The sequence below is a fragment of the Micromys minutus genome (assembly GCF_963924665.1).
Source record: "Micromys minutus genome assembly, chromosome: 9".
Lineage (NCBI taxonomy): Eukaryota > Metazoa > Chordata > Mammalia > Rodentia > Muridae > Micromys > Micromys minutus.
Window position 1 is genome coordinate 48,527,618 of NC_137978.1, and position 65,855 is coordinate 48,593,472.

A 65,855-nucleotide genomic window follows, 5' to 3' on the forward strand; every position below is an offset into this window, starting at 1 on the left:
GCTGGCGAGGTCCCCTGTATTCTGAGACCTGTTTCTTCAGCTGTGAGCTGCCACTGATCACAGGTCCCCCCAGACCCCCAGACCTTGCCAGTCTCTCAGTTTCAAACAGGAAAAGTCACTGAATTCAGAGCCCAGGGTCTGATACAAACTCTGAGAGGCATCGGGAAACCAGACTCTGAATCCGGGAGGACATCTCTACTTGCTTAGGACTGGGTTCGTAGCTCAGGGACAGGATGCTTGCCTGGCTATGCACCTCAGAGGCCTTTTCCAGGTTGGGGAGAGGAGGTTGGCAGAGTCTAGCTGTTTCTGAGTGCTAGTCACTAAATCATGGTAGCTCAATGTTTATTTCTCTTCCCACTGTACTTCCTTCCTTTCCCATGGAAGTCAGTAACACTGAGTGACTCAGTCTGACCAACTAACTAGAACATGTGACATGTGTCATTGTACAGCAGAAAGAACGATGCCTCTCCAAGCACAGTTGTTTTAAAAGTCACATTCAGGGGCTGGAGAGATGGCTCAGTGGTTAAGAGCACTGACTGTTCTTCCACAGGTCCTGAGTTCAATTCCCAGCACCCACATGGTGGCTCACAATCATCTGTGGTGGGATCCGACGCCCTCTTCTGGTGTGCATGCAGATAGAGTACTTGTATGTAAAATAAATAAATCATTAAAAAAAATCACATTGAGCAGTTTGATATAAGGATGATTAAAGGCCTGAAAAAAGTCAGTTTAGAGTCCAGATCTTTTTCATCTCCCTTGCTTCTTAATACATGGCTCCTTACATACATGGTGAAATCCTTGGACTGCACAGAGGCCAGATCGCCACAGTCAACTTCCGGCCATACTCTAAGATCCTCCTTGGGATACAAACCAAGGCCAGGGACCACACTCTGATGGACTTCCCTTGTGAACGAACATGTGTCTGTTGGGTTCGTTCAAACTTCAAGAATTATTGTGGAAGTTCATTTCTGCTCTTACTGATTTGATTTGATTTTGTTTTTCTGTGTGACCCTGGCTCTCCTGGAACTTGCTCTGCAGATCAGGCAGGCCTTGAACTCCTGAGTGCTGGGATTAAAGGCGTGTGGCACCACCACAGCCTGGCCTGTGCCCCTTTATGATTCCCCTACATTCTGACTACTTTCTCCATTCTCCTCCTCCTCTGTAAGCAGATAGTAATAAGCATTCTTGTGATGACTTCCTGTTTTCATGTTGATACATTTATATGCTTTCTTTCCCAGAGGGGAGACATGGAGAAAGGATACATTTAGACTACAGCACAGAGATACTGCACTTGGGGGTTGCTGCTTTAAAACCTACCTTGTCTTTGGTGGGTGGACAGATGACACAGGGGTTAAGAGCCCTTGCTCTTCCTCCAGAGCACCTGATTCCAGTTCTTAACCCCCAGGTTAGGGGTTTGGGGTGCAGGAGTCCTTGCATTTCCAGCTTCAGGAGATTAGCCTTCTTCTGATCTCCTAGGTACCTGCATGGACATTTGTGCACATGCACACACATGCATGCACACACGCACACATACACATAGTGAAAAACAAGGGACAAATCTAGCTGGACATGGTGACACATAGTTTTAGTCACAGCACTCAAGAGGCTGAGGCAGTCATATTTTTGTGAGTTTAGGGCCAACTAAACTCTACAAAGTGAGTTCTAAGATAAACCTTATTTAGGAAGGAAGGAAGGAAGATAAAGAAAGAAAAGGCATCTGGGGAGATGGTTGAGTGGTTAAGAACCCTGGTTGCTCTTGCAGAAAATGCGGTTTGATTCTACACAGTCACACGGTGGCCCGCATCTATCTGTAACTGGTTCCCAGGGATCCAGTGCCTTCTTCTACCCTCAGGGGCAGCTGCTGAGCCGTCTTTCCAGATTCTTCTTCAGTGTATTTTGATGAAGATCCAGACCCACTCCTAAGAGTCCCGTGAGCTGACGGGGAAAGAAGATTCTGTGCTAACACAAGGGGACTTGGTTCCCACGGGAAGCTTTGAGGCCAGGTTCTCCGCTCTCTGCTGCAGTATTCAAATCACTTCCCTTTGACCCAACACTTCTGCATCTAGGACTTTGCCTTACAGATCCTCTGGTTTAAGCAGAACGATGTAGGTGAAAGGTCAGTCAGCGCAGCCTGTAACCAAAGGAAACAGTGTGATGTCTGTGGCAGGAGACAGGGCAGGCAAGTTAAAGTCCAGGCACGTAGGGGACCACTTAGACAGGGGTGGGGGGTGTGTGTGACTGTGTATGCTCAGGAATGAGAGGGGCAGAGAGCTCCAAACACTAATGGGAATGTAGCCATTTGTGTAGATAAAGGGGTTGGGAATGAATGTGCATGAAGGACCAGCACGTCCAGAGAAAATGCTTCTTGTGCCTTCGGTCCCCAGTATTTGTTGGGATATTTCTTGTGAGCTGGTTCTCGTTCCTTGGCCCAAATCATTTACAGTTTCTGTAACTTGACACTCAGATTTTAAGAAAATGCTCCCAGTCACTTCATTTTTAAAGAAACATTAACTTTATTTCTGAGACAAGGTCTCACTCTGTAGCCTTGGCAAGCCTGGAACTAAAATTGGTTTTATGTTTACAAGTGTTTTTGTCTGTGCATTACTTGCATGCAGTACTCACACAGGCCAGAAGAGGGCGTCAGATCCCTTAGGACTGGAGTTAACAGACAGTTGACAGGGCTATGTGGGTGTTGGGAATTGAACCCAGGTCCTCTAAAACAGCAGCCGGTGCTCTTAACTGTGGATCCATCTCTCCAGCCCTATGTCTAGTGACTTTAAAACACAAAATGCTCTCTTTTGGGCAATGTGAGTTTTAGTCAAGAAGTTGCTTTCCAAAGCTTAAATCCACTCCAGGCCTGAAGATTTCTCCCTCACCCCACCCACCCCTTCTTCTTCTCTTTCTCCCTTCCTCCTTTGCATTAATCGATACAGAGTGTCAAAAGTGTTCTGAAATCCAACAGTGACCAGGAACCACCCAGGACATCTGGGAGCTGACTTTCCTTGTGGGGAGATTCAGTCCTTCAGTTATGAGGGAAGCTGAGGTGGGCAGGGGACCCTCTCTGATTACGTAACATCTAAATAGAGATCTGAGTGAAGGTCAGACAGACATGCCAGTCTCTGGGACCCTGTGAGCAGCAGAGCCCTGTCGACAGACGGACCCCAGGCTTACGGATGAATTCCGCATTGCTATCTTGAAACCTTCAGTTTGGGCTTTTCACTTTGCACAGGCCTCACAGAGTCAGCGGTCCCATCCAAGGCACCTCAAGACACCTCTCACATACCCCAAGGGACAGCAAAGGAAGTGCAAAGGTCATGGGGCTGGGCAGATGTGGCATCTTTGAGACTGGAATGGGGAAAGAGATTCCCAGCCTTTCACCTCACACCCCCTGCTTATGTACTTCCTCCACTCCCAGAGCCCACATGGTGGAGGAAGTAAGGGTCCACTACAGCTTGCTGCTACGGTAACAGAGCTGCTTCCTGGGGCTTCTCACACACACAAAGGGAAAGTAGTTTTCTCAGGCAATATGCCATGTCGACTCACAGGCGACACCTGACTTGTTGAAGCCCTGGCCTGTTCGGTTCTGCTCTCTCCAGACTCCAGTCATTTCCAGAAGCCCCACCTTGCTCTCAGCACATTTTTCCCTCATCTCCTGGGCCCGTACAACACTCTAAGGTCCCACTGTGTCCCCAGGGTGTAAGCAGCCTGCGCTAGCCAACAGTCCCCAAGGCAGGAAAATAGTGGTGGCTGAGTCAAGAAGCCTGGTGACGTCCTCTATTGTGGAGGCTGAAGCAGGAGTTAGAACTGGCCCTCCGGTGTCTGCCACACTGATGACATCACTGTGGAAATTACCATCTGAAGATCCCTGCCAAGGACAGTCCCTACCAGCAGGTTTCCTGGAACCCCCTCTTCCCCAACCATCCCAAGATGCTCATCCCAGGCTTGAGGTACCTACTGTCTCCATAGAGATGGACATCCTCCTCTCTGCCGCCTTTGCAGGGAGCGGGAGGAAACTTATGCTGTAGCCAGACATCTTATCCTTTGAAATCCTCAAGCAACACGCCAAGCCGTGTTGTTGTAGGGGATGTCTGGTGCGTTGAAGTCCCTGCCCATTCTATTTTGCTCCTTCCTGTCATTTTTTCCTTCTGGTCCTTCAAAAGCCCCACCTTGCTCGCAGTCCACAGCTCCGAAATTCATTTACTAGCCATCCTTAGCCTGTGGACCTGCCCTTTCTTCAACCAGAAGTCCTTTTTTCTCTTTAGGTACTCCTGGGTACTGATTCCCAGGAGGACCAATGGACTAGGAAAGTCTCTGGTGTGGCTGCCATGACAGTTTTCAGCTCCACCCCAGAAGTTTGGTCCTGGCTTGGTTATGTGTGAGGCCAGGAGGCCCTCAGCAGGGGAGCCTATCCTCAACCTTCTTGGGCTTTTTTTTTTTTTTTTCATTTTGGGCAAAAGTTGGAGGGGAAGTTGAAAAGTTGAAAAGGTTGAAAGAGGAAAGAGGAGACAGGCAGGCAAGATGGCTCAGTGGGCAAAGGCACCTGCTGCCTCAACCGATGGATATAAGTTCTATGTCTGAGATTCATGTTGCGGGAAGAAGGAATGGACTTCGACTTCCACAGGTGTCTTCCTCTCCCTCCGCGTCTGTCTCTGTTTGTCTGTCCATCTCTCTCTCTCTCTCTCTCTCTCTCTCTCTCTCTCTCTCACACACACACACACACACACACACACACACACACACACACACACACCCGCCCTGCACTCTACAAAGCTTCCAGGGAGCTGAGTCCTATACCCTACAATGTTCAATCATCATCTAGAAAAAAAAAAAAAAAAAGAGAAATACTATGTGGCATTTACTGAGTAGTTCCTGTAGGCCAGGTCATGTGAGCATTTGACATGATTTATTTTCCTCACAAAAACCCTATACAATGATCTCCCCCCTCCCTTCTCTCTTTCTCTCTTTTTCTCTCTCTCTGTCTCAATCTGAGCACCTGGAAGTCTTTTCCTGATAAGTTCAACTTCAGAGCCTGGCTCCTGAGGCCTGTTGACTTCTGTTGGGGCCTTGAAGGAAGCTGCCCAGGACGCCAATCTCACTGGAAACCCTGTTCCTAGGATCTGAGACAACAGCTGGATGACACACAGTTACCCACAAGGCTCTAGGGTACTGAGCCTAAAGAATTCTGGGAGGGGGCAGGGTCTGTGCTTCTGGACCATCGAGACCTTGACTCACGTGAGGACCTGAACGGAACTGTGGGAGGTGGTGTTCCCAGTGCCACCTGGGCTGGGGACAGGAGTTGTTGCATAGCAGAACTGTGAAGGAAATGCTGGGGTCACTCCTTCATACCATCCCTGTGCCACAAGATAAGAGCTGGCTTGGATCCAGGTCCAGTGCTAGGCGACTGGGCAGCCTTGGGCAGGTTGTACGCTGGAACCTGTTTTCTTGGCCACAGACAAAGATGTTGACAGAGCACGCCATAGATCAGCAGCATACACAAGGGGCCCTGCATGGAGTTGACAGGAAAGGAAACGCCATGGCGGACACTGTCCTCGAATCACTGGGCTCTCAGAGCGTCATGGCCGAACGACTTCTCTCTTGCAAGCAAACCTCCTGAGCCACCTCACAGAACCCGAGCCAGACACATCTACAGCTGCCTGAGCTGGGATACGTCTTTCCCGGTTCTGTGTTCTATCCACAAAACAGCGGCCATCACGTTCACCTCGAAGGAATGTTCGAGGTTTAAACAAGGTCATAAAGAAGGCCCCCAGCACTGCTCAGAGCTCACTTCCCCTGTGTGTCAAGTGGGAGTCGCAGTACCTGTTTCAGAGGATTGTTTGGATCTAGAGAGGTCGTCATAGCAACTGTTTGGCTCCCTGTTTGCCACATGCCAAGAACATTCAGTATAAACTGTGGATTTTAAAATAAGCTAAGAGGGGACAGGATGTGGTGGTGTTTACCTGTGACCTCAGCGCTTAGGAGGTGGGGCCAGGAGGATCAGGAACTTAAAGCCAGCCTTTGCTTCATTTGTGAGTTCTAAGCAGGACATGCATGAGAGAGACTCTCTGTCTTTAAAAACATACACATGAACAAAAAAACCCAAACCAACCCAAAACAAAGAATCAAAGCAATATGAGTTCCTCCTTCCTTCCAAAAATAGAAGCAGAGTCCAACCCCTCTTCTAAGTCCTTAGTGTTTGTTTTGTTTTGTTTGAGACAGGATTTGTGTATCTCTGGCTTTCCTGGAACTCACTCCATAGAGCAGGCTGGTCTGAGACTCAGAGATCCTCTGCCTCTGGCTCCTGAGTGCTGGGATCAAAGGTGTGCGCCACCGTTGCCACCACTGTCTGCGAAGTCTTTCGTTTTTATTCATCCTATTGAGACAGTTATGGTTTTCAGGCTGGCCTTGGACTCCTGGGCTCAAACACTCCTCCAGAGTGACAGGCCTGGGAGGGCAGGCCTGCCGCCTTGCCCCATGGGTTCAGGAAATGTGGGGGTTTGTCTGAGTTTGTTGAATGAGAGGCCAGTTTCACACAATTCTCTTAAGATTATATGCTTCCTCATGGTCCAGAGTGAAATTTCGCAGTTTCCAAATACCTTCATGTCCACCGTTTGGCCTAAGTTTAACCACCTTGTCAAGTGGTACTGTCATCTCCGTAATACTGAGGACCAGAGAACAAGGTTTGTCCAAGGTCACATGGTGAGCTGGGGTAGCACCAGGCTCCAATCCTGTTACTGTGTCACGGCTCCAGACTCAGTAGCTCATTAAGGGCAGAGCCCTAGCCTCCACTTATCAGACCTATTCACTCAAGACCCAGTCTGGTACTCCATTTTTGTTAGGTTTGGGTACCCGGAACATCACAGGAAGGGGCAGGCATATGAGGCACAGTGAGCAGGTATTTACTGGAGGCATACCCTGCCTTTCAAAACCCATTGGGCTGTTCACCTTCTCTGATGTGCCCACACCTGGAAGATGTGACAATGGGGAGTGGTTGTTTTGACCGAGATCTAGACAAACCAGGACAGGTAAAATGTCAGAGATCATCAGATGAGACTTTGATAAACTAGGGACGTTTGGGACGCAGCTGCCAGGCAGAGTGGCATTTGGATTACAGGAGCCCTGTGAGGGATGAGCGGTATGGGCTGAGCTCAAGCAGGCTCAGAGCTCTTGTTTGGACACTCATCTGACTCTTGCGACGATCACAGACTAAAGCTTGCTCTTTGGAGAAGTGGGCAAACTGCAGCCCCATTTCTGAGCCTAGGTTTTCCGGGCCTCCTATTTTCAGACTGTACTGTGCCCGCAGGAAGTCCCGGGATGCGTCAGGGAGTGACCCCTCTTGCAGCTTGAGCTTGCATAACGCCAAGTGGGAAGCTGCAGACTGGCTGAGGCTGCTGAGCCCCGGGTGCCCAGCGCCGCCCTCCGGGCTTGGGGCGTGGCCGCTGTCCCTTTATCTGCGACTCCAGCGCGGGGACGCAGCAGACAGCTCCCAGCTCTGCTCTGGTCACAGGTGAGATTGCTCCTGGAGATCCTGGGGCTGGGCTGGGCTGGGAGTAGAGAAGTCCTCCCGGGGATACGCGGGTTGGGGGGGATGTGCTCCTAGCTCTGCATGAGTGCGGTGCCCAGTAGCGGAAGTGGGTAGGTGGTGGGAGATGGGGCGATGCCGAAGACAGCAGGACCCTGACAGCCGGACAGTTATGTAGGGGAGCACCTCCTGGTAGGGGTGGGGAGAGGTCGCCAAGGGAATCAGGTAAAAGGAAGGAACCGGAAGAAGCAAAATCTGAGGTCACGATGAGGGCGGGAGGAGCTATGGGGATCACTGAAGTGGGGAGTGGGGAGAGCAGAAGGATTATGGGAGGACCAGAGATAGTGTATCATGGAGAAGGAGGATCAGGGCTGGAACATAGCCTATGAGCCTGTGGAATGGGGAGAACACTTGAGTGTAGTCTGCAGAAGGTAGGTATGGGAGACAGCCTGTTCAGGATCACACCCAAGGAACAACCTCACAGGCTGTGTGCTGCATTCTAGGAGTAAGGTGATAATGGGCAAGAAGGAGCAGGAGTGGATGTGTGTGTGTGTGTGTGTGTGTGTGTGTGTGTGTGTGTGTGGGCGGGGGGTGGTGGTGGCATGCAGAACCTTGTGGGGAACCCGGGTGGAAAGCTTTAGGGAGGTGGGAGGGCTACCAGGCCAGGATATTTGACCCCTTCCCTAGTGTCAGGAAGGCCAGATTGCCCTAAGAAGGAAGAAACAAGGCCCCACCACCAACCACTTCAGCCTTAACCTGGGAGGTTTTCTCCCAGCTTCTTAGGCTATGTGCTGAGAGGTTTGGTGGATTCTTCAAGCTGGACTGTTCTTGTTGGGTACCCAGGGACAGCATGTTGATGCTCTCCCCTTTCAGGGTACACTCGTTGGAGCAGTGGGGGTGTTGAGCTTTGGGGAAGAATTTCCTTAAATTCCCATTCTCATCACGTTTCTGAGTACAAATGGAGACCCAAAATGCAGGGTCAAACACAAGGGGTTTCTGTTCAGTCCTGGGAGAACGGAGGTAGCTTTGTCTTTAAATTGGTTGAGCTGAATTGGAGAATTGGTTTGCAGAGAGGGAGGTGACCTGGTTGCCGAGAGATCCGAAGGCCTGCCAGAGCTTGTCCAATCTACATTCATCCACACTGGGTGCCCAGAGGTTGCCTGGAGCCCTGCTTCTGGAGTTAGTCTTAGACAAATGTTGGCATTATCTTTCCTCTGGGCCTGGATTACCAGATGTACCTGAGACTTGAAGTTGTGCAGAAAGATGTGGGGAAATAGCTACTGTAGGCAACTGATGTGGCACCTAACCACAGCCATTTGGGGTCCTCCACCGTTTGTCTTTCCCTCAGGATCCGTCTGGAGAGTTTGCCTTCCACAGTCACAATATTAACTCTGACTAGACTTCTTATTGCTAGTCTTTATCTTTTGTAGATAGGAGTCTCAGTGTTTTTCCCATAGGGACCTTGAACTCCTGGGTTCAAGTGATTTTTTCCCTTCTGTCCAAGTGGCTGTTAACTTATTTTTGAAGTAGGATCTTAGTATGTAGCCCAGGCTAGCTCTGAGTAGCACTTCCAGCTCAGCTTGCTTGAATCCTTCCTTCCTTTCTCCCTTCTTTTCTTTCTTCTTTCCTTCCTTTCTTCCTTCCTTCCTTCCTTCCTTCCTTGGTTTCTGGGAACAGGGTTTCTCTTTGTAGCTCTTGGTTGTCCTGGAAGAAAGTCTCTGTAGACCAGGCTGGCCTCAAACTCAGGAACTCAGAGACCTGTCTGTCTCTGCCTCTTGAGTGTGGGGTTTAAAGGCATGTGCCACCATTCTCTGTTATTTATTTATTTTTAACAGGATCATAGAAACATGAAAAACTAGGTGTTCAGGGTGGTACACACTTGTAATCCCAGCACTCAGGAGGCAGAGGCAGAGGAATCATGATTTGAAGGCCAGTCTGAGCAACACGGTGAGATCCTGTCTGAAAAGGACCGAGAAGGCTGGGTTAGTAAAGTGCTTGCTGGGTTTGTCTGAGGAGTTGAGTAGACCTCTGTCCCAACAAAGACTCACACGTGGGCATGCTCACTTGTGAATGCTTATACACATGGGCATGTACACACATGTGCACACCCACAGAAAAAGAAAGACAGAAGGAAGAAAGCAAGGAAAGAAGAATAAAGGAGAAACAAAAAGAAGGGAGAAGAGACATTTGTACATTGTGTGATTTCTGAATCCTGGCTTCATCCTCTTTTATCTAATGAGGCCAAACCCTGTCCTCCACGGTGAGATAAAATAATCTTTCATAGAACATGCTGAACAGTCTGGATGTACAAAGCAACAATGAATGCTTTGCATGCCAAGGATGGGAAGAAGCTCAGGAATGACCAAGCCTGCTAACCCTGCTTATTTTGTGAGGCCCGAAGCATCTGAGATCTAGGGAAGAACAGGCTGGTTTTCGAGCTCTTCTGTTCTATCATACTGATGGAATGTCACAGGGCCTCAGCATCCTTTTAAGTAGGTGGATTCATTTTCCCCCCCTTAAAAAGGAAACCAAAGTGCAAGGAACTTTTCCAGGCCACCCAGGGCTTTGGTGGCTGAGCCCAACAAAAGTTGTAGAGCCAAAGCCAGGGCCAACACTGAACATCGAGCAATGACAGCTTTTACAAGAGCCCAGTAAATTCTTCTTAGCCTCTCAGGACACCAGCTCAGAGAGGTAAAGGAAGTCTCAGGAAGTTACCAAGCTAGTAAGTTCCAGACTTCAGATTCCAGACCCCCACAGAACCCAGACTTTGGGCTTCTTCAGAGTTGGGTTGTAGACACCCACCCTTCAGACAGTGGCCCTGTCTTTTTCACGGTTACCCTTCGGCTTGCTTCCCTCCACAGGCATCTGTGTGGGTGAAGCAGCAGAGCAGGGTGCGCCCATTGTTCCCCGTGTTCCCTGTTCTGTGGGGGTGGCCTGGTGGCTGGAGGTTAGTAAGCATTGGTTGAAAGCGGAGCAGAGAGGGACCAGGCTCGCTCTCTCTAAATGCCACTTTCTCCAGATGACCTGCAGCCAGCCAACGGTACCGCCAAGAGGTGTGTGAACTCCAGGAGGAATCAGAGTTGATAAATCTTGGAAGAGAAGGTGAAGAGAGTGACCTAGAGTTTGGGTAAAGGGGAGCATGAGTTAGACCTGGAGAAGGGACATGGGGGACCGGAATTCTGGCTTCTCTTGGCAACCTATTATTTTTAACGATGTATTTTATTTTACGTGTGTTCCCACATGTAGGTTTGTGCACGTATGAGTGCAGATGCCAATAGAGTTTAGAAGATGGTGTCAGAGCCCCCTGGAGCTGGAATTACAGGCAGTTTGTAAGCCTGTGGGTACTGGGAACCAAACTCTGATCTTTTTGGAGCAGCATACACTGTCAGCCACTAAAGCGTCTCTCCAGCCCAGTATATCTTTTCGGATGCCTGCTTACAGTTTGCCTTCTGATGTTCTCTAGTTCCATGATACACTTGGGGTTAAGACTCCTTCCTTGGGGAAAGTCACTTCCCAGCCACCTTTTCTGGGTCTATGGGCAAGTGCCAGTCTTCAGAATTTAGACTCCTTCTGCAATCTGGAAGGGTTGTCCTGGATTTTACTTGCTGAGAACAACTGAATTATTAAGTAGGTCAGTGTCCTCAGGAGTGCAAACTCTAGCCAAACTTCCCTGGTCCTTAAATGTGTCCCCACAGATCAGGTAGATGTTTCAGGGGACAGTTGATCATTTCCCTCCTCAAGACAGGGTCTAATGCAGCCCAGGCTGGCCCTGTACTTCCTATATAGCCAAGGATGACCCTCAACTTCTGATCCTCCTGCCTCCACCTCCCAAGTGCTGAGATTATAGGAGGACACCACCACACTGGCTAGGATTCATGGTTATCTTTCTAACCCCTCCCCCCAGATCCACTGGCAGGAGTTGAAGGTTTTTTGTGTTTGTTGTGATGCTGGGTGGGACCTTGGGCCTCGTGCCTGCCAAGGCCACACTTCCTGCTTAAGGACAGATGTGTAAAGAATTCTTCTCACGGGCTATGATTTCTCTCACCACTCTACTAGTCCTAAAAATGGCTGCAGTAATTTACTGAGTCCCTAAACGGTGCTCAAACTTAGTTCCAATCATTTAAATCTCTGCAGCAATCTCTAAGGTGTATATTTTTATCTTTCCCACAAGCAAGCCAAGAACCAGAGAGTCCTTTTATTTTATTTTAATTTATTTATGTTACATATACACTGTCAATCTCTTCGTGCATACCAGAAGGGCATCAGATTCCATCACAGATGGTCTGAGCCACTGTGTGGTTGCTGGGAATTGAACTCAGGACCTCTGGAAGAGCAGTCAGTACTCTTAACCTCTGAACCATCTCTCCAGCCCTTTATCTTTTCATTCTTAACTCCCCTTGTGATTCCGGCGGAACCAGCCAAGTGAACCTGCTGTTCTCCCAGAAACCCAGACACTTGGGACCAGCCAGCTTGGCTCTTCTTTTTATGTGTGAACCTGGAGAGCCACAGCTCTCCAGACAACACCATACTCCTGTCCCGGAGGTGTCGTCTGTGACTGAGGCCTGGCTGGGAGGGTGCATGGGGAGCCTGGATTTCACTAGTGTGGGAGTCAGAAAAAAAGGGTGGAAGAAGGTATCTTTAGCCCCACCCTCTAATGACATCACACAAGAAACCTCTGGGGCCCTTGCAAGTCCCACCCCTAGGGTCCCTCATCTGTGCAAGTGCTAATTAACACTCAGCATCTGATGACTTTGTACCTTTTCACAGTAGATGTCATTTGGCACCAGGATCCAGAGAAACACCCCCAGGTACCCAGTGTAGTTCCAGCGGCCTAGTGGGAGGCTGTGGCAGCATACTCAGCTGGCTGTCCAGGCCCGGCAAGGCCTGGCTGCTTGATTGGTCCGTCATTCTGGATGCCTTAGGGTCTCTCTCCATAGTCAGCTCTTTCCATTGGCTCAGGCTTGACCTCTGTCCCTGGTTTCTCAGGCAGATCTCTCAGTTCATGGCCAGCCTGGTCTACAGAGCTATGCAGAGGAGCCCTGTCTTTGAAAAACAAAACAAACGACAGTGTCCAGGTTTTCAGGCAGAGCACCGGGTCCCCGGGTATGCTTTCTTCCTCCTCCTCTGCCCTTGAATCTCTTTATCTCTCTGAGGTGCACCTATGTAACAAGAAAATGGGGGACTAGTGCTTACCTCCCAGGGAAGTTACCAGAATTGGTTTTAAAACGGCAGAGAACAGAGCCAGCTGTTTGGTTTCACCTGGCTTTATCTTGTAGTCATGACCGGGAATGTGGCCTAAGCCATGTGAAACTGACATATGTAAGGTTCAACAAAGCTGAGTAGATTTTGCCATCAGACTCCCCAGAGCCTATGGTGTGTTGTCTTCTTGCCTTGGGAGGGTTCAGGAGTGGGAGATAGAGCCCAGAAAAGGACTTAACAGATCACTGGTTACTCGGTGTCCACAGGCTCCGCCCAGCTCCCCTGGTCCCAGGGTAGAGAGGAAGCCTTGCTGTGCTGGCTAGGTCTAGGAGAGAACTCTCAGGACTGGTGTCATTGTGAACCATTCAAGATGTGTTCTGAGGCTTATTCTGCCCCTGCAGATGAAACTGTAGACACCATTGGAGGCCAGGTTGCTATGGCTGAAGTCCTTTTTTTTTTTTTGAGAAGAGGGAGAAGCCCTGGGTGGAGATTGTTAATAGGTCATCTAAAGGCTTCCTGAGTCTGTGTTGAGCCAGGCTCTCTGAGGTGAAGAAATCAGAAGAGGCCCGTGCTCCCCAAGGCTAAGGAACCCCCATGTACAATGGTGTGTGACAATTCCGAGTCTGGAAGCTTTGAAAGTGGGTGTTTAGAGAGGGAGAGCGGGGTTTGGGGCAGTCCTGTTGCCACCTGCACACAGCACGCTCTTGAATTGTGCATGAAGCCTTTTGGTTGCCTGGGAGTCGCAGCAGTGAGGCTGGGAGAACATCGTCACCTGCACCTGTCTGGAGCAAAGGTGGCTTTGGCTGGCATCTGATGCTCCACGGACAGAATACTGCATGCTGAGTCCAGAAAGCTTGTTCAGGAAGTTGCCTGGTAGATAACAAGAGATGAAGGTGGTGTCTGAGGGTTGTCATTGCAGTGGTGAGCTCTGTGGCCTACGCAACTTGGGGAGGAAAGGATTCATTTGGTTTCTGCTTCCACAGTACATACATCAGTCCATGTTCATAGGAAGTCAGGAAGTCAAACAGGGCAGGGACCTGGAGGCAGGAGCCAATGCAGAGGCCATGAAAAATGATTTTTTCTGGCTTGCTCTCCAGGGTTTGCTCAGCCTGCTTTCCTGTAGAACCCAGCTGACTGATGGCCTCATCCACAATTGGCTGGGCCTTCTCCCATTGATTATTAATTAAGAAAATGTCCCATAGGGGCTGGAGAGATGGCTCAGTGGTTAGAGCACTGACTGTTCTTCCAGAGGTCCTGGGTTCAATTCCCAGCAACCACATGGTGGCCCACAACCATCTGTAATGGGATCTGGTGCCCTCTTCTGGTGTCTGAAGACAGATACAGTGTACTTATATAAATACAATAAAATAAAATAAAGCTTAAAAAAAAAAAAAAAAAAAGGAAAATGCCCTATAGACTTGCCTACGTACATCCCAATTTTATAGGGAAATTTTCTCAGTTGATATAAAACTAGCCAGCACAAGTTCATAAGCTTGAATTAAGGATCAGGCTGTGGTTATTAAAGGAATGACAAATAGCACCTGTCACCATGTCTTAAATATCAGTTTTTTTTTTCTTCTCTGTGATAAAGCACTTGACAAAAGCAACTCAAGTAAGGAAAGGTTGATTTGAGCTCACAGTTCTAGGGTACACAGTCCATGGCCGGGAAGGCAGTGTGGTGTGTACTTCAGGCAGCTGGTCACAATGCACCCACCCAGTCAGGAAGCAGAAAGAAAGGAAGGCTGGTGTGACATGTGCTCCTCTCTCTGTGTCTCTCTCTCGTCCTTTTGGAAATATAATTTTTAAAACAATGTATTCTAATTATGGTTTCCCCTCCCCCAACTCCTCCTAGATCCTCCCCACTTCCCCACTCAACCCAGACCACATCCTTCCTTTCTTTCTTTCACTAGAATACAGTCGTCAATAATAATAGTAATAATAATAACATAAAAACAAACTAGATTAGGTCAAAACATACCAACAAACAACAACAAAAAGCCAAAGAAAACCCAGAAGAAACACATACAAATAGTGAGACACACACATTCGCACTCAGAGACCATAACATATAAGCGAAGCTCAGACAAAGCATTGTGAAACAAAAACAAAAACAAGACAAAAACTTGCTTTTCAAAAAAGAAAAGGGCTATTTTATGTTGGCCATCTACAGCTGGGCATGGGACCTGCCCAAGGATGGCTTGCATACCCAGTGAAACTCCATTGGAGAAAACTACCGGTTCCTTTGCAAGCACTTATCAACTGGAGATAGCTTCCGGGTTAGGCATGTGGGGTTGTGTTTCCTTCCCTTCCAGCATTCACCCCTAATCTGGCTTAGACCTGTGCAGGCACCGGGCATGCTGCCACAGTCTCTGTGAGCTCAAACCCCAGGGCACAGGTCAGAATTCTAGAGAAACCAAGTTTAATCCCTCGCCCTGGAACTGGGAGCTTGGGACTGCTCCTTTCCTGACCCCCACCAAGCCCACATTACACCCCAGACCGACTTCCATTCCTTTTCATTCCACAAACATGGAGACTAACTGCCCAGCCTTTGGGCTCACAGTAACACTCCTAATGCCCATGAGAGGTTTAATGGTTTGATGGTAGGTGCTCAAGTAGAGAGGTCAGGGGGGACAAAGAAGAAATAGGTGTTGAAGAATTAATAGGAGTTTGCTGAGTAGGCAAGGAGGGGAGGATGTCACCGTAGAGGCAACAGCTTTGTGCAAAGTCGGGACGGGAGGCAGTGGCTGCAAGGGTCTGGTATGGCCGAGATAAGAATCAATCACACTGCAGCTGGATTGTAAGGCAGGAGGAGGAAGTGGGTGGGGGTGGGGGAGCAGGGGGTGGATTATGCAGAAGGAGGGGCAGTGGGAGCCTCTGGAAGCTCTGGATGGGTTGTAGGTAGAGGTCCAGGGACTGTTAATAAGGGCATTGTCACTCAGAGAGATCACAGATGATGGCACAAGCTCCCGGGCTCAGAAAGCCTGTCCCCACATCCTGAGTTCAGCGTGGCTATACTCAAGCAGAGAAAAAAAGCTGGGGCTGCTGTGTGGTGATTAGGCTGGAAAGGAAGTGACAGAAGCAGGGTGCCTTATGAATGAATGAATGATGAGGCTGTTTGAGGTGAGCATCTGCTAAGTCGGGTCCTGGTTCTGAAGATGCCAGGGAAGAGAGGTCAGCATTTTTTTAAAGGGTGACTCCTTGTTCCTCAAATTCAGCCTAATGACTGGGGATGGGGGAGGAGACAGCCTGGGGCATCAGAGCCTCAGGTACAGGGGACACAGGATCTGACTTTGCCCTGACCTCTCTTCCGGTTTTCCTGACTTCTCTTCCAGGCCCCAGGCATGGCGATGGCAGTAGCCCAGAAGTTCAGTCACCTGCTGTCCAGCCTGTGGCACGTGGGCCAGAAGCCACTGCAACCAGAACCTGTGTTTACAGTGGACCGGGCCGAGGTGCCGCCGCTCTTCTGGAAGCCGTACATCTATGCTGGCTACCGGCCACTGCATCAGAACTGGTGTTTCTACTTCCGAACCCTGTTCCAGCAGCACAACGAGGCTGTGAACGTGTGGACCCACCTCCTGGCGGCCCTGGCCCTGCTGCTGCGGCTCATCATCTTAGTGGGGAGTGTGGACTTCTGGGAAGATCCTCACGCGCTGCCCCTCTTCATCATCGTCCTGGCCTCCTTCACCTACCTCTCCTTCAGCGCCCTGGCTCACCTCCTGCAGGCTAAATCGGAGTTCTGGCATTACAGCTTCTTCTTCTTAGACTATGTGGGTGTGGCCGTGTACCAGTTTGGCAGTGCCCTGGCACACTTCTACTATGCTATAGAGCCGTCCTGGCATGACAAGGTGCAGGCTATTTTCCTGCCCATGGCTGCCTTCCTGGCCTGGCTTTCCTGCGCTGGTTCCTGCTACAACAAGTACAGCCAGAAGCCAGGCCTGCTGGGGCGCACTTTCCAGGAGGCGCCATCGGCGCTGGCCTATGCACTGGATATCAGCCCGGTGGTGCACCGCATCATAGTATCTCCCCTCCCTGCCGAGGAGGATCCTGCGCTTCTCTATCACAAATGCCAGGTGGTTTTCTTTCTTCTAGCTGCCGCGTTTTTCTCCACGGTCATGCCCGAGAGTTGGTTCCCCGGCAGCTGCCACATCTTTGGGCAGGGACACCAAGTTTTCCACGTCTTTTTGGTGCTGTGCACTCTGGCCCAGCTAGAAGCTGTGACGCTGGACTATCAGGCCCGGAGGTCCATCTACGAGCCTCTGCACGCCCGTTGGCCCCACAACTTCTCTGGCCTCTTCCTGCTCACCGTGGGCAGCAGCATCCTCACTGCACTGGTCCTCAGCCAGCTGGTACGGCGCAAACTCCATCAGAAGACCAAGTGAAGCGGGCGGGTGGGAGCTGGCAGGGTGAGAGAAGGTGCTGGGGACAAAGGCCTGGACTTGGATCCAGATGGGAACAAAGCCTGGTAACGTTGATTGTATCTGGCAGGACAATGGCCAAAGCGATGATAGGCAATCCTTCGACCTGGGGATTGGCTGGGAGCCACAGAGCCTTGCTCAATTCCCTGCCAAGGGAGGGGAAGAGATGAGGGACTCCTGACCGCCCCTCCCTTGCCTCCTATCAGAGCTGAGGGCTGAGCTTCAGCCTTGGTCACCACCCTGGCTTGGGTTTTCCAGGTTGTTGGGTGAGAGGTAAAGACTTAGACCAGAGTCAAATTTGATGAGAGGGGAGGGGAAGTCTTAACAAGCACCACCTACCAGATCTCACGGGTGGAGGGAAAAGAAACAGGCCAAAAGATGGGTAGCATTTTAACTTTACTGTCCCCTGCACCACAGCCTGGAAGGTTGGGTTCCAGAGAGTCCCCAAAGACAAAAGATGCCCTCCACTGCCCACATCCCCGCATCACAACCCAGCCAGAAAGCCTCACATCTAGCTTGGCCTGTATTTCTTGCACACTGTTTCCAGCTTCTCCCCGCAACTCCTTTATGATTTTCAGATATGTCTCCTCAGCTCACTGTTTCCCGGGGTTCCTGGCTTTAGGAATTGTCAAGGAAAGCCCAAGGGGCCAGACTGGTCAGCCCCACCCAGGCACTCAGAGCCTTGAGCTGGGAAGGGCGAGGAGGTGTTTGCAGACTGAGCTTAGAAGGGCCTTTCAGGTAAAGGGAACTTCTTTACCTAGACGGAGATACAGGGAGTTCAGAGGGGCTCGAGGCAAGTTTGGTCCCTGAGGCTGGAGGTAAGGCTGGTCCCTGATATGTCCTAGATTCAATAAAATGACTATGAAATTGCTTTTTCTGTGTTTTGACTCCTCTTCCAGGAGAGGCCCTGCTCATAGGAGGTGGTTTTTTGTTGTTTTGTTGGCTTTTTTGTTTGTTTTTGCAGAAAGGTGCAGGGTGCTGAGGGGGTGGATTTGGAGCCAGTGGGGTTCATGTTTCATTTTTACCCTAGGGTAGAAGTGATGTTTGGAGTCATGTATCTCTGCAGAAAGGGCAGACTGGGCCTGTGTGGCAGGTGTGGGTGTAGCCAGTCGGAGTGCCAGGTGTGTGTCTGTGTATGTGATTATAGTCATATTTGGCATTTTGAGGGATTAAAAAGTGGCCAGGTTTGCCAGCCTGGGAAACAGAGAGATCCTGTCTGGAAGTTAAAGGATTGGGGATATAGCTTATGTAGAGCCTTTGCATGGGACCCTGCATTCAGTCCCTAGCTCTGCAAATGAGTAAGTAAGTAAATGGGGCATATCCCCCCATTGATAACATATTCCTTTGTGTACTACATATGAAATTTATATAAAATCATACAAAAACTTAGAAATATACACTTGGGGCTTAGAAATCGGCACTGGAGAGACTGCTCAGTGATTAAGAGTGTGTACTCTCCTTCCGGGAGATCTGAGTCTGATCACCAGCACACGTGTTGAGTGGCTCACAATCTCCTGTAACTCCAAATAATAATTACAAACTTCTTAATCTTCCTGCCTCTGCCTCTCACATGCTTGTATCTACAGCCTTTTGTGTGTGTTAGACAAGCATGCTAACAAATGAGCTATAGCCTCATCCCTCCATTCCGATTTTATTTGTTTTGAGTTTTGAGACTTCTCTGTGTAGCCCTGGCTGTCCTGGAAGACCTGTTCTGTGTAGACCAGGCTTGTCTTGTAACTTACAGAAATCCACCTGCCTCTGCTGGGATTAAAGGACTGTGGCACCACCACCCAGTTCCTTGTTCCATTTTTTATTTCATGTCTTCAAAAATCTTCCACGGGGTGGCTCAGTTATTCTTACATGCCGATTAGTGGCAACCTCCAGTGTCGGGTTACCACCAGGTCAGCCAGGGGCAAGAGGGTTTGAGGCGGGGTCTAGAACCTGGCTCTACTGTTCCCTTTGTGAGCTCCATAGTAAAAGTCTGAGGCTAGAGAGATGGCTCAGCAGTTAAGAGCACTGGTTGCTCTTGCAGAAGACCCTGGTTTCATTCCTAACTCCTATATGGTGACTCAGAAGAACCTATAACTCTAGCTCCATCCTCAGGATCCAACTGTTCTGTCCTCCCTTGTATACCTACGCTCATGTGCGCATGCCTACAGGCACATACCCTGTACATAATTTTTAAAAATTATATATAATACATTTACATAAATATATCCACACATATATTAACATTATATTAACATGTAATACACCCACACATAGAATATATGAATATATTTTATTTTATTATGTATATTCTCTATATAATTATATATTCACATATTATCCTCATATAAGTTCTATGAATACATATTATATATATGAGCACATATTATATACTTAATGAAAAAAAGGGCAATCCTGCCAAACCAAACTTGGTGGTGTCCTTCCTACACGTGAAGAGTCCATACAGGAACGAATAACACAGAGGGAAGAGGAGACCAGTTTCCAGGAAACGCCAGGCCTCCCTCGCGCACTGGGCGTGGTTAGAGGCGGGACTACGTCACGACGGCCGGGTGGAGCCCCGCCTCCGGCAGCGGCGGGAGATCTGAACGGGCAAAACGGCCGCGGAGGCGCGCGGTTCTCGGCCGCCATGAGTCGTAAAAAGCCGGAGGAGGAGGCGTGTGGCGTGTGGTTGGACGCGGCGGCGCTGAAGAAGCGGAAGGTGCAGGTGAGACGCCATCATGGAGGTGATACGCGGGCTTTGGGGACGCCTGAGAGAGGGGGTCGGCACGGAGGGAGGACGACCTCGGGGCGACTGGCTGCGCGAGGCCGAGAGCTGGCGCCTAAGTCGTCCTGTGGCATGCTGGGGGACGCTCAACTACTGGTCACGCACGGGGTGTGTTCTGTCCAGTTGCCAGAACCAGCGACATCGAAAATGCAGAACGAGAATCTGGTCCAACTTGAGCATCCTTGGCGTGCTGGCGAGACTAATGAGCATTTAATATGCGTTGGTTGTCATTAATCTCCCCCCCTCCACTAATGAAAGAGGGTTTAGTAGTCCAGGTGCACGCAGTTCGCTCATTACCAAGTGTTTAGCATTTTATGCTGGCCATTATGTTTAGGGTTTCAGATAATATTGCTTGGTATAGCTGTATGGTCGTATCAGTCCAGTTACCTAGGCAGAACATGAAACGTCTCCATAAGTAGTTTCAAGAGAAATGTGATTTTTGGGAGTTTAGAAAGAGTGTATTGATTTGACACTATTAAAGCAGATTGAACGGAACAGGTGGAGATCTGAGATTTTTAAGTAGTTTGATTAGCCGTCTAAAGACCAGCTGTTAACCTTTGTTAACTTTTTTTTTTTTGCTGATGAGAAATTGGAAATTCTTGTTTCGTTTTGTTTGTTTTGAGGCAGGGTTTTCTTTTATGTAGCTATTCTGGAACTCACTGTGTAGAGTGGGCTAGCCTTGAACTCAGAGATACACTTGTTTGCCTCTCCAAATGCTAGGATTAGTGTGTGCAACCACACCCAACTGAAAAAAAATTGAGGATTCTTAAAGTCATCTTACAACTGAAGTAACGCCCCTCCCCAACCCCACTCCGGACAGGGTTTCTCTGTGTAGTCCAGGCTGTCCTGGAACTCAGAGATCCACCTGCTTCTGCCTCCCAAGTGCTGGGATTAAAGGCCATCACTGCTGGGCTGAAGTAATTTTTTTTTCCTCTTAAGAATATTTTTGGAATGGGTAATATACTGATGCATTCTATAATTTAAACATATAGTCTATGAGACATACTCCTGGCTTTGGCTGAAATATATGTGTGTGTGCGTTCACACACACGCAAATGAATTTTTTTCTATTTACAAATAATTGCATGCTATACGTTGCTTAGCAATTTGTGTGTGTGTGTTTAGATTTTCAAGATTAATTTTTAATTTTGTGTGTGTGGGAATGTACATGAGTGTAAGTACCCACAGAGGTCAGACATGTGTAAGAGTCCCCCTGGAGCTGGGGTTACAGGTAGTTGTAAGCCACCTGATATAGGTGCTGGGAATCAAACTCAGGTCCTCAGGAAGAGTATGCGCTCTTAACCACTAAGCTCTCTCTCCATCCCATCCCAGCTACCCCTGCATGTCTGTATGGATGACTTTAGAGGGGAGCGATAGTTGTGAGCTGCCAGCGATAGTTGTGAGCTGCCAGATGTGGTTGCTAGGAACTGAACTTGGCTCCTCTAGAAGAGCAGCAAGCTTTCTTAACCACTGAGCCAGCATGAAGTTTGGGTTTTTACTTCTTGCCTTGTGAGTCATGTTTTTATAGAGCCGCCTTCATGCCTTTGTAATGTTACATGTATAAAATGTCATTCATTGTATGCGGTATACATTGTATGCTGTAGTCGGCTCAGGCTGCCATGACAAAATACCGTAGACTAGGTGGCTTACACAACAGAAGTGGTTTTCTTAGTTGTGAGGACTGCCAGTCTTTAGATCAGAGTGTTGTCATAGTCATGTTTTGGTGAGCTTGCAAACAATGTGCTTAGGTGGCATTGTGATGTCTGTGTGGGTGCATGTGTGGAGGAGAAACAACAGGCTCTCTGGTATCATCAGAGACTCACCCTCAACCTCATCTAATACTAATTACCTCCCAAGTCTCCATCTCCAGATACCATCCCACTGGGAGTTAATGTTTCAGTATATGAACTCCATGTAACCACAGTTCAGTCCATAGCAGACCGTGTGTCTGTGTGTCTGTCTGTGGTCCCTAATTAATGAAAAGTTGTCTTCCATCTTTTGCTATTCAAAACAGCTTCCAAGCTAGGTTTGATTGCATGTGACTCAGAAGCTGGAGGCAGTTGGATTCCATGTTTGAGGCCATCTTGGTATGGCTGAGTTCCAGGTCAGCTTGGACTATACGGTGAGACTGCCTCATGGGGACAGCAACAAAATCACAAAACCCAAAGCCATTTCTGTGGTGAATGTGGCACAACCTTCTCCTGCACCTTACTGTATGCATGTGTTCTTTGGTATCCTATGTAATATGTATGTACTAGTTTTGTTTGTTTTCTTTTTCTATGTAGACCAGCCTGGCCTGGAGCTCACTATGTAGACCAGGCTAGCCTTGAACTTTCCTTGATCCTCCTGCTGAGATGACAGGGCATATGTAGTATTTAATATGTACTATGTAAATGCTAGTGTTTCTTTGGGCTCTATGATTCTCTTGGGAGCAGATTACAGAGGTTTGTGGACTGGGATGATAGCACAAGTCAGACAACCCTAGGCTTGTGATTGGCATCTAAAGGGACACTGTTCTTAAGAACCACCTCTTAACCTGTGGGGTCTGACGTCTGGGAGTAATGGTGTCACAATGAATTGAGTCAGAGGTTGTTTAACGGGTCTTGCTGCCTGGATTGTTTGCTAGGCTATGAGGAAAAAATCCATACACTTAGCATTGAATGTGTATTTTCCTACTATGTTCTCATAAGACACTTCATGTACCAGACAAGAGCACTACAGTGTCTAACAGACTATAGAACCTGCCTCTTCTAGAGTAGCCCTCAGAGAGGCTCGCAGGGCATAGCTTCTGGCCAGTGCTTTGGAAAACCTCTTTCCCCTCTTTGTCCTTAAATAGAGCTGTTGTTTTGGAGAGAATGAGGGTGGCATATAGTGTGACCTATATTAGAGTGAGTTTGTGTCCGTCTGTTCTCACGGCCACAAGCACACAGCACTGGCTCACTGCACAGGTTTCGGGACAGTGCATAGTGGCTATTTTCTTTTTTATGATTTAAAAACTATTTAATCACACATGGTAACACAAGCCTGTGACCCCAGCATTTTGGAAATGGAGACAGGAAAATCAAGAGTTCAAGGCTGCTGGGCTACATGACAGACAGACCTCATTGGTGGGAGCTACAGTTAACACATTGAGATCCTTCAAGACGTGTATATAAGTAGTACCCCCCCCCATCTAGTGAGTATTTGAAACCTCAGCACTAAACCCTATGTATGCTGTATTTTTTCTGTAGATAAATACCTATCATAATTTTTGTTTATTAAGATTTTTGTTTGGTTGGTTTGGTTTGATTTGTGTTTTTGAGAGAGTATCTTTCTACATAGCCCTGGGTATCCTGGAACTCACCATGTAGACCAGGCTGGCCTTGAATTCACAGAGATCCACTTGCCTCTTCCTTCTGAGTTCTGAAGTTAAAGACATGCACCACTATGTCCAGCATTTATTGAGATTTTTATTTTAGATTTTTTATTATTATTTTGAAACAGTGTCTTCCTATAGCCCTGGCTGCCCTGGAACTTATGTAGATTAGGTTGGCCTCTCCCAAGTATTTGAATTCAAAGTGTGTGCCACCGGAAGAGCAAGACTTATTTTTAATTCTGTATGGGTGTGCGTGTTTGTTGGAGTATGTGCACATTAATGCAGATGCCTGTAGAGGCCAGAGATCCACTGGAGTGGTGTCAAAGGCAGTTGTGAACCAATGTAGGTCCTCTGGATGACAAGCGCTCTTGACTGCTGAGTCATCTCTGCAGCCTTTATTAAGACTGGGTCTCAGCCAGACAGTGGTGGTGCAGGCCTTTAATCCTAGCCTTTAGGAGGCAGAGGCAAGTGGATCTCTGAGTTCAGGGCCAGCATGGTCTACAGAGCAAGTTCCAGGACAGTCAGGGCTACACAGAGAAACCTTGCCTTGAACCTCCACTCCCCCCAAAGAGACAGGGTCTTGTGCATTTCAGATTGTCCTTGAGCTTACATGTAGTCAAGGATGACCTGAACTTCTGATCTGCCATCTCTGTCTTCTGGGTGCTGGGTTTTAGGCATGTGCCATCATGTCCAATGTTATAAGGTGCTAGAGATGAAAATCAGAGCTTCCTGAATGCCAGATGAGCACTCTATCAACGGAAGGACATCCTGAGCCCTAAAGCTTTACCTTATAAACAGTTTTATAATTTTATAAACGATTTGACTCTCAGAGAGAGCATAGATACGCAGTGAAGTACACTGGCTAAAGACCACTCTAATCCTGGTGGAGTAGAATGGTGCAGAAACTCGCCGCGGTAGTCATAGTGACAAATTACAATGAAAACTTGTTTATTTCCATAATTTCCGCTACATGTTAGACTTGAGCTGCTGTGGAAACTGAAACGAGACAGTGGAGACTTGAGCAAAGGAGGTACTTTCCTCACATGCGGGTTACAGCTACTTACCTTCTACCTAAGACCCCCCACGGTCTGTGACTGTTTGAAAAAGTCTTTAATTTAGATATCTTTCAAGTTTTATCTTTTAACTATGCTAGGTCCTGTATTTAAAAAAAAAAAAAAAATTGAAAAATCTGCCCCTGCCCTCTTGCCCCAGTACTGGGTATTGAATCTAGGGCCTGGCACATGCCTGGCAAGCACATTACTCTCCCTGACTTTAAGCTTTTTTACTTCGTGTGCAGATGTGTTCGTATGGGCACATGTATGCATGTATGAGCACATGTGTGCGTGTGCAGGCATCCTTGTGAGCCCTTAGGAAAAGTATTTTTCCTACACATGAGGGAGGTGGCACAAATGTAAGGTGATTAATATGTTTGCCATCTTTATTGTGTTACATTTAAATGTCATGATAACTAAAGAGAGGGCATGGTCAGGAGAAAAGGGCCCTGGCTGAGTCATCGCTGGTTTCTAGGCCAGCGTGGTGGAACACGGACTGCTGCCTGATCTGATCCTCGGCAGTTTTCTTAGCATCCATCCCATCAGCACATTCCCGGCTGGGCTTTCAGCTATATTTAGAATTCTGGCCTCTATTCTTCCTCTTTACCATCCCCTTCGTTTATCCTCGGGTTATTCTTGGCCTCCCTGCATCAAGCCTCTTGCATGGTATTCAAGTTCTCTACCACCTCCATATCCTAAGCTCTGTCTCCCCCAACTCTGCTAAGGTCTCACTATGTTCCCAAACTCAAAATCCTCCAGCCTCCGCTTCCCACATGCTGGGGTTATGAGTGTCTCAATGCCTAGTCTAGAGTTGTGTGTCTCCCACATGAGCCAGAATGACCCCCTGCTCAGTTAAATTGAATCCATCTATTCATCAAAGCCAGAAGCTCCTTTAGTCCTTGGAGCACTATTTGATGAGCATATGCTTGCTCCCTGCTCAGCCTCACTCTGCTCTTCTGGTCCCCTCGGCCTGGTGCTTTAGCACTTCTCTGCTGCAGAGCCCATGGAGTAGTCACATGCTCCATTTTGCGCTTGCTCAGACCCCAGTTTTATCAGTGAGTTCTTCCTTAGTCACCAGAACACGGGAGCCTTTGTCCCTGCCCCACACACTTGTTGATATCTTTCCCTTGCTTTATCTTTCACAGTCTGCCCAGCATACAATGTGCTCTGTGTTTAACCTGTTCCCTTTTGCACTTGTCTTCATTAGACTGAAGTGCTGCAGGAGTCGAACAGTTGTACTCAGTAAATAGTTATCCGCCGAGTGGACCACCCGTCCAGCTTTGCCGGCTCTGCTGCTGTTGCAGTGCCTTACTCTAACTCTGAGGGATGAGTGGGAGGACTTCGAGCTTTTTTTGGGTAAAAAATAGGCTGGAGATCTCTAGGAAAGTGGCTGCTGATGTGTTTAACACTCCTCCTTGCTGATACTACCTCCTTTCTTTTTAATAGAAAAGAAAAGCTTAGTTCATTAAATGGAAAGGCTTAACAGTAGTGGAGTCCATTGGGCAGCACTGTGGGTGCTGTGGCCTGGCAAAGACCCATCCCATCTTATGCTTTCTGTCATCCTGGTATCTATTTTAGTCAGAAGTTACATTTTCTCATGCCAGAGTGGAGGTCATTGACTGTGTACGTTTCCAAGTTTGTACCCTAATCTGGAATCACAGTTCCTCAGTGTGGTCAATCCAGTTACCTGCCTTATACAGCTGTTTGCTGGTGACCACTTCCCTGTGGGACAGCTAGGCCCAGCCTGGCTGGCTGGCTTTGCTTACCTTCTCACCTGAGTGGGTACTAACTCTTATGATCTCCTAGAACTCATATCTGCTTGCTTTAACCCACCAATTGAAACTCTAAGGAAGACATGTTTGAATAATGTCCTGGACTCATGTAAAAGGCATTGGCTTAGTGCTTTCTTCTCTGTTCTCCTGCCTTGGGATTATAGTCATGAACCCCCATTACTAGCAAAGAGAACCCTCCCCCCATGCAGGCTGACCTCTAGCTTTCTGAGCATTTTGTTTGTTTACATTTCAATATCTTGCATATAGATACTCAAATATCATTCACAATATTTCACACATTTAACATGTGTTCCCATAAAATTGAAAGACCATATGCCAGCGTGGGCTTCTTACAATGTGTTGGGTAGGCTCCAAGAGTGAGTATTTCTAGGGAGCAAGGCAGAAGTGCTTTGCATTCTAGTTTTGGAATTCAGATTATGGGTCAAGGTAGTCACAGGATTTTTTCCTGAACTCACATTCAAGGTGAAGCAATAAGGACCTCTCTCTCTCATGGAAAAATGTAATTGTCACCTTAGCAGAACTCTGGACATGGAAACTCGTGGTTGCTTGTCTTACCTGCGTTGTGGGAACTCCAGTGTCTTGACTCACAGAAGTGTGAGCTCTGGGAATCGTTCAGCCTGCAGTTGCAGCTGGCTGTATTTCTAGGGCTCAGCCTTCCCCCAGTAGCAGCACAGCTTGAACAGTGGACCAAAGTATGTCTGCAGACGCCTGCAAGTCTACTGCAAAGGATCTCTGCAGATGCCTGTAAGTCATCTCTGAATTGCAAATCTTACCTGGGCTTCTCCCAAGTCCCAATCTTCATATTGGCTGGTAGTGGTGGCACACACCTTTAATCCCAACACTCAGGAGGCAGAGGCAGGTGGATCTCTGAGTTTGAGTCCAGCCTGGTCAATAGAGTGAGTTCCAGGACAGCCAGGGCTGCACAGACAAACCTGTCTTAGAAACTGAAGAACAAAAAGAAGAGAAAAGTTAAAAGACCAATTGGATGCTGACTTAGTGATAGAGACTGCAGTGCTCATCTTGTGTGCACACTGAACTGGAAAGTGCTTCCGAGCAGCAGCTAGCGATACCTGCCAGGGTTTCCTTCTCTCTGCTCCCAGTTCTTCACTGCCTGCTGTGCATGGGATTTTGGGGGTTTTGTGGGGTTGGGTATTTGTTTTTTAATTTTAACTTTTATGTGTATGAATGTTTGCTATGTATGTCTGGTGCTGGTGGAGGCCAGAAGACATTGGATCCCCTGGAATGGGGGCTACAGATGGTAGTGACTACCATGTGTGCAGATCCCCTGGAAGAACAGCTAGTGCTCTACCAGCTGGGCTGTCGCCCCAGGCTTCACTGTTCGCTGTTTAAATGTTTGGTTTGTCTGGAGCCCTGGTTGGCCTAGAACTTGCTATATAGACCAGTCTGACCTTGAACTTGGAGAGATCCACCTGCCTCTGCCTTTCCAGTGCTGGGATTAGAAATGTACGCTACCATACCTGGCAAAAAATCTGCCTTTAAATGTGCAATCTTGTTTTAACAACTTGAAGTACAACAGGGTTTCCAAATGTACAACTGGAGTCACCTCCTGCCTAGAATACATACAGTCTAAGCACTTGGGAGGCAGATTCAGGAGAGCCACAGATTCAAGGTCCGCTGGGTCTACATAGTGAAACCTGTCAATAGCAACAGTCTGTAACTCCAGTTCCAGGAGATCTGGTGCCCTCTTCTAGTCTCAGAGGGCACCAACATGCACTCAGTCCACAGACACACAAGTAGGCAAACACTCATACTAATGAAATAAAAGTAAATAAATCTTGAGGGGAAACTGACAAAAAATAGTGTGAGAAAAAAAGGAACCTTACTTACGGCTGGTTCCGAGTGGAGCCTGGTGCGCCACTATGAAACCAATGTGGACCTTTCTCTAAAAGAAACAGAACAAGCACATGGCCCTGTGCATATACCTAAAGGACTTATAACCTACAGCAGAAATACTTGCTTGTCCCTGTTTATTGCCACTCTATTCCCAACACCAAGGAGATGGAATCAAACCAGACAATGAAAAGGAGGAATATATACATCATATTCACCTTGGAGAAAATGAAATGATGCAGTTTACAAGAAAATGGATGGAAGTTGGCTCAGCGTTTTCGGGGATAGTCCACATGGTGGTGAATCCTGGCCGTCCAGCTGAGGGCAGTTGTTCACACTGTCTGCAGTTAGGAAACAGACTGAGTGCTGGCGGCTCAGCTGGCTTTCTCCTTTCTGCATGGTGCTGCCTACTTTAACAGTATGTCTTCCCACCTCAGTTAAGACGGCCCTGACAGGCAGGCCAGAAGCTAACCTCATCTAGACTATCCCTGTCTGGTCTGCCCAGAGGCTTGTCTCCTGCAAATTGACAGTGTCAATGACCACAGTAAGACAATCATTTTCACCATATCAATCCTTCAGTGAACATGGGAGATCTTTTTATCTAGTATCTGCAATGTTTCTGAGTGTTTTACTAAATTCTCCATTATGATTGTACAGATCTTTCATTTATTAAGTTTATCCCAGGGTATTCTATTGTTTTTGAGGTAATTTTGAATGTGATTTCTCCTTGACATGTTTGTTATCGGTATATAGGAAGGCTGCAGATGAATGTAAGATAATGTATCTTTCCACCTTGCGGAAAGTGTTTATCAGTCTAGAGTTTTCTAGTAGTGTGTAGAGTCCCTCTGGCTAATCATTTCATTTACAGTAGGGGCGCTTTGACCTTTCTATTTGTAACTCTTGTGTTAGCTTTTCATGTTCCAGCTAAGACATCTAGCACTGGATAAGAGCAAAGTAGACACCTTGACTTGTTCCTGGTTTTAGTGGGAATTTTTCCTATGTAACATGTTGCCTTTATAATTATTTATGTGTCTACTATTATGGGTTTCTTCAGGACTTTGACCATAAAGGGATGTTTGAATGATTTGAACCCAATCCATGTGGTTCTGTGACCATGATTGTAACTGTTAAGTGCATATTTGAAAATATCAAAATGTATTGATTGCTAGTACAGAATCAATTATTTCTAAATCTAAAGGAAAGGGCCTCATCTCTGCATTCTTTAATTAATACTGTTTGGTCAGCTTTACTGATAACTCTTGGATATTGGAAAGACTGGGCTGAAGTAAGGATCCTCACAATTGTAGGAAGCAGAGGGAGATGATGTTTAATACAAATCACCTGCCTAGAGAATGGGTACGAGTTAGGCCCACAGGGTGGAACTAGCATGCCTCCAAGATTCACTGCTGTTAATAATAGTAATGGATTCCATTATTTTTCTCTCTCAGACACATTTAACCAAACTAGGTACTAAAATGCTGACATTACTTCCTGGAGAGAGAAAACCTAATGTTCCTTTTCCTCAAAGAAGAGGCACTTGGCAGACCAGCATTGCATCTTTTGTTACCTCACAGCCAGGTATGGTACCCATCTGGAAACTCGTCAGCATCTCTGAAGCAGAACAAGTGTGGTCACTTCTCCATGGTGGAGTCTTTCTGAGCTGTAGATGTTGCCTTGGAGAAGCTGGGTGTTGTGCACACTTTTATATGTGTGTGCTGTTTCCCTTCTGTGCCATCTGATTTAAGTATTGTATATTCACTGAGAGCAGTGAGGAAGGGCAGACATGAGCTGTCTCAGAGCAGGCTGGAGCACTGGGAATGAGTGCTCTCACTCTGGGTACCACTCAGGATTGCTATGTAAACAATGTGCACCATTCTTCTCCAAACCAACTGCAAACACTTTTATAACAAACAAGGGAAGTTCCTGCTCCAGTCCCCATTTTCAAAACCTGGTATGTTTTATATATCCTATGTTGAATTCTTAAGAAAAATTGAAGATTCTCACAGAATAGTCTCTGCAGTGTATCTTATTAGAGATGTTTAAAAAAATCTACCATTCTGCTTTTTAAAATTATAACTTTATATACTGTGAGTGTAATTTGTGTGGACTAGGAATCCTGTTTTGTTCGCCTTTAAGGGAAAACAGACTCCACCCCACACTTCTGAAATGGATAGGCTAGACACTGGTTTGTTTTCAGATCCTAACTGCTTGATTTAGCATCCCGCTATCTTCATTGGCTTTCCCATGAAATGACACATATTTTTATAATTACCAGAAAATTTTAGAGTTTGATTGCTAATATGATTTTTTATGACCTTATAAAACAAATATCTGAGCATTTTTCTTTGAGGATATTCCTGGGTATGTGGTTAACTAAGGCAGGATCATTGTTTAGTAGAAACTACAGTAAATAAAACAAAAGCAAAACTGTTTGGGCTGTTGTTAATAAAACCCTGTGACAAAAACTGAGGTGGAGAAGGCAACTATGGTCTGACTATAAAGCATATTTGAAATATTAGGCAGAAGGCAGATCACTGGAAACATCACTTTGAATAGGGGAATATGTGATTGAAGTTTTAGAGCAGTCAGCAGAGAAAAGCGAGATTGAAGATAGGACTATAAGCCATGAAGGTCTTTCAAGAGTCTAGGATCCTGTACTTAGTAGTACTAGTGCCTGACACTGGGTTCGGGACCCACGAACTCCTGATCAGAGCATTTTTCTTAGTGTAATTATTTTTCGTTTCATTAGGAATGACAAATGGAGGTAACCGGAAGAACATTTTCTCTCTCAAAGAAAATCAGATCAACAAAGAATGCGAGAAAGCCCAGCTAGACTGCTTGGACCAAGGGTTAGAGAATGATTGCTTGGTGTCACCTTTGGTCACTTCAACTCCTGAAGACATCCAGGAAGCTGGACGTTCTCTTCAGTCTCCCCAGATTTCAGGCTGTCAGAGTTTGGAAACAACATCTTTGACTATGGTGTCTTTGCCCCGGCCAGATGTCCTGATGGGCACCAGAGAAAGTAAAGCTCCCCTGGCTTCTTCTGTTACCCAGTTCTTGGAATGTCCTTATTCGCTGGACCAAAGAGAGGCCAAGAGGAAAAGTGAAGGGCTTCATGAATCTAAGACAGACTGTCCAGGGATGGGAAGTCACATCAGACCACTTGGGGGTAAATCTCATCAGCCCTTGGACAAAACTGAAGTAGGAAAAAGGAGGCCTGCCAAGGAGAACAGGCAGGGCCCTGTGCATCTTCAAACCTACAGGATTGAATCCTGTAGTAGGAAAAACACACTATTGGTGACAAAAAGTCCTTGTCCTCTTTCTGTATTTTCCTGGGACACTGAGAGGAGTTACAGGGATTCCTGGAGTCAGCTTTTTACCGAGGATTCCCAAGGCCAGCAAGTCATTGCCCACAACACTAAAATGCCTTTCCAAGATGTAACCAATGCTAGGAATGAAGGCTTAGGGCAGTTTGCTGACAGCCCTCAGGCCCAGGGCCAAGATGGCCCTACTCAGTTACATATGCAGTCACACCTGCTCTTTACCCAGGACTCTGAAGGGAATCGGGTTATCAGGCACTAGTTCTAAATGTTTATGTGAGTGTATCTTGAAGTGGCAGAGATGGAGAAAAGCAGGGTGGGGCTGGGTAGAAAGGAGGGTTTAGGTGAAAGACCAGGTGGGATGAAGCAGTTGATACAGAACATTTTCCATAAGTAAATAAAGCAGGCGGTGTGTGGTAGTCATTCTGGCTGGTATCATGTGTTCCACTCAGGAAGGTGACTGGTGCATCCCATGAATGTGACAGCAGAACAGGACTAACCACTGAAACCATTCAGTTCATGGAGCTGTTCCTCTGCCCTTCTAGAGGCCTGGTAGCTTTTGCTTCTTAGATACATGTTCTTTTCATCTCTGGATCATTCAAGCATAAGCTTGGGGCCATTATTCCCGACTGCAGTTGAAGAGAAGTCCACCTCCCCAGCCCAGGTGTGTGGAGCTGGTGAGGGGGACAGAGAGGACATATGGCAGATGATTCCCCCCTCACCCAGCACAGGGTCTTTCTGTGTAGCTCTGGATGGCCTTGAACTCAGAGATGCTGGGATATGCGCCCATAGCCCACAGGTCATCCTTTTGTTGACTATAATGCTTGGAGCTGGAGAGATGGTTCAGATGTTAAGAGCACTTGCTGCTGTCACCGAGAATCCAGATTCAAGTGCCAGCAGCACCCACGCGTCAGTTCCTAACTGCCTATATATAACTCTAGTTTTATGGGATCTGACCTCTACAGGCACCAGACACACGTGCATACAGAAGGCAAACTTTCATAAAAATAAAATGAAATTAATTTTTAAAAAAGGCTATTTGCTTTATCTCTTTGTACCCAAATCTGAAATTTTGCTCTTTGATGAGGGAAGAGGTAAGTTCCCTTTGCAAAACTGGCTCTAGGTTAATGTCTGGAAAGCTGGCTCTGGTGGTAATTAAAACATTTATCAGAGCTACACAGTTGAGTACTGGACTACCCTGGGCTAGAATGGCATTTTGTTAAAGGATGTGTACTCACACGTACAGGTGCACGTGTGCCATGTCAGGATATCTCTCTGCTGTGTGGATTCTGGACTCAGGGCATTGGGCTGAATGGCAAATGTTTTAATAAGCGGTGTCACTGCCCTGAATTCCACCAATCATAACTTTTGTGACTTTGCCTGTATTCTACCCAAAGCAGCACTGTCCATGTGGCATTCTGTATGACAATTGGTGCAAACCACAGGAAGTTACCAAATGGAACTGCTTTTACGAGTTTTGGGAATTTTTCTGTGGAAGAACAAAATTCCTTAGAGTAAGACGTCAGAATATATGTGTACTTCATGTGTGTGCATGTTACCAAGAAGGCCAGAAGAGCATGTCAGACCTGGGACTGGAGGGACAAACAATTGCTAACAGCCATGTAGGTTGGGAATCAAACCCTTGTCCTCTGGAAGAGCAGCCAGTGAACTTGACTTCTGGGTCATTCCTCCAGCCCTAGGAAAATTTCTCTTAAGGTTCTCAACTTGTGGGCTTTAGCCTCCTGAGATTACATGTCAGGCATTTATTTACATTACACTCATAATTGGCAGCAAATTTAGTTATGAAGTAGCAACAAAACAATTTTATGGTTGTGTGGAACAGGGGTCACCACAGCATAAGGACCTGTATTAAAGGGTCACAGTGAGAACCACTGTCCTGAGGGCAAGGAAGGAAGTCAGAAGCCTGTTTTTAAAAGTTTAAACCTTAGAATTAACAGGAGCCCTCTCTTCACCAGAGGCTACTGTGGTCAAAACTCAGAGATGTACAAAGAAAAATCACCATTTCTCCAAATCCTTCATTTAATATCAGGTAATGCTTCAACTCAAACACACGGTATCCATGCTATAGAGAAAAGGGCCCTGAGGGCAACTGAGTCATGCATGATCCAGTAAATAAAATCTTGGCCCAACCCAGAGAAATCAGTCATTGTTCTAGAAGAAGGATGGCATGTTCTTTTTCTCCTTTCTCCTTCCTGGATGGACTTAGTAAGTCCATGGAAGAAAACATTTCCGTGGAGCTGATGAGGTCCTGGAGGGTAGATCAGGTTGTAGTTTTATAAAATATGTTTAAGAAAAAATAGGCCAGGCCTCCCTGCAACAACCCAAATGTTAGCTGGTCCAGCGGCTTGACCTCTGGAGCTAGAGGGGAAGGGTGACTGCTGGGCACGGGTGAGGTCTGTGATGGAGCAGCAGAAGACCTTCCTGGGAACATGAACACAACAGCCGCTCCACTTAGCCCAGCGGTGCTTCAGGGAAGCTGCTGAGAGCGACAGCTGTGCACAGCGTGTCCAGTGAGACCAATTATGGAGTCTAATGCAGTGAGTTAATTAAGTCATTCATTGAGGGCTTATTTCAGAGACAAGAACAAACAAACTTCACGCCTTAAGCAGAGATACTCCACTCGACCCAATTACCTGTAACAAATGCCTCATCTCAAAAAACCATAGACCTGCCAAGGTTTGAGTGCAGGCGCACAATCCAGCTCTTCTCTTCCAGCCCAAGCCCTTGTCAGCAGACTGTTACAGATCTCTAGTTGACAGACATTGGTAATGAGGAAGGCAGCTATTGAAGGAGTTCAGGAGCAAGAGACACTTCGCAGTCAGTGCTGTCAGTTTCCTTTTCTACTGATGTCTTCTTCCTTCAGGGCAAACTTTCTCCTAAGGACCTCAGAGATAAGGACGGCAGGGTCTTCTTCCTTCAGTAAACTCCGGCTCCTGGAGACACAAGAACCTGTGTTTAGACAGCATTTGCTCTGTTCTGGGTCATGGCGTATGTGTACTTTTTACCTCCTGAATCTTCAGAGCAGTTCTGTGAAGCACTTGCCAGTGCATGCTCCCACACCTATGGGAAGATCTGGCTATCCGATCTGGACCCCATCTCTTAACTAGAATGCCTATATTTCTTACACAGCTACAAAATATGGGCAAGAAAGGCCTATCAATTAGTTGGGGTTCTGATCTTATCTCAAGAGGGTCTGCAGTAAGTGGCTGATGGTTCAGCCATTCTGATCCTTACTAGTTCTGGAGACAAGACATCCTGGAGATAGTCTATCATCATCTTCCCTTAGCTGTTTGGTTGTGCTGCTCACACAACCTCACGCCCCTAAAAGATCAAAATAATAGCAAAACATCTACATTATAAGGAACTGTGGGAACAAACTGAACTCCAGGGTAGGTACATATCTATCACAAAAGAGCATCCTGGTTGCCCTAGAAATAGTTGTCGGAAGCTGTTAACTTCTACACTTGTTTCTGGAAGGTGTTTTACTGGTCTTTGAAGAAATACACAAGGGCTAGTGAGATGGCTCAGCATTTAAGAGCACTGACTGCTCTTCCAGAGGTTCTGAGTTCAATTCACTGCAACCACATGGTGGCTCACAACCACCTGTAATGGAATATGATGCAGTGTATTCATATACATAAAAAAAAAATACAAGAAGGTCAAAGATTAACTTCAAATCTGAAAGTAAAACAAGGATTGTCTTTGGTCTATCACATTATCTGAACTTTTGTTGATCTGGTTAACTGAACCATTCTTTATTAGAGAAAAAGATGCCAGGACACATGTGGGACAGATTTGGCCAAGTTTTTGGATATAATTTGGTCCAAGAAGCCAAGTACTAGAACTGAGCTGCTGACTAATGTCTGTATTTCTAGCACTTGGACGTAGAGGCTGAAGGACCACAAGTTCCAGACCAGCTTGAGCCACACAGACAAGAGGTAAGTTTTAGAACATGACTAGAAGAAAAGGAGTTCAAGGCCAACCAAAGTGAGGTGAAGTGACAGCTGAATTTGGGGAGTAAGAGGTCAAAGAGCCTTACATGCCAGTGAGTGCACTAAAAAGGACAGCTATGATGGACACCCTCCATCTCCAACTAAGGTGCCCAAGAACAAGGTACCCTGTAGAGTCACTTGGTACATCTGGAGTAGCTGCAGAGGACAGGTTCCCTAAGGCAGACTTGAACAAAGTCAGCCAGATTCAATCTCTGGGTATTCTGCTTTGATAAGTTTATATTTATTTATTTATTGTATGTGCTGTCTTCAGACACACCAGAGGAGGGCATCAGATCTCATTACAGATGGTTGTAAGCTACCATGTGGTTGCTGGGAATTGAACTCAGGACCTCTGGAAGAGCAGTCAGTTCTCTTAACTGCTGCGCCATCTCTCCAGCCCCTTTTGATGAATTTAATATGTACAAATTTGGGCTGGGTGTAGTGGCTCATGCCTTTGATCTCAGCACTTGGGAGGTAGAGGCAGGCAGAACTCTGAAATTTCAAGGCCAGCCTGATCTACAAGTGAGTCCCAGGCTACAGGGCTTTACTATTGAGACTTTGTCTCAAAAGACAAAACCCCAACCAACACCCTAAATCTGAGCAGTTTTGACAAGCAGCCAGATTTATAATAAAAAATTATAATGAAGCCACCAGAGTGGTGTAAATGCCTTTAATACCAGCACTCAGGTGCAGAGGGCAGGCTGTTCTGCATTGGAGTTCTAGGATAGCCATGACTACACAGAAAAACCCTGTTTGGAAAAATCAAAAACAAAGCTTGGCTCTCAAGCCCCTTAACATGAATGTTTTACATTACAGAACACTATGAGTGAAAGGGCCTGCAGAAGCTTGTGAGATCCTCTGAGTGGGAGTCACAGACAGTTGTATGCAGGTATTGGGAAGCAAACTAGGGTCCTTTGCAGGAGCACATAGTGTACCACTTCACTATTCTATTCAACAATAAAACCTTTGTTATGAAATTCTCCTTCCACCAAAGTCTAATTAGTTTGAGATACCAGTATGTCTTACAAACCTTGTTTTGAAAGACAGAGCATGTAAACTTTAAAAGTTACTGAATCTTTTTTTTTTTTTTTTTAAACCAATGCATTGGTATTTTGCCTGTATGTCTGTCTAGAGTTGCAGATAGTTGTTGAGTTCCTATGTGGGAGCTGGGAATTGAACCTGGGTCTTCTGGAAGGGGTGCTTAATCTTAACTGTTCTGCTCTCCAGCTGCAGTCTTAACACTCGACTGAGGTAATTTAATAGAACAAATGCAAAGTGTTGCTTTTTCCTCAAACTGGTCCTAGTCAGTCAGTCAGCAAGCTTTGTGAATGCAGCAACATGACTTTCATCATGAGCTAGGAGTGACTAAGAGATTACCAGAGCTCCTGTCAGATACTCACAGGTCTTGGCTCTGTTTTATCCGGTGAAAATCCTTCAGGATGCCCATCATGTCCGCAAAGCTGCTGGCCTTGGACAGAGAGATGCAGTCATCCTCTTCAGACGAGCTGCAGGTAGTTTTGTGTTCTGATTTGCAACATTCAGGGCTGGCAGAACAAAGGGGGACTGTTGGGAGCTCAGGGACCTCAACCTCAGTCTCCTCGGTGATGTCACTAATGACAAAGGAAGTTGTAGAGTGGAATGAGGATCCAAAGCAAGGCAAAGGAGAAGAGACATTTGAACTTCCTGAAGATAAGAAATCTGGCGTTAATGAAGCCGAAGCTGAAAGAGAAAACAATAGGCATCATGGACCTTGGGCTGCAGTACAGTGCCGATCTCACAAACACTGTCTAAAGAACACTCATTCCTCGAGCTGACATCATGACATTCCTGGAGTGCCATGGTTGGGATATCCTCAAGGGAGTCTTTCCCACTCCACTTCCCGCTGAGAGCTCCAATTAAGCAGAGAAGCACTGGCTTCTTGTGTGTCCAGGACAGAAACCCACCCCACAGGAAGTCATGGCTCCTAAATGCCCCCATTTCACAGTGGGATATAGGTTTGAAACCCAGTTTTTTTGTTTTTCCCAAGACAGTTTCTCTGTGTAGCCTTAGCTGTCCTGGAACTCTGCAGAACAGGTTGGCCTCATGGAACTCTGCCTGACTCTGCCTCCCAACTCCTGGGATTAAAGATACGTATCACCACCACCTGACTGGAAGCCAAGAAAAGCCTGCATTTCCTACATTTGTCATTTTCTCAACTGTGATGGTGTTCTGGTTTCATATTTAAAATTTTTGCTACCTATGAGCTTCAATTGTCTTAGACAAAATCTCCTGTTTTGAGACAGTTATTCTTCAGAATTCCTAAGAGATGTTACTACACTTATTTACTGTATGTGTGTAGGTACAGGTTTACCACAGAGCAGGTCAGGACAACCTACAGGAGTCTGGTCTTTGTTAGGCTTGGTGGCAGGTGCCTTTACCTGCTGAGCACCTCAGAGCCCTGAGCCTATCTTCCCGAGTTTCAGACTATAATTTTTCTCATCCTTATCTTCCTCAATAATCCGGGTCAGGGAAAGGACAGCCTGCTAGGTACTGCATGCTTTGGGTGGGGTGCCTACCTGCATCTGCTGCCACTATTTTAGCAATCTGGCTGCGCAGGTGGCTTAGTTCATCCTGCAGCTCAGTGGTGCGGCTTAGGGCAGGCAGGGCTGGCTTCTTCAGGGCCAGGAGCCTCTCCTCAGACCCACGCAGATTGGGCACTGAGGCATTACGCTGCATGACAATCAATGGGCTAGGCTTCCATGTATGTCTCAGAGGGCGTGTATCGCTCCTGGACCAGAGAAGAAAAAATATGCCCTACTACAGACAGCTGGCCACTGTATATCTGATTAAATTCCTTCGCCCCACAGGTTCCACTTCCCCTTCAGCCCAGAGTTCCCAATCCTATTGCCCCTCGGCCTTTTATAAGCACCCTCCTTGCTGATCGCCACTTCTGGTAGAAATTGCCCATCACCAGCGGAGCAGCTACTGCCTCAGCTACCTGACCCGAGCATATGTTTCCTCTTCATCTGCAGCAATCCAGGCAATGTCAGCCAGAGTAGGGACTGGAGGAACATCTTTCAGACATAGGTCAGAGATGCTGGGCAGGGTCTGTGAGAAAGCAAAATTCAACATTTACCCAACATGATGAAAACTAATCAGATTAATGCAAAACGGGACACCTAATCCAGCACTTAGTGAGGAAAGCTTCCTGCTTATAAATCAGGTTATTTAATGGGACTGGTCTGAATCGCCCCCCCCCCATGTGTTGTTTGCATGTCTGTACCATGTACATACTTGGTGCCCATGGATGCCAGAAATAGGTGTCAGATCTTCTAGAAATGGAGCTATGGACAGCTGTGGGGTGCCCTATGGGTGCTGGGAATCAAACCTGGGCCCTCTGTAAAAGCAGCTGCTGAGCCATCGCTCCAGTCCCATACACTAAATATTAGTATTACTCATATATACTACTCTGAAGAGCCCGGGTCCTTAACTGTCTTTGCTCAGCAGCATCTGACAATGGGTATAATCAAATGTGAGGAAACTCCCACAGTGTCACACCATACAGCTTTATTTCCCTTTGTTTGCTTCTGAGTACCCAGGACTTTCCCAAGTTCCTCTTATCCAAGTTTCTATAATGAGACATTTGTCTCTAACTACGTATTTCCAATCCCAATCTTACCTAACACTAACCCTAATACCACTTCTAACCCTGGATTCATTCAGTTCCTGCACAGACCCTATCTACCCATCCATCCACCCACCCATCCACCCATCCGAGGCCCTCACACATGTATTTCTACCTCTGTGCCAATAATGCTTTCATGTCTCCACTTCTCATACTTGCCATCATGACCATCTTAGTGGAGCCTCACCAGTTCTTAGTGGAGGCAACTGACTCTAGTGAACATTATTTCATTTTCTACCACAGAAGCAGGTCTCAGAGACCCTACTGTAGAGGGGAGCAAAGAGCCCAGTAATAGAGTAACCATGTTTGGACAGAAGAGTAGGGATTTGAGGCCACAGAGAACCATGAAAAGTAGAGGAAAGTGGTCCACCCAGAGAACTGCTGAGAAAAGTGTGTCTACTCAAGAGGCACAGCACAAATGCTTCAGAGCTCTAATGTATGTCATCTGGAGATTTGGTTTACCAAATGCTTTTGGGCCTGCTTTGATAAAAGTGCATTGCTGGAAGCTTATAAAACCTGAGTCACTTAGTAGTGGCAACAAAGATGAAAGATTGTCAATTTATGAGCATGCTGGAAGTCTGTTGTGGTCACAAGTCTGTGTGCAATCTGAAAGGGTTAGTGACCAGGGTCTATTATAAGTACTCAGTAGATGAAAGTGACCAGGAAAGCAGACAAAAGCCTTGGCAACTAGTACAGCAGCAGCATCTACCTCCCAAACTGAGCCTTTACTTTCCTTGTCCTTCCACTACACTCACCTCAAAGGATGCCCGTGGACAGGGTTTCAGGGGGAGATTGGTCCCAATTCTTCTCACCACACTGCGAGCAGCCCCATGTGGCTTGTTTTGCCAGATTGGGATAGTCTAGAGAGACAGACAGACAACCCCAAACTTCAGAGCGAGTCCAACTACTGCTCCTTGCTTGCCTTTCTCTTCTCTGAGGTGAGTCAAGCCAACTGTTAAGGGCCAATCTCTACACCTGGTGATGCTAAAGTCGTCAATGGTTGGGAGGGTCCAAAGAACTAGACTAGCTGGTGGATGACTGTTCTGGTTCCTTCATGTTCCTCTGTACAAACAAGTAAAAAACATGGACTTCTGAAATACCAAGAAGTAGGACCCTAACCTTGCTCAAATGGAAGGGCTTTAGGGAAAAGCAAAAATAAACTGGTGTCTCAGGACCTCGTACAGTTCTTAAACAAACAGCACTTGTCTCTCTAGGCCCCCTCCTTGGGATTCCTTACCACATTGGCTTCCATTCCTGATGTTTCAGCCAGCTCCTGTACCTGAAGGACAAGGCACCCACAGGAAAAGATGGAGGTGTGATTCCTTCATATCAGGCCATTTCCTGTGAAACAACCCCCAGAGAGCAGGGAATCAGCGGCCACAAGACAAGCCTCTGCAGAGCCATTACTAAAACCAACATCGCCAATGTTTAAAGAAAGAAAGCAAGCCCAAGAGGCTGCCCTTCCTTGTCCCTGGCTTTTCAAAACCCAGACCCACTACAAGCTGTTTCAGACCTGCTGAGAAAGCTAGGCCAACCCAGGGAAACTTCCAGGTTCTAAGATTAACTGAGGCAACGCCTCCAAGATGCAGATAAAACACTTTAGTAGTTACAAAGCTCACAGGAGAGCAAAACCAAGAATACCATCCAAGCCTAAGCATTTATTCTTGAAAATTCAAGTGGGTAAGAAAAAAATCAACAGCCAACTCATGCTAATTTCAGTCTACTGGGCTATGGGAAAAAGAGCTTTAAGTGGTAATGTATCACCCCACCCCCAACTGCAACATTCTGTCACAGAACCACACCTCCAGCCCCAAGAGCTCCCCTCCCATCTATAACTGTGTCTTGTAATGTTTTTGGATGTTGCTTTCATCATTGGTAAAATAGAGAAAGGTAAAGTTACCACTCTAGGCTATCCTAAAGGTCAATGAAATCGAGTGGGTAAAGTGCTTAACACAATTTTTAAAAAGACAGTTACTCCTGAATTTGAAAATTCATTTATAAGGTTAGCATACAAACCAACACTGACTGTGCCTTTTATCGATGCCCTGGCATGGAGGTTCAATCATGAGCTTTTTATGTCCATTAAAAATACTCACTAGTGCCAGGCATGTAGACATCTGTGCCTTTAAGGAACTCAAGTCCAATAGGACAGGACCTGAACACATTTTTCTCTGAAAGGCTGGGCATCAAAAGGCGCACTAGGCAGGTGGGCATACGAGGTGACTACAGCCCGGGGCCCCGTGGTCAGTTTGGAGCAAATAGGAAAGTGAAGGACTGCTAAAGAGGACAGAGCATCCCAAGATACTGCAGAAGGCAGACCAGAGGTCTTATCATGAGGGTTTGTAATTCCTGGGTGAGAAGTCACTGGAGAACCTGGGTCTGGCTCTCAACAGTGAGGAGATGAACTGGAGGGCCAGTATCTCTTGAGGGAGAGTTGGAGTTCCTCTTCTGCCTTAGAGAGCTGTGATATACAAGGAGAGAGGAAAGGACTTATCTGGCCAGTCACCAGTGGACAGTGTCTAAAGTCTGGTCCAGGTTCTGATATGTGCAGCCCTGTTAAAGCCTACAGAGCCTCTGAGTGCCAGACTTCTTGCTAAATGCCATTTAACTGCTACTCATGCCATTACGCCTCTCCTGTCTTGCTTCATCTCCAAAGACTCCAACCGAATCTAAACCCCCTAGTGACAGCATTTTAACAAGCTGCCCCTTCTACTGCTCTGCTGTTTATCTCCCTGACTCTACAGTCCTGCCAGCAGAGTGTACTCCATCTTCCTGTTCTCTCCAGACCAAGCTCTGACACCCTTTGGCAAGTACACCATTTGAGGTCATCCTCCCTAGTCCTCTACTGGGGCCATGCTGCTACAGGGCTACCAGCTCCGGACACGCCCTTTCTGTGCCCCAGTCTATACCACTGCCTCTGTGGCACCCAACAAAACCCTTCCTCATCCAGCTCATCCATCGCTGTCCCTGGCAGCTTGGGTCCTCAGTTTACTCCTTAGCAGCGTGAATCGCCTTCCGAGGCTGCTCAAAACAGAAACGAAAGTAACCAAAGGGCCCACATCGCAGCGGCCTAGGCCAGCCTCTGGAAGCGCTTGGCTTTCTTTTAAGAAGCCGCTGTAGGCGACACTAACTTAGCTTCGAGGCCCCGCCCCCCGCGTGCCCGCTAGACGCTCTAGCCCGTCCTGCAGACCCGGGTCTCCACACCTTGGTGCTGCCGCAGCCCCTTCTGCGTGGCCGTGCACGCGTCTTTACGTGCGATCTGTAACGGCAGACCCTCCCTGCTCCGAGAAAGGCCACGACCCGGCAGTCCCGGGCCACGAAGAAACTTTTGCCCAGCGGTGCCCGGCGGACACTCGGGCAGAGTGCGCGAAGATCTCACGAGGCGCAAGTGGCCGGCCAGATGCAGCACCTTGCGCCCTCAACGACGCGTCCCCACCCCCGCGACGGCGACCCGGCGCGGGCCAAGGTCGGCCAAGTCCTTACCGCGCGTCCAGCAGCCCTTGGACCCACGGGCCGGGCCGGAGCGCGCAGTAACCTCCAGGCCGGCGTAGGTCCCCGAAATGCCGCGCGGCCCGGGCGTATCGCACTCCAACGGCTGGGTCGACCCCAACCGCTGAGTGACTTGGCCAGCAACTACGCCTCGGGACTAGTGTCCTCACTAAGGGGGGCAGAGAGCGGCGCCTCCCGCGAGAACTTGCACGGGAATAGGGAACGTGCGCTCCGCCGCTCCGGGACGGAGACGCCGGTGACGTACCGGGGATCTCACCGAGCCCGACTTCTGCGGTACCCCGCATTGGGCTCACCTCCGATTCCTGCGCCAGACTCACCTCAGCCCCTCCTACCACAGCGGGCAGCCAAGCCTCAAACGTCCTCATTTCCGCTGACCCGCCTCCGGAAGCAATTGTTTGCAGCTGCGCGGCAAGCCACGCGCCCAGGGGAGGCGGGCCTAGCAAGGGGCCGGAGCGGACGCGGCCTCTGAGTGGACCGCATACGGACAGGAGGCCACACCCCTTCCCAGGCCACGCCCCGTTTCCTGGGAGGTCTTAGGGTACCGACTCTGTGCTTCCATCCGCTGGAGTTTTCCTTCCTTGTTTAGTTGCTGCTATGGCAGTTTCTCCTCATGTTTAGAGTCAACAAACTTCAGGAAAGCGGTAGTCTGCCAGTGTTGCTGCCCAGTACCGAAAATAGTTGGTGCTGTCCCTACTCCTGCTGCAGGTCTCTGAACCCTCTCGGCATTTCCGCCTTTCCTGTCTAGTCCGGAATCTCGTCCCATTTCAAGCTTCCCAGACACAGCTCCCAGCAAAAATGGCTGCTTTCGCCTTTTGAGGCATGCCCTCCAGTGCTTCGGAGTAGCTTTCTTTTATTTAAAAGCTCGCTGGCTCACACAACGCACATAAACGTACACATGTTGTGTACTATAAATCTGTCTGTTGGTTAGATGGGTAGATTGATGACACGCGGAGACTCCAAAGCTCTCAAGCGCGCTCTTTCCGCTGGTCTCCATGGCATCCAGTTAATGAGGACACGCTGCTTTCTTTGCACATGGCTTTGCCTGACTCACCAGTTGTATTCCCTTAGTCCCAAAGCCTGTAATCCCCACCTGCCAGGGACAAATCTGTTGGATTTGTGGGTGGACAGCCCTATGCAGTCACAATGGGCATTATGCCCAGACCTGCCTTTCTACACCCATACACGCTTTATTTCTCTATTGTCGTCCTCTCGAAATTACAGTTCTACGTTGCTGAAGAACGGGTACTCTGTGAGAAACGTGTCCTTAGGTATCTGAGTTATACAAACATTATAGAGTGAGTACTTACACACGCCTACGTAATATACTGCATACCTAGGTGAATTGGTAAAGTCTATTGCTCCAGGCCACAAACCTGCACAGCTGCAACTGTGCTAAAATCCCAGGGAATATGTATCACAATCATAGACATTTACATCTAAACAGACAGGGCACGAGCCAAGTTCTAGATAGCTGAGATTTCTCAGCTCCTTTTTGATTGTTGGGTAGGGTATCACTGTCAGACACACAGCCTATCAGTGACAAAGCTACCACTGAGTGGCACCGGACCATTTCAGTGTTTCTGATGTTTTTCTCCTACTTCATTTTGCACTGGTCCCCATAAGATAAAGAAGTGGTTATAATCAAGCCTTAACCTGGAAACTGACTTTACATCTTGGTGTCGGTGAAAATCATAGGGGTACAAAAGACTGGGTTGGCTCTGCAGTGTGGTTTGCAGAGCCTTCTGTGGAAAGCTAGGCTTTGACATGCTCCGGCGCAGCATGTTTCCTTGACTTCTGACTCAGCCTTCTTTTACAGGTCTTATCCATCCTTAAATCCTTCCCACCGTGTGTGCGCTATGGTGTCTATGAGGTCAAAAGACAACGAGGAATCACTTCTCTCCACCATGGGGAATTCAGAGACTGAACTCAGGTTGTCTGGATAGCAAACACCTTTACCCAGTAAGCCATCCTACCACTACTTCAGGTACATTGCCTCCCATAATAACCTAATGCCTGTCATACACACTCGGCTTCTAACAAGCTCAACATCAGGACCATTCTCAACACAAACTTCCGGATTCTCCAGAATAGTTTCTCATTCAATTACGAACTTACCTTCAGCAGGTCTCTCAATTGCTCTGTTGACAGACAAGACTCCAAAAACATTCCAGCTCAAACATGCCCATCCTTGTCCATCTCCTAATAGAGGCAGCTGGTCAGACTGTGGAAGAACAAAACTGAACATCCTGCTCAAAGGAAAAGCACCGAGCGACCTTAGGTTCTCCAAATTTATTACAGGGCATGCTGGGGTTGGGGGAAAAAAGGCAGAGGGGTGACAAGATGGCAGCTGGGGATGTGCAGAGGCATCTGATGAAGACTCAGCCCCAGAAATCAATACTTTCATTAGGACTGCTCAGAGGGCTGGGCAGAGCTACTGCCACCTGCTCAGTTTAGTCAGATCAGAAGACATGATGATTTGACAAGATTCCCTTCCCACTGCAGGGGGAAATGAACCAGGGCACCTCCAAAACTGAGACAGTCTTTAAAGTCATGGAGTCATGTGGGTTTGAATCACAGCTCTGGTCTTCTGAGTGATTCTGGGAAATCACTTTGCTTCTCTAAGACTCCAATATCTTCCTCTGAAAAAGGGGGCAGTTTTCCAGTTTATAGTTTGTTATGAGAAAATGTATGTGATCTTCAGAGGGCACCCCAGAGACAAGGCTCTTGGGAGTCAGAGAGTGGGGGAGGGGCTCTGTGTGATGACCCCAGGGGCAGGCAGGGGAGTAGGACTCAGGGACAGTCCCCTCTGCACGGATGAAGCCTGAGCCCCTGCTGAGGCTGGGAAAAGAAACGGTACACGGGGACCGGCTGATGTCAAGAAGGCTTTCATGTGATGGAGTTCTTGGGAGTGTGGAGCTCAGGAGAGAGCTGGGAAATACAGTCTTGACTGCTTGTAAAAAGTTGGAGGAGAAGGAAGACGGGCTAATTTATTTTCCCTACGTGTGCAACTGCGAGGTCATCAAGCTGGACCCACTTGGGATTTCAGACCCAGCCATCATGTGGCTGCTGCCGGGGAAAGCACCGCCCCCTTCTTTCTCCTCTGCATTGTTTTTTTTTTTTTTTAATATCTAGAAACTGTGAGAACGTTCTTATAAAAAACACTTTTCTGTATGCATAAAAAAGACTGGCCGTGGTCAGCAGTTCAAGATGCTCACCAAGTCCCCGAAAGTAGCCAGTGAGAACCGGTGGCCCTCCCATGGTAAGTGGGCTGACCTGCAGTACCCTGGGGGCCTAGACAGTGCTGGCTGTAAGAAAGGCTGAGTTCTTTGGACGGAATACACTTCTGTGCACTAGGGGTCAGGTGGCAGGAACCTACTGCAACCACAGTGAACTTCTCCCAACAGGCCTGGGCTTGGGTCATCTGGTCAGAGGTCTGAAGGGTAACAATGTGACAATAGGATCTCCACTTCTGTAGAAGGGCTCTGTGCACAGGCTCCAGACAGCTGTCTCCAGCCAACGTGACCCCAGCTGGGGTGCTGTGCACAAAAAGCTACCTAGGGGATGGCCAACATAAAAGGCTCCAAGTCATAGGGCTGGCAGCCTGTTCCTCTGGGCCAAGCTCTTTGATTCCCTTGGCTTGAAAGGGAAGCCTAGAAAGAAGGGACTATCTACCTTTCCAGCCCATTCCTTATTCACACCGAGGTCCTGAACTACATCACTGTGTGGAATGACCAGGGAGGTCTCCCAGACCTTTTTGGGGGAACTTGAAGAAGCTCTTGGAGCCAGATAAGCTGCTAGTGGTAGCAGGCTTAAGCCTAGTCATATGACCAGGCAGGCAGGCCTCCTCATGTAGACACCATTTTTCAGGCTATGTGAAGGTAGCAGCCTCAGTTGACCTTGGACCTCTCTAGGTGGCATGGGGATGAGGTGGGGACCATTTCCAGTCTGAAATGGACTCTCGGGGCCCTGTGGCTCCAAGTGGATTCTGCCTACCAGGTCTTTCACCAGGTTCAGGTTGTCTGAGACACTAGGCACACTAGGGCTGGAGGAGGGGCAGGCCGCGCCGGAGTCCTTCCCTCAGGAACTGCATATAGGTAGCTGTGGACGGGTCCTCGAAGGTCGACGAAAAGCTGAAGACGTTATTATTCTCCAGGTCTTCGGGCTTCATGGAGGTGATGTCCAGGAAGTAGTTGGCATTGATGTGGTGGACCTAGAGGAAGAACTGGGTGAAGGGAACTGGGGAGGCCACAGGCCCCATCTACCCAGGCCACCCCAGCCTCCACCAGCTTCGCTGTGGGGTGAGAACAGACAGGCTATCACACCGAGGATGTACTGCTAGAGATTCCCAGGCCGGGCCTTTCCCTTTTGCACCAGCTCCCAGGGTAGGAACCAGGTACCCAGGCCCTTCCTCCCTGGCTCCCCATACTTCCGCAGACTTTTCACCTGAGCTTGGACCAGCAGAAGTGTCATTGTCCTTTCCTCTCCCATCCAGCCCCAGCTGCTGCTCCTGGTTCTGGCTACTACCCACTAAATACCGGCCAGCACACTCCCCTCCTATAGCCCTGTCCTCTCACTCAGGCAAAACTGAGACCAAAGATGGGGCAGCTGTTCAAGGTGGGAGCCTTACTCTACCAGTCTGAAAATGGACATGTTTTCCAAAGCTGCTGTGACCCGATGCCAGGTCCTCTAAGCATCGAGGAGGGGAAGCTTGGCTCAGGCCCTGTGTTCCTCTCTACCCTTCTTCCTTGGCTAGAGTGGCCCAGGGAGCCTTCCTTAGGGCCATACTTTGTCCCCTGAACTGACAAGGTTCCCTGGGGGATGTTTGGCTCTGTTGCTGTCCTAAGAGCCTTGCCCTCTCAAAGCATCTCTGAAGTCTGCTCAGGATCTCCATGCCAGTGATGGAAACCAGCCCTGTGTCCCGGCCTGCGTTCCCCGTCCCTGGGGACCTACCACAGTGCCATTGGGCAGGCAGATGATCATCTCCACAGGGAAACTATACTTCTCCAAGTGCAGGCCTGCCAGCTGCCTGTGGAGTGCATTCTCCTGCTGGACCTGTGGGGACAATGACACTTCCTGCTATCTGCACCCCATGGCATCCTGGGGACTCCCACAGGCTGCTCCCCCTGATCTCTCGCTCACCTGCAGGTCTTCTAGCTCCTTTACCAGGGACCAGGTGCTGATGAAGCTCTCATTGAGGAGAGTTAGTATGGGCGGGCTTTCCAGGACAGTCTCCCGGAGAGTCCGCCCAGAACCTGTTCAAGGCAAGGCCAAAGGTGAGTAGCCCTGACTGTACAGCAATGACTTCAGTCTAGATAAACTCTGTGGCGCTTTAGAAGGTCTCCATAACCAGGTGAAGTAACAGGTTGAAAGAGACAGAAGCCAGGAGTGGTGGCATACACCTATATCCTAGCACTCAGGAGGCTGAGGCAGGAGGATTACCACAAATTCAGGGCCAGCCTGAGCTACACCATGAGTTGTAGGCTAGCCTGGGCTACAGGCTGAGAGCCTGTCTCAAAAAAGGAACAGCCAAGAACAGCCTCTGAAGGAGTAGACAGTGAACGAAGGAGGTGGTGGGGTCAGTCAGCATGGACATACTGGCATGCTTAGCCGCAGCTGGAGGTGGCCCAGAGCCTGCTCACACTGACTGATTCTCCCTCTTTCATTTTTTCTCTTTTCTCATTTTAAAAAAAGACTTAAGTTATTTTTTTATGTGCATTGGTGTTTTGCCTGCATGTATGGCTGTACGAGGACATCAGATCCCCTGGAACTGGGCATCATAGACAGTTGTGAAGTTCCACGTGGGTGCTGGGAACTGAACCCAGGCTCTTTGGCAGAGCAGCCAGCGCTCTTAACCACTGAGCCATCTCTCCAGTCCCAGTGACAGGTTCTTGATGTCACTTAGCTCTCTGTCTTTACACAGGCACTTTCCCCTCCAACCTTCCTCCTCCTGTCATGTGACAACCCCTACGCCATCACTCAGTCTCAGTTTATATGTCACTTTCTCCAAGGAGCCTCCTGGCACCCCCAGATTCACTTCTGGTACCCCACTTTGCCTTGAACACCATCCACTGCCCTTGGGCTACCTGCCCTGCACCTGCGTCTACACCACACCAGGATAATGCGTAGCTACAGCAGGTACCCATAATGGTGTCCGGGTGACAAGATGAGGGCAAGAACTTTCCAGAAGGTCTTCTTGGATAAGAAACCCAAGCCTAGCTTCTGGCATTGTTTCCTCTCTCACGTGCAGATTCTGGTTCACAGAGTATATGTTGACACCCAGTGCCATGACTGGGAGTCAGTATGCTCTGCCCATTTCACTGTTGAGAAAACTGAGGCTCAGGTCAAGGAGGCTGCTTGGTTAAGGTCACTGGATTAAAATGGCCAAGCATATACGAATATGTCTGTCTGGCTTTATTCCTACATTTTGGCACCGTCTTCTAGTCTCACCCAAGTGCTGCAAGCGTCCCTGGGACCTCTGTGGCCCAGGTCCTCATGGCTTCAAATGCTGTTTGTCCCAGAGCCTCTTATGACCCATCCATAGGGCATGAAAGTTCCCACTTCCTCTTAGAGCTGACCAAGGGTTCCCTCACCTCAGCAGGACTGGTCGTCCAAGGCACCCCACAGCAAGATGGAATGGACAAGTTTGTTCTCAGCCTTGGCTCTGTCAAAGGCCTCCGTGAATGGCAGGTACTTAACCTGTGGTCAAACCAACATAGAAACCACTCAGTGGCTGGGGTCCTGTTTGTGGCTGTGTTGGTGAAGTGTGCATTTATCAGTATGTTTGTGTGTGTGTGTGTGTGTGTGTGTGTGTAAAGGGGCATAGCTGAGCCATGTGATCCTTCTCTGAGTTTGGAGTAGCAGAGGGGAGTCCCATGCCCCAACATTAGACCAGAGCTCTGAGCCTTGGCTTCATGGAGTCTTAGTCTGGCCTTCACGCTCAGCCTCACCTTCTTGAAGGGATACATGGCCACCTCTAGGCGCCGGGCAGCTTCTTCCCAGCTCAGCTCCTGATGCCACTTGATCTCCTCAAACACAAACTGGAGGGGTTCTCCTGAGGGCAGGCGGCTGTCAATCATGTTGCCGTCCTCGTCCAGGACCACAGAGGGCACTGAGGGACCCGCAGCCTCCAGCTCCATCTGGGCCGGAAGTCAGTGGTGAGGGGTGTCTCAGAGAGGGGCCCTGAGAAACCTTCAGGGATGCTCTCCTCTGCAGAAGTGGGGAGATGGGGCTCAGGGCGAGTCTTTGCAGCTGAACATATCTGGGTAGGGGCACCTGGATGTTCACCTGGGGTACGTAGCCAATGTCCACCTCCATGTTGCTGGTCTCGCTGGCCCCGTACAGCCACTCCATGTCCACATTCAGGGACCTGAGGATAGCCAGGGGAAGACAATGTCACCATCAAAGCCCAGACACTATCTAGTTAAACACAGACACCATAGGTGTCACTGGGATTTTAACAGCATTGCCTGGGCCAGGCCTGGATAGTGCACAGGGCTCTCATAGCACGACGCACATACTGCTCACGACCCTTTGTGGCAGAGAGGGGGCCAGTGCCTAGCTGCAGGATGCAAGAGCAGCAGTTAAGAACCAGGTTGGTGCTGAGGCCCTCGAAGGCAGAAGTCTGTCTTGGTCAGTGCAATCTGAAGGTCTGCCACATGGGGGAGCCCCAGGACCACTAAGCAATGTCTGTAATACCCTCAGATACTCAATACTCTCAGAGGTGTCCTGGGGCCAGATTCTTAGACACAGTCCTAGAAGCAGTAAAACCTGGCTTGTTATCCACCCTCTGTGTTACTAGGTCCTTGATCAGGTACACCAAGGCCTGCTTCTGCCCCGGCACTGGGTTTAGTAAGTATACGACCATATCTTCGCCCTGCCTCTCTACAGAGGGAAAGAAACCACCCTTACTAGGTTCAGGCTTTCCCAGCCATTGTTACCCCTGATCCATGGGTAACACGGTCAATCTTCTACCAGGACGGTGAAGAAACTGAGGCCCAGAGAGGGCCAGGGCCTTGCTCACAGCCACACAGCCCACTGCTACCAAGAGCAAGTTTTGAATTAGGGCCTCTTGGCACAATCTTCTCACCACCCATGGGCCTGCTTAAAGTCTACTTGCTAACAGGAAAGTCTCTTGAAGCCAACCCCCACGCCACCCCTTGGCCCCCTGATCTGCTGATGGGGCTAATTCAGAACAGGCAAATAATTAGTATAATATTGTCCCAGAAGTCCCCCCAGTGCCCTGTGATGACTGCCTTCCCTCAAGCCCTTATATGTGCTACTTCCCTCCCTCCCCAAGGCCTTTGACTAGATGTCACCTCCTCTGGGAAGCCTCCCTGGACTCCCACGGGCCCTGCCCTGCTGCTGACCTTCCCCGGTGGCACAGGTAGGCTAGGTTTCATGTCTGTCTAAGCTATTTTAGGAGGAAAAGAGCACCGGAGTCTAGGGAGGGCCTGCTGGCAGCTGTGGGACAATAGCAAAGACCCAAGTGGCTTGCTTGGCCCTGGGGCCTTGGCTCTGCAAATTGTGTTGGGGAATTATCTGTGAGAAGACGGCAGGGTCACTCAGCTGTCTCCTGCCGCCTCTTCTTGGTCAGCAACAAGTCCCTCCCAAGTGGTGGCACTGGGGATGGAGGGAAAGGGCAGAGACTGAGGGTCTACGTGTCCCTTGATTTCCGAGCTCAGGGAACTGAATAGCAGCACCAGCAGAACACAGTAGAAAGGTGCCGAGGCTATGCTAGGGCTAGCTCCTACCTGTGATTGGGCACGAAGAGCCTGAAGTCACGGATGTGTGTAGCATCTTTGGATAAGATGATATGGCCGGTGAACTGGCCAGGCGAGAACCAGAAGGGGAAGTCAGGAGGCTCGCTGAGCTGGAACTCGGCGTGGATCCTGTTGGGGATGGAGTTTGCTAAGCCTGGATCCCTCCCCAATCTCTCCCAGAGCCCAGGAGTCTTGGTCCAACTCCTGTGCAGTCAGGGATGAGGAGAAAGCAGGAGATGCTTCAAGTGTCACTCCTCTAGAAGGCTCTGTGCCGCCACCTTTGGAAGCCTTGCCCTAACCCTCTCCGGCCATCCTTCTCCATATTGTGTGTGTGTGTATACATCCCACATCCTGGCCCCGAGTGAGGGTGATACCACCCCGACCACCAGCTAGTTTCAGGTCAGGGCTAAGCAAGTTCCAGACACCTCTCACCAAACCATATGCCCTCTGAAGGAAGTTATTGCTCTCCCGACTCACGGAGGAGGAAACCCGAGGCTCAGAGAGCCAAAGCCCAACATGGAGGGAGGTGGTAAAGTTGGGGGTGGGGGTCTCTGGCTTGGCATTTTTCCTACACTTCCAAGCATGTGACACCCACCGGAACATCACGGTATAGTAGGAATCGCTGATGGCAGTCAGGCAGGCCACGGTGCCCTGAGGGGCAAAGCGGGTCTTCACGAAGGGGCGTGGGTGGAACATGCTAAGTAGGCGGTGGATGATGACCTAGGGACAGCAGTAAGATTGTAGCTGGTTTGCTGGGCCCTGGACCTGGATTGGTAAGCCGAGGGTCGGCTCTGAACCGAAGGTCTCAGAGAGGGAGACTGCGGGGGAGGGGTGCCTGGTACTTGGGTCCAGGTGGAACCTGCATCTCCCTGTGCCGCCCTTACCTCCTTGCCCTTGGGCGGTGGTGGGTAGAAGCGGTTGTTGGACAAATAGCCCGTGAAGACGCTCAGCTCCCCAGGGATAATCCACCAGGGCTGGCCCAGCTCCTGACCTGGAGGGGGCAGAAAGGGCCTGAAGTGGCGGGCGGTGAACACTGCGCTTGGCGAGGCTGCTGTTGTCCAGTTGCGGAGGCCTGACAGAGCGAGGCGGGAGACCTGGGATGGGAAACCAAGGCTCTAGGATATGCCCTGTCTATGTCCCTCAAGGCCAGATAGACCATAGGCTGGGACAGGAGAGGGAGCGTGGTGAAGGTCAGGCCTCGGAGATGGCCACGGGCTTAGCATTGTCCTGCTAGAGAGAGGCCCACCTCACACACAACCTGCCCTGGCTTCAGTGGCTTTCCAGGCCCAGCTCAGGCCAGGGCAGCATAGCATACTCAGGGCTATCTACAAAGGCCTTGGAGCCCAGTGGCAGGGCCAGCTCTTCCATCTGAGGTTCCTCCGTGTCCTTACAGATCATAGGCACCTGTCTGCACACACTGTCTGCAGGTGCGGTGCCCCTTGAAGAATCATTACCAGAACAGGGGAGCGTCATCCCCTTAGGTATGGGGACCACTGGGAAACAGCCAATCCCTGCTGGACAGCAGGCTCCTCCCTCCCTCTCCTCCGCTGTGCCAAAAGAGCCAGTCTTGGAGAGAGGCTGGGCAGGAGGGACGGTCCAGCCAGCCAGAGGACTCTAACAGACAGGTTCTCAAAGGACGGTCAGTCTGAGCTGCCTGCCTGCCGGTCCTGTGCACAGGCTGGCCAACCCTGAAGGGCATTGCTGGAGGAGGGCTTCTGGGTTCCCCAAAACTGCCTCACCTCCCTGAGTAAACAGGTTTCTATTCCACTACCATTCCTACCGTTCTTGGGGAGCATCACCTTCGGGCAGGGACATCACCTTTCATCCCTCCTCCATTTTAGGTCTCCCCACAGTCAAAGCTGTGTTCCCACTTACAGGAGTCCCCCTGACATGCGCTGGACACCCCAATGCTTTATGTCCCAAGCGGTGTTACCAGCTCTCTTCTTACGGCTCCTACTTGGGCAAACGGCGCAGCAAGCACCAGTCCCCAGCCAGGAGTTTGTGTCACCAGCTCTGCTCCACATTTCCACAGGAGCCACACCTGCCCTTGCTCCCCCTGTATCTTCCAGTCTGCTCCCTGCCGCCATCTCCCGGCCACTACTCGTTCCAGGAACTGGTGTGCTTGCACCCCTCAACCCCACCCCCTCCACCCCCAGCCTGGAGAACACAAATCTAATTTCACAATCAACCCACTGATGCATTTTGCTTCTGCAAAACAAAGGCTAGAAGTCAGGCAAGAGACCCCTCAGCAATCTAGCCCACTCTCACAGGCCCGTCAGCAGCCAGCATGCCACTCAGAGGCCTTGGGCCAGCCACACCTGCCCTCTGGCCTGCCTGCCACTTTCTGCTGCAGGCTCTTGCTTAAGCAGAAGAGGGGCTTTGCCAAGCTGGGCACAGATCGATGGCTGCTTGTGGCAAAGGAAACAGCGGGCAAGAGGGTGGGAAGCAAACCCAGTAAATAGGAAGAAAACACGGAGGACCTGGTAGGAGAGGTGACAGCCAGTGGGGGACCGGACATGACCCTGCAATGGGCTATGTCCTCAGGGCCTTGAGCTGGGAAGAAGCTGGCAACACACTCACCTGCCTGTCTCCCCCTCCTCTCTCTCGGGGACTCGTCCTCACAATCCCCGACATAGGCTGAACATGCAACAGGTCATGGACATTTAACAGAGAACCTGCCACATGCCAGGAGGTGGCTACGGGTCCAGGAAATAGATGAGCAGAAAATACCCATCACCCAGACTCCTTCTCCAGCTTGCCCCCATCCCGGGGACAGCGTGTCAGCCGTCACCCCTTCCAGGAAGCTCTCCCAACTCCTGTGGGAAAAGAGGCTTCTGCAGCTCCTTATGTCCTCCTGCCAGACCGAACTGGAAAGCAAGCTCTGTTTTTCGAATATAGTGGGCACATGAGGGATGCTGACAGGCCTGAGGAGGAGGTCACAGGCCTGTCCTCAGGAGGTCTTGTCACCAGTGACCCTCCTATGCCGTTTTACCCAGCCCCAACTCACCCCTAGGAAGCCGTCTTTGCTCTTGGTCATGGTCTCCGTAAGTAGAGGCTGGAATCGGGCTTCTATGGTAAGAGTCTCCTCGCTGGGATCATGGGGCAGCTCCTCCTCCTCGTAGCTGGCCTCAGGAACTGACCCTATGGGACAGAGGTGGCTGGAGAGGCCCTGCCCTTGGCTTCGAAGCCTCACTTCTCTCGGGATGCCTATGACATGGGAGCTAGGCTTGGGACAGAGTTGATAACTAAGTCACCATGCACAGGATTCTACTTTTTCCACATTCCGGGAGTAGATGATGTCATTGGCAACTCCGGGAGTGGATGATGTCACTTCCCCACTGTTACATACTAGGCAAGGGGTGGGGGAAGTCAGGACTCAGGGCCAGGACTGTGTTACTCTGACCCATGACCATTACGATTGATCCCCTGCTGGGTATTTGACTACCATGAGCGATGCAGTCAAGGGGATGATCTTAGCAAAAAGAAAATCAAAATGTCACAGCCTGATGTCATTGGGTGAGCACAGGTGGGCGGAGACTTGACCTGCTTCTCCCCGATCTTTTGGCTGGCTTGGCCTCCCTGCATGAGGAGTTTAGGGCTGGCTGATTCCTCAGCTCTCCCGTAGGCAGATGCAAAGTTCCTCATATTCTCCATGAGGATGGAGCCACGGTGCAGGGCAAAGCAGGGGTGGGTGGGGTGAGGTGGGGTGAGGTGGGAGTGGGGAGCCGACTTCCAAAGCAAGGATGGAATGGGGGTCTATGACAGAATGAAGCATGCTAGCCCTGCCCTACAGATAGACTCCCAAGGACGGACGAAGGTACAGAGACAGTTTCTGGCACTTGGTGGCATGGGTGACTAGCCAAGCGGAATGGGGCACATCATAGGTGCCTATCAACCAGAGTCATCACAAGTACCCAGGCTGCCTGGCCACCCTGCAGCGACTCAGAGCTCACCTCTGCCTATGGAGTGGAAACCTTCAGGGGTTAGATTCAGAAAACCGCCCTTTTTATTAGCAGTCGCCAGCAGCCCGGTTGAGAAGATCACTTTTGGGTTGGTGAGATGGCCCAGCCAGCCAGACCGCTCTGCTCTGGGACTCAAAGCACCTGCCACATAAGCCTGGGTTCTATTCCAGAAACATGTGCCACAGGACAGAACTAGGAGGGACTCTGCCTCAATGGGGTAGACGTGAGATTCTGACTTCCAAACGTTGTCCTCTGACTTCCAGGTGTGTACAAGCTTCACACAATAATATACACTTTATATGTCTCTTTTGTTACAATAGACAGGGTTTCCCTGTGTAGTCCTGGCTATTTTGGATGTCACCTATAGACCAGACTGGCCTTGAATAATTCAGAGATCCACCTGCCTCTGCCTTCTGAGTGCCAGGATTAAAGGCATGTGCCACCACTGCCCGGCTTTGCTGGTATTTCATTATCTGTTAGTCAATGTAGTAAAACCTTGTTTATTTGAGACAAGCTCTTAGGCTGGCCTGGAACTTGGTATTTAAGGGCTGGCCTTAAATTGGTGGTACAATTCCTTCTCTGCCTCCTGAAGTGTGTACCATCCCCTCTGGCCAGTAAAAATCTAAAACAGCAATATGGAAACATCAGACATCGGAAGGGAGGATTACACAGGGTTCACATCAGTTTGCCTTCCTGACAGTGAATGACTTCGGTGGTAACCGTCAAGAGTAACTGGGCTGCTGGGCGGTGGTGGCACATTTGCTGCTCAGAAGACAAAGGCTGGTGCATCTCTGAGTTCGAGGTCAACCCAGCCTTTAGGGTGAGTCCCAGGACAGCCGGGCTGCACAGATAGACCTTAAGTGGTAACGCAGACCTATAATCCCAGTTACTTGAAAGCTTAAGGCAGGAGAACCCACAATTCAAGACTATTCGGGACTCTAGGGTGAGTTTAAGGCCAGTTTGGGCAACTTAGTGTGACTCTATTTCAAAAGTAGAAGATGGGGCTGGAGCAGTTGCCCAGTGGTTAGAGACCATGGCTGCTCTCCTAGGTTCAGTTTTCAGCTCTGTCCTGTGGCTCCCGGGGATCTGATGCCCTCTTCTGGCCTCTTCGGGTACTTCACGCACATGGTGCACATAAAACAATCCTTTAAGATTTACACTTTCACCTGACCACCCTTCTCTAGCAGTGTCCACAGAACCCTGGGCCAGCAAGTGGCCATCCTCCACACCCCTCCCTGAAACCTGGCAAGCCCACGATGGTACTACAGTGCACCCACCCGCAAGAGTATTTGCTTTCTCCTTACCCGCCTCTCGCCCACTGACAGGTTTCCCGTTGGCAGCTGGTGCCCAACTGGGTGCCTAAGACCATAAGTTTGAGAAATAGTAGATCCAACTGGGGACATCGAAGCAAGAGGCCTGCAAGTTAGACATCTGCCTGGACTATTCGGCTTAGTGAGACCCTGTCTCAGAGGCTTGAGCGTGTGGTTCAGTGGGAAAACACTTCGAGTAGCATAAGCAAAGTTCAGTGTTCGGTCTACACACGCTGGGGAGAGGGGCCGCACAGCAACTGGGAAGATGGCTCACTCGATGGCCCTGGAGGCTGTCCTCTGACTGTCACACGCACACCGCGCTCACGGGTGCAGAGACACAGCCTGCACAGGAGGGACAAGCACTTTATAAAGCATTCATTTGAGACTCAGATTGTCCTCCCTCTATCGGAAGGAAATCCGCAGTTGCACCTGGGCAGCCCTGGCTGGCAGCTGCTGGGAATTCAAACAACCTAGCCCTCAGAGCCGGGGCAATCGCTGTGGCCCGTTTGTGACTCTCTACACCGGCCGGTGCACTCGGCCTCTGAATCCTTAACCCTGTGAGCAGGGCAGGACTCTGCAATCAGGTCTACCCTGGCTCTCCGTCTTCTGGCCTGGCAAGCGGGTAGATCTGCCCGAGTCTCCATCACTTGAAATACAGCTAGTGAGACAGCGTCCACAGCCCCAGGCCCGTGACAGGTGTAAAGGCTGAACCTCTTTCAAGTGCTTCAAGTTGAGGACGTGACCGGGGAGGTGACCAGAGGGATGCTGCTGTCACCATTCACAAACATGACTGAAATGGGCTCGGGTGCCAAGGCAACCCCTGTACCCACCAACCAGAAAGTGGTGAGGGTCCGGGATAGGGGCCCAATTTCTTTTAGGCTTCCCCTGAGTGCCCGGCTCCTCTGGTACCTGTCAGTTTCTCCGCAATGGGTTTGAATTCCTCCGGACTGATGTACATATCTTGGTCAGTGTCCAGCGAGGAAAAGAGAAAGAGGCCATCTGTCCCCAGAACCTTCAATGCAGATTCCTGTTGGGGAGGAAGGGGCTGAGCTGAGCACCGCCAGGGCCCCAAACTCTCCAACCCAGCCTCTGAGCAGGCAGCTGCTTCCTGCCTTGTCTTTCAGAGTCCCCTCTACACTTGCCAGCCCATTTGCTCAAATGTCACCTCCCAACGGCCCCAGAGTTCCTTGTCCCCTTTCCAGTCGCTGCTGGTCCCAGCTTCACTCCTCGCCTTCATCCATTGTCTACCCCGAGTTTCCCCCCCCTCCCCTCCCAAAGGCCCGGTCCTACTTTTTACCCTATCCTGGCCATTGTCCCCTCCGACCTCCGACCTCCCCAGTTCCCCGCTTCCCGGGCGCGGGGTAGGGCTTTGCTCTGCGCCTCTTTCTGCAGCCACCGTCCCCCTCCAGTCCCCCTCCGACCTGCCGCGCGGCCGCCTGGGCGTCGGCGAGGAGCGCGCAGGCCCGGGCAGCGGCAACGGCGACGACGGCGGCCAGCAGGGCTCCGAGCAGCGCCAGGGCGCGGGTGCGGCGGCGGGGGGGCGCGGGCTGCGCGCCAGGGTCCGGGCTGTGCGGGCGGCGCGCAGCGGGGCCGTCCCGGGCCATGGCGGCGGCTCCCGGGCTCCTGGCGGCTGCGGGGACCGGGATCGCGCGGCGCGGGGCGGGCGGCGCGGGGCGGAGCCGGGAGGGAGGGCGTCAGCAGGGCGGACTGCCGGCCCATCGCTGCCCTGGGGAAGAGGGAGGCCCCGAGGGCACAGCGGCTGCTCAGCAGGTCCACAGGCCCTCTACCTCACCTCTTTCAAAATAATTAAACTAATGATAATAATACATTCTTTTAGACATTCCTTTACTCTGTAGCTCAGGCTAGCCTGGAACTCGCTGTGTTGTCCAAGCTGGCCCTGAACTTGGGATGATCTTCCTGTCCTTTGTTTGCTGAGCCTTCAAGTATGATCCCCCTCATCCCTGCACACACAGGCTCTTTGCCTTCCTCTCTCCTTTCTGTCCAAAGTTCAGTTAGTTTTGCAAAATGTGTGCTGCTGAAATTATGATCTAAAATGGGGTTAGGGCTTAAAAGGACTACTGGAGAACGGGGCGAGGACAGAGTGGGTTAGTGCAGAAGCGGATCCCCGGCACCCGTGTGAAAAAGTCAGGTGTGCCCGCACACATCTGTTTGTTGATTGGAAGGCTGAGACAGGAAGACCCAGCTAGTCTAGCCAAACAGGTGAGCTCCGGCATGTCTCAAAAAAGAAGCTGGATAGTGATAGAGGAAGAGACCCGACATCGACACAACACACACACACACACACACACACACACACACACACACACACACACAGAGACAAACACAGACACACACAGACACACACAGACAAACACAGACACACACACATGTGCGCACACATGCACATACACAGTCACACACACACACATCTACACACAGAGTCAACACACACATATACACACACATCTACACACATAGTTTCAACACACACACATATACACACATACATACATACACATACATATATACAAAAACATACACACATACATACACATATACAGATACGTAAACATACACACACATATACACACCGACACATATACAGTCACACACATATACATACATACACACATTCACACACACACTCATAGAGCTAGATCCCCACAAATCTGCTTTATAATACCAGAACAGAACATGGCTGAACAGGTTTTAGCCACACATAAAAGTGAAGCTGATGGTCAGTGGTCTCCAGGGATGGCTGGGCCTGTTCTCTGCAGAAACCAATGAAGCTGGCACCTTCCCTTCATGGTCCAGCCGAAGGGCCCTTCTTCAGATGGCTCCTGATCACACAGGCAGTGAGCACTGAGACCTTCCCAGCCAAGGGCCAAGGTTCCCCCCTTGTGTATGGAGAGTCCCAAGGACCCTTCTGGGGTTCACCGAGATGGAGTCAGAGCTGTTGGGACTGCAACCCCAGCAGGTGGTCCAGTGCCAGTAGCTACCAGGTAGATCTGCCTGTACCAGGAATTATTTATTTCTGGAGAACACTGGGCATGCTTGGGGAAGGAAATAGGAAAGAAAAGGATGCGATTGGAGGAAATGTTTTCCTCTCGGTCCATCCCCAGGGACCCTACTTCTGGCTTCTCTTAATTATATCAGCTCCAAGGCCCCAAGGTGACTGCTCTTTTCCAGAGGCTAGCGGCTGTGAAGTTCTAGACTTCAGTCTACAGGAAAGGTGTGTAACCTTTGGAGACCACCATCAACTCCTGTATACTAGCAACCCCCAGTGTGCATGCACTAGTGGATTCCAGGCCATTGTGTGCAAGATAGAGGTTGGCTGGCTATTAATGCTGTCTCATCTTGTTCCCAGGCCACCTAGCTGAGCTTGGTTTGTTGGGTTTTTATTTGCTTTTGGTTTTTTGAAACAGGGTCTCTCTGTGTAGCCCTGGCTGTCCTGGAACTCACTCTGTAGAGCAGGGTAGCCTCAAACTCACAGAGATCTTCCTGCTCTGCCTCCCAAGTACCGGGACTAAAGACATGCGTCACCAATGCCCCAGCCAAGTCTGTCTGTTTGTTTTTATTGAACTCTGTTGGAGGCTGAAGAGATGACCAAGCAGTGGTTGCAAAACTATGAGGACCTGAGTTCAGATCCCTAGCAGTCATGAAAAAAAAAAAAAATCAGTGTAGGATCATCTGCAATTCCAGCACACAAGCAGGTTGGGGGTCAGGGTGGAGATGGGGGTGTCCCCAGAGCTCACAAGCCAGCAAGTCTAGACAATTAGTGGCTTCCCAGGTTCAGTGAGGCCTTATCTTGAGAGGAAGATGGAGACCATGGCTTGACTTTGCTACTATTCTGTGGTTCTTTGGCCACCTGTTGCCACCGTGCTGTGAAGACAGGGCCTCATCTTTCTCTTATATTTTTGGTTGCGAGCCTAGCCTTTAATGGCAGAGCCATCTCTCCAGCCCAGGGCCTTGCCTTTCTCATTCAGGGCCTTCCAGAAGTGGGCCTCCACAGTATCCTTTAGATAGTGTGGTGGTTTGAATATGCTTGGCCCAGGGAGTGGCACTATTAGGAGGTATGGCCTTGTTGGAGGAAGTGTGTCACTGTGGGAGTGGGCAATAAGACCCTCCTCCTAACCACGGAGGATCCAGTCTTCTCCTAGCTGCCTTAGGAACAAGAGGTAGAACTCTCAGCTCCTCCAGCCTTCTGTCTTCCTGGATGCTGCCATGCTTCTGCCTTGATGATAATGGACTGAACCTTTGACCCGGTAAGCCAGCCCCAGTTATTGTCCTCTGTAAGAGTTGCCTTGGTCACGATGTCTCTTCACAGCAGTAAAGCCCTAACTAAGATAGATAGGCAGGAACATTCCGGGACTGTGGGCCTGGCTTAGCCGTGTCCTGTGCTTTGACTACACATCCTCAGAGGACGAGGAGGACCTGACATCTGGTGTTGATGTCCCAAACTCCTAACTGTACCACTTCCAGCTCATTATAGCTAATGTTTGGGGACACCCTACATAAAACAGATGCCATTAGAAAACCAAATTCTGTTCTATGCGGAAGCACAGCTAGCAGAGGGCAGAGCAGGTTAGGAGAGAAGATTGATGAGCCAGGTCCCCAGAAAACAAGCAGGGGGTGGCTTAGCCAGGCTGCTTTTATTTATCACACCGGGGTGTTAAAGGCATAGATCCCATGCTAGTGTCTGCTGCCTAGGCAGGGGTGGAGGTGGGGAATGAGAGAGGCAGGAGGAACATGAGCGCGGAGTGGGGTCTAACTTGGCTCTGGTACTTTAAGCAAGGGGGAGGGATGGGGGTGTGTCTGTCTCAGTCCTGGCCTGCCCTTATGTCATTCCTCCATGTTCTCTCTCTGTCTCTCTCTCTCTCTCTCTCTCTCTCTCTCTGTCTGTCTGTCTCTCTGTCTCTCTTCCTCTCCCTCCTCCTCTCTCTCTTTTCTTTTTCTTTTTCTCACTTTCTCTCTCTCTCTTTCTCTCTCTGTGCATGTCTCTTTTTTTTTCTGGGTCACACAGACACACACACACACACACACACACACACACACACACACACACACACACACTATCCTCCAGCAGCTTCCTGTTTCCCAACTGTTGGCTGTGCTCGCCCTGGAGAGACAGTAGCTCCTGCAGGGGGTGCTGCAGCTCCCTCCTTCTTTCTCCCACAGCAGGTCCAGGAGCGCCATCTGATTCTGAGCCACCCTCCCCTCCACCAGGCAAGGTTTTACTCAGATTCCACCTCTGTCTTCTTGACAGCCTGAGGAGACCAGCAGATAGGAAAAGAGCACCTTGGGGTAAACTGGTTCTTCGGGGACCAAGGCAAGAATAACCTAAGCATACCTGGGTCTCTGAACTAAATAAGGACCTACTGTGTGCCAGGAGCTGCCTTGTATCCCAGAGCACAGTAGGGAGGAGAAGGTATTCCTGTGTCAGAGTAGACAGATAGCAGTTGTCCTGACAGAGCAAGTGAGGTAAGGCACGGGTACCGAGACACTGTGACCACCTCAGCTGAGAAATGGCATTTACACAGCAACATGAGCTGGAGGAATCGGTCAGCTGTGGGAAGAACGGGGAAGGACATTCACCCAGAGGGAAAAGTGAATGTGAAGGCCCTGAGAGAGATTCTGTAGAGTGCTGGAGAAGGGGTTGGAGAGGTTGCTCAATGGTTAGAGCACTGACTTCTCTTACAGGGGCTCTGGGTTCAATTCCCAGTATCCACATAGTGGCTCACTACCATCTGTAACTTTCAGTTCCAGGAGATCTGATGACTCCTTCTGGCTTCTGTGGGCACTTATGCACACAGTACACAGATGCACAGATGCAGGTAAAGCACCTATGCATATAAAGAATAAATAGATCCATGAAATAAGGCAGAGTGACTGAAAGAGCAGCAGTAGACAGAGCTGGTGACAGGCAGGGACACTGAGGCTCTGGCAGGCTATTGGCCATACGTTCTATTTTAGGCATGACGTACTCTCCCCTGCCCTACCCCCAAGACATGTCCTCCCTCCCTAGTGCTGGGATTACAAAGTGCACCATGGGGCCAGATGAACTTCTTCTTTCCCCTTGCATTGGGATCTCACTCTATAGACCAGGCTGGCCTGTGACTCTTTAGACTGTCCTGAGAACAGTACCCCCACCACACACACACACACACACACACACACACACACTTAAAAAAAAGATACAGCACAACAACCCTTCTCCTAACCAAAGGAGCAGAAACAACCTACTGAATGCACGGACAGCCTACTGAAGCCTTAGGCAAAGTAGCCAGATGCTGAGGCCACAGATGTTAGGGGTTCGTTAAGAGGAGAAGTCCTGATGGGATGGGATGGATAAAGGGTTGAGTGTGGTCTCTGGTTCACTGGCTGACGGACATCCTGGGACAGAAATCTGGCGTGGTTCAGTCTGACAGGCTGGTTCATACTGTTAGTGTGTGTGTTGGGGTTGGGGAGGTCACCTTTCTGTGTGACTGTGGCCCACAGGGAAGTGGGTCCTGGGCTACTAATTCCAAAGCTGTCTGTGATGGCATCCAAAAGCCCCAAGACCCAGTGAGGTCACTGGAGGATGCTGCGGTGAGAAGGCCCTTGACTTGTGTGGCTGCAGATGCCGATGTGGCTGGGGGTGGCAGGTGGCTTCGGCTGGATTCACCAGCACAGACTGGATGGGACTGGGGTTAGCTAGAAAGTAGGGTCTGGATAATCTCAGCACAGCTCCTGTGATATCAAGGAGGGTTTGGAAAGGTTTGTTTTCTGAGGTTTCTGCGTAACTCCCCAAAGAAAGGTACAGATGCCCAAAGATGTCCAAGTGCACACTGTTTGTAGCCTGGTGGGGACAGAGGGCCTGACTTGGCTGATTTCACTGCTCACCAGCTTTATGGGCCCTTTGAACAAAACCAGTGACCCAGCCACACCCCTGGCTGGTTGTGAGCATTAGTGAGCAGAGTTGAGGACCAGCTGGGTGTCTCTGGGGTGAGTTTTGGAGTGTTGAGCATTGAATACCTGATCTAAGAGTTTTTCTCTGCATAGAACCACCCTTCCTCGCTTCCGCTGCCATCTAGGACCAGAAGAGACAGGAAACTGGAGAGAGCCAAGAGAGTCCTGAATAAGCGGCTAACGTCAGTTTGACACCTGGCGCCTCCCATGATTTAAAGTCAGATGGACTGCTGGTTCAAGGCTTACAGTCTCAGATTCTGCTCAACAGCATATGGGGAATATCCTGGTCCTGTTGAGTCAGAGGTCGGGATTTCAAGGCCAGCTTGGGATACACGAGACCCTGTTACAGAAACTAACAAAACTTAACTGTCCTCGGCCAATGAGTGCAGTGTGAGGCGCCCAGACTCGGAGTGGTAGATCCAGTATTTGGGGGGAAATGGCAGGGGTGGGGGTGCTAGGAGGTGGGTGGGCAAACACCAGCAGCCTCTGGGAACAGATATTTGGCCTGAGAGAGATTCTGTAGAGTGCTGGAGAAGGGGTTGGAGAGGTTGCTCAATGGTTAGCGCACTGACTTCTCTTACAGGGGCTCTGGGTTCAATTCCCAGTATCCACATAGTGGCTCTGCAGGTGAGATATTAGCTTTTCCCAAGTCTCTTCCCTCCCAAAGCAGCAGGAAGAAGCTAGAACCAGAACCAATTAGGCCCCCCCAGGGGGTGTCCCAGGCTGACACTTCTTCTCCATGACAGCCCCTGCCTGGCTGCCTCCGCCTGGCTGCCTCCGCCTGGCTTCAGCTGGAGCCCCTGGGCAGCCAGAAATCATCACACCTCCCCTCCCGCTTTCCAATTTCAACCAACTCAGGGCTAATGGCAAACGCTTGCTCAATGAGAAACACAGAAAAGCGTTTGGATTTATTGCTTGGAGAGTTTGTTCCATCTCCTGGGTCTGTTTCATGCTGTTTTCTCTAAGTTTCAAAGCATTGCGTTTAAAAAGGAGAACTTCCGACGGCTGCGCTTTGTCTCACGTTTAAGTGGGGGTTCGATAGTTTACAGAAATCCGTTGGCATAGAAACAATGACAAACGTCACCACTGTGAATGGTTTTCCACTGGGGACTCACATAATGCCTATGTTTCCACCAACTGAGAAGTTGCACAGAGAGGTTAGGGGGTTGCCCAAGGCCACACAGCCCAGGGCTGGGCACGGCTGACCATAGGTCCACCTGGCTTCTGGCCCTCTGGTGAGGTGACTCCTTCCTCTCTCAGCTTGACCCTGACCTACCTCAGCCATTTGAGGACAATCTGTGAGCAAGAAAAGCCAAAATGGGACAAAACCCAGGGGTGTGCTGGGCAAACAAGCAAAGGAGAAATCGGTATAAAAATAACCACTTGTGTACCAGGGGACACTTGCGATCCCAAACAGAACATTTTGTGCTACGATCTTTTTTCTTTTCCATTTTCTTTTTCTTTCTTTCTTTTCTTTTCTTTTTTTTTCTTCAGCAGAGCTGAGCCTGAGGGTCTGGCAGGGTCTGAGGAGGACGCTTACTTTCAAAGTTCTAATTCTGTACTGACTAAATGGCAGCTTGCAACCACATGTGGCTGTTTAAATTGAGATGAAAAACATTAACGTTGTACGGTTGTTGCGCCTGGCACTGTGCTTTGGCTCCGAGGCACGGGGCCAAGCCCGGGCCACAGAACCTCAGGACTTCCCTCCAGCCAGCCCTTCGGTCGCCAGCTGCCTGCTCCCGTCTCCCCTGCTGTCTGTTCAGAGGTGACATCATGGGGGCACATCTGTTTTGCTGTAGATCCTGCCTACAGCTCAGGCACCTACAGATGTCACAGCAATCACTCTCCCTGCACCGTCCCCTAGGGCAGCTGAAGATTCAGGGGTGTAAAGGAAAGCCAATTAAGGGGTGACCCCGGACCAGGACCTGGCCTCCCAGAGCCCTGGTGCATTTATGTCTGCCAGGGGATCAGGACCCACAATAGCCTGTGTGTGTGTGTGTGTGTGTCTGTGTGTGTGTGTGTGTGTGTTAACGCAGAGGTCAGAGGTCAGCTGAGACAGGCTTTTAGATGGGTTCTGGGGATCTGAACTCTGGTACTGAAGTTTGGGAGGCAGGTACTTTATCCACTGAGCTGTCTCCCTAACTTAGGAGCCAGGCTGAGCAGGTGTCAACTTTTTAAAATTTAATTAAAAAAAAAAAGGCTTGTTTATTTATGAGTACACTGTAGTTGTGTTCAGACACACCAGAAGAGGGCATCCGATCCCATTACAAATGGTGTGAGCCACCATGTGGTTGCTGGGATTTGAACTCAGGACTTCAGGAAGAGCAGCCAGTGCTCTAACCACTGAGCCACCTCTCCAGCCCAATGTTATTCAAACTTAGGGAACCAAGCATGTCCCAGCTGGTCAACCAC

At 49.4% G+C, this 65,855-nt stretch overlaps 4 protein-coding genes across 8 annotated transcripts; 2 read left to right on the plus strand and 2 right to left on the minus strand.

Annotated features, from left to right (window-relative positions):
• Nucleotides 1-16,059: 16,059 nt before the first annotated feature.
• On the plus strand, nucleotides 16,060-17,972 carry PAQR7 (progestin and adipoQ receptor family member 7; the record flags this gene model as incomplete). The annotated part of the gene is made up of 1 exon (XM_080920845.1): nucleotides 16,060-17,972. The coding sequence occupies one exon, from the start codon at nucleotides 16,060-16,062 to the stop codon at nucleotides 17,095-17,097; it is 1,038 nt and encodes a 345-aa protein (XP_080776971.1). The 3' UTR covers nucleotides 17,098-17,972.
• A 1,796-nt stretch (nucleotides 17,973-19,768) lies between these two features.
• AUNIP (aurora kinase A and ninein interacting protein) lies at nucleotides 19,769-31,539 on the plus strand (the record flags this gene model as incomplete). The annotated part of the gene is made up of 3 exons (XM_080921845.1): nucleotides 19,769-19,846; nucleotides 29,406-29,535; nucleotides 30,707-31,539. 3 exons carry the CDS (start codon nucleotides 19,769-19,771, stop codon nucleotides 31,537-31,539), a joined length of 1,041 nt encoding a protein of 346 aa, XP_080777971.1.
• Nucleotides 31,540-33,305: 1,766 nt separating this feature from the next.
• On the minus strand, nucleotides 33,306-42,844 carry MTFR1L (mitochondrial fission regulator 1 like). 5 transcript variants are annotated; one of them, XM_080921955.1, is made up of 7 exons: nucleotides 42,782-42,844; nucleotides 40,192-40,295; nucleotides 39,710-39,814; nucleotides 38,268-38,377; nucleotides 37,846-38,057; nucleotides 36,691-37,009; nucleotides 33,306-34,231 (listed from the first exon to the last, which is right to left on the minus strand). In XM_080921955.1, the coding sequence occupies exons 2-7, from the start codon at nucleotides 40,204-40,206 to the stop codon at nucleotides 34,126-34,128; spliced, it is 867 nt and encodes a 288-aa protein (XP_080778081.1). In that variant the 5' UTR covers nucleotides 40,207-40,295; nucleotides 42,782-42,844; the 3' UTR covers nucleotides 33,306-34,125. The 5 variants fall into 5 exon arrangements, with proteins under 5 accessions (XP_080778081.1, XP_080778083.1, XP_080778079.1 ...); XM_080921957.1 differs by having other exon boundaries at nucleotides 36,691-36,973; nucleotides 42,758-42,808; XM_080921953.1 differs by having other exon boundaries at nucleotides 42,758-42,807.
• Nucleotides 42,845-44,767: 1,923 nt separating this feature from the next.
• Nucleotides 44,768-58,129, minus strand: SELENON (selenoprotein N). Its single transcript, XM_080921607.1, has 12 exons — nucleotides 57,917-58,129; nucleotides 57,405-57,522; nucleotides 54,231-54,364; nucleotides 52,108-52,317; nucleotides 51,819-51,943; nucleotides 51,215-51,352; nucleotides 49,749-49,830; nucleotides 49,412-49,600; nucleotides 49,055-49,160; nucleotides 47,604-47,716; nucleotides 47,415-47,516; nucleotides 44,768-46,674 (listed from the first exon to the last, which is right to left on the minus strand). The coding sequence occupies exons 1-12, from the start codon at nucleotides 58,097-58,099 to the stop codon at nucleotides 46,501-46,503; spliced, it is 1,674 nt and encodes a 557-aa protein (XP_080777733.1). The 5' UTR covers nucleotides 58,100-58,129; the 3' UTR covers nucleotides 44,768-46,500.
• Between the last annotated feature and the right edge of the window lie 7,726 nt (nucleotides 58,130-65,855).

Bases quoted from the DNA above. Each gene is read 5' to 3' on its own strand.
- MTFR1L (XM_080921955.1), bottom strand. The intron at 38,378-39,709 runs GTGAGTGTAGTG...GCTTTCTCACAG, and splicing joins GTCCACGGGCATCCTTTGAG to ACCCTGCCCAGCATCTCTGA. The intron at 38,058-38,267 runs GTAGCTGAGGCA...TCTCTGGTCCAG, and splicing joins GAAACATATGCTCGGGTCAG to GAGCGATACACGCCCTCTGA.